The 72,089-nt window shown below is 39.8% G+C and overlaps 1 protein-coding gene across 1 annotated transcript; it reads right to left on the bottom strand.

Annotated features, from left to right (window-relative positions):
- Positions 1-42,244: 42,244 nt before the first annotated feature.
- On the bottom strand, positions 42,245-49,128 carry LOC148691679 (uncharacterized). The gene is made up of 2 exons (XM_088683386.1): positions 44,945-49,128; positions 42,245-42,266 (listed from the first exon to the last, which is right to left on the bottom strand). Exons 1-2 carry the CDS (start codon positions 49,048-49,050, stop codon positions 42,245-42,247), a joined length of 4,128 nt encoding a protein of 1,375 aa, XP_088539512.1. The 5' UTR covers positions 49,051-49,128.
- Positions 49,129-72,089: the final 22,961 nt, after the last annotated feature.

Below are 72,089 nucleotides of genomic sequence, written 5' to 3'. Positions count from 1 at the left end.
GTAATCATATAAGCACAAGACTCACATTGGATAGTAGACATGAATAAACTATCAAACCAAACAATGTGGTCAAGAGTATTGTATTAGAGAAAGACCGTATTGCATTTGTAATCCTAAAACTGAATAGGTTCTCCACCTCTTCTGATTAGCTTGGGCAACCATGACATGTTGCTAGGCGTCAACCATGGTTTGTGGAAGCCCTAAAAGTGTATTATCACTAACGGGAGAATTGAAAGTAAGTTTCAATTCACAATCGATTTGAAAGAGTTTGAATCGCCCACTGCCTCGCTAAAAGGAACCTAATGGATCGTACACCGTGTAAGGTAGAGATTGAAGATTCAACGGAGATGAGTAAGAATAATTAAATGGTTTAATTATTTATGGCAAGGATTAATTAATATGATTATTAATCAAACGAATAAGTTCGTTAAAAGACCTCGGGATAGTTTTGGACCTTAAGGCCCAATGGGCTTCGAACGTCAAGTCCATTGACTTAAGTTGTATGACAACTTAATGAATAATGATTCACAAAGGCCCAATTAGCCCAATAAATCCCATATGGCCGGCCATTTAGAGGAGGGTAGTGAACTTGGCTTAATTGCAAGTTTGTCACTCCATTGTGAGGTGGTATAAAGACATCTTTATAGCCATTTCATCCTTAGGGTTTTCTTAGGAGTAAAGATGAGAATACAAACCTCCCTTTGCTCTCAAAGAGGCCGGCCACCCTAGAGGAAAACATCTAGCAATCTTACTTCCTCTAGGTCACTCATTTCTTCTACAATATGCCTTGGTGTGGAGACTTAGAGGTTCTCAATTTTGGGAACTTGGAGAAACCTTTTCATCCATCCAAATCCATGGATCTAAGATGCAAGGAATGAAGGCCCTCTCTTTGGGTGATTAGCCTTTGCTTATGCAAAGAGGAATCTACAAAGGTATTGATTTCTCAACTCACTTTGTTTTGAGTTGAGTCTTGGTTCACCTATCTACTAGGCTTTGAAGTTCATGGGTTAAGTTTTGTTTTTGAGTGCATATAAACATGATTCCGCCTTTTAATTGTTAATTGCATGTTGTTGATGTTGCTCAAATGAACTTGTTTTTCACAAATCTTCCTTCAAGTGGTATCAAGAGCCTAAGTCTAGTAGTTGGTGAATCCTTTTGGGTTTTGTAGTTCATAGTTTGTGATTTGAATGTTGTAATTGTTACAAGCTTTATTCTTGCTTCTTTGAATGTAAATTTTGTTAGAAAATTTGCCATCTCAAATGTTGTAGATGTAGTTCATATGAGCATGAATTTTGGAAGCTAAAATTTGGTGCCATGTTTTTGGGGAAATTCGGCCAAATCCAAAGGGTGGATTTTTGGGTTCTTGTTTGACTTGTTAAAAGTGTTTTAAAGTGACTTTTGGAACCCCTATGTACCCTAGTATGGTTGTATGTTATTTCCCTTAAGTTTGAGTGGTTTTGGTATGTTTTTGGGTGAAGAATGTTCATGGAGCTCTTATGGGTTTTCATGGATGTTCTTCATTGTTCTTGATATGTTCTTGCCAAGAACAAAAGGTTTGGTGTTTTGATTCAAAGTTTTGATTTATTTCATAAAGTTTTTGTTTTGAAATATTTCTTATGTTTAAATATCTTAGATTTTTGTTTTGAAAAATTAAAGAAATTTTAGTGGGTAGGTGTGTAATGATTTATTCCATTTCATACACCCCACTTACAAAACTTTGAAATTTTTTTAAATACTTTGCTTCAATGGCCGGCCACCCTACTCAATTAGGGTCCTTGTGGGGCTTTAATGCAATTACATAAAGTTTTGATACTTTTGTGTATTTGTACTTTGACCCAAAAGTTTACGTTTTTACGTAAAGGTCCAAAATCACTAAAAGGACAAATTGTTTTGCTCCTTTAATGAAGTTTTAGCTTTTGTGGAAATTTTTGGGTTCTAGTTGTAATTACATGAAGTAGTGGACTTTTGTGTTTTTACAAAGTGACCCCAAAAGTTTAAGTTTTGCAAAATGGCCCAAAAGTTGAGGTCATAGCATTTTGGCCCAAATTAGGTAGAGAACAAAATTGTTTTGTCTCTTTAAATGAGAATTGGATTTTCATTTCATTTAGCTCCATTTAAATCAATTCTATGGATACAAAAACCAAATTGAAAATGTTGCATTCAAGTTTAATTAGTTAAAGCGTTAATTAATTAAAGAAAGGGTGATTATGAACCTTAGCCTACGATAATTGAGCTATGTGAATGGCCGTTTCAAATTTGTTTGAACCATGGGAATGTGTAGATTAAATTTTGGTTGTAATTTGATATGATCAATTGTTGTAAAAGAGCATAAGCTCTTCTTTACTTTAAAGTAATTTGATTTGATCAATTGTTGTAAAAGAGCATAAGCTCTTATTTACTTTGAAGTACTCCTTTCTTGTTTTATTCGATATGCATGAAATTGGAGTAGTTGGGTCCAACGCCCAATAAGACAACACGCCTTAATGTGATTAAACGCGTAACTAAAATCAATCACCATCCCTAGACCGAGATTCAACACTAGGCTCATGTTGAATCGAATCAAAGGTTCATAGTCATCCTAAGGCCCTAAGGCAACTATATAGTCCATCAATGAATGCAAATCTTATGTTAGTAGTACCATATAGTCTTGCTTTAAAAACCGTTTTAAAAGCATAGTGGGAGTATTATATACTACTAAATCAATCATATGGACCAATAGTTGTAATAGGACCAAAATGTTTTAATTGGATTAAAATGTATGTTTATATGTGATGAGACCTAAAACCCTCAACCAAACCATTATTAAGTTGATAAGCGAGAGATGCTTTGAATATCTCTTCGTGGCCTTCCACCGTGGTAGGCTCCAATCGTTTGTGACTTGTACACCGGCTTCACCCTATCATGGGGGAGTACAAAGTGCATGCTTACACTCAGGAGGAGTCTATACGCATATGATGAGGTGAGTGTAGGCAACGAGGATGGCCAATATCATATCATTGTGAGGCTATTCTTGAACCCCTTCATGAATAAAGCATGGTGGGAATAACTTAACTAAGTGCAATGGCGCCGATATCATATCATTGTGAGGCAACATTCTCTAGAGGCCAAATAAGATGGGTACTTGCAAGAGATGCAAATGAGTAAGCGTACTCTCTCATTATTATTAATGCTAGCCGATATCGTATCATCGTGAGGTGGGCTTGGTAATAGTGAGCCTCCCATACCCTACTAAGAGTTTCCTCCAAAACTCTCGAATTCCGATGAGGGATATGGAATTTGCTAAAAATAGTGGGTGGTGCTATTTTGATTTAAAGACCCGGATCAAATAGCTTAAAATCAATCAATTTATATTCGTTATGTATTTGTTTACCAATATATTTGCAAACGCTATCCAAAACTTGACAAAGAAAAAACCGAACGCTTTAGTTTCCGAACTTGGTACCACAATCCCATAGATTGTCTTGAATGGATTGTAAAAGTACCTAAGTAGTCTCATCCTCACAATCTTCCTATTGATAATGTATCAATGGAAGAACATGTTAGATAAGTCTACCATGAAGAGGACAATGCAAACTCTAGTGCTTGTCTCTTTGTTACACGAACAAGGAACTGGAGAAGTAAGCACAAGGGCATGGACACTTTATGTGCCATGATTCTTCACTTACAAATTGTTGTATGAAGAAATGAGAGTTGCCTTGAACAACTCTTGAAAGTTTGTTATTATGTTTAGAACATAATGGTTGGTTGACAAAAATAGTCCATTTATATGGACTTATGATGATTTTGAATCATTGAGTGTTGAAGTGTTAAACCACTTAACGAGACGGAAACTAGGCAAGGACTTCACCTTTGTGTCCCTATCCTAATGGTTCACTAAGTTTATTGTAAACTATATAGTGAACAATAACCGCACGCTCTCCAAATCGTTTGATGTGTATAACACATTTGAAATAAGTTTCAAGAGAGATAGTGGGAGTTTAGGGACCATGACTATTGTAGTCAAAAGGGAAGTCAAATGAAGAAGGCAAAATAACTCTAAGGGAACAAACTTTCTTTATGAAATGATGGACATTGGAAGGGGTATTTGCAAGAAATGTCTTGCAAGTGTCAAGAACACACCTTTTGAAGGTGTTGTAAAATGTTCTTGAAAAGTTCATAACAGTTGGTTCTTCTACTTGAATGCATGATTCTGTATTAGTAACTATGTTTTACAATTGTTGTAAAAGTGTGCTAATAAGAAGTAGAAGATTAATGAGAGAAGAGAAAGTACTTCACATTCCAAACGTGAATCGAATATAGATCTCTGCAAAAGCGGATTGTACTTACTTCCTCATATGAACTACCAAAGAAATTGGAAAATACTAAAGATTGTCTTTACATTCCAATTTTAAGGAACTTAAATCCGTCACTATAGTAGAGATGGATGAATGTTTTGTTTGACAAAACATTGTTCTTTATTAATCAATAATTAGATTATTGTAATTTAATTGGTTGTCTCTATAGTAGAGATGATGTGGTAGTGTTAACTGTTTAAGAATATAACGATGCTTAAAACCCAAAAGGTTGCAAGGTAGTGACTAATCCAACTGAGTTGTGATACCTCTAAAACATAAGTTACGAGTTGGTCATAGATGGATGCTTTGGATCGTTAGATCCGGATCCAATACCTTCTTGTTAAAATTGTATAGAGGCGAAATGTTCGAATCTTTATTCTTTTGGAAAGAAGAAAGAATCACAAAGTTGTTGAGGTTAATTCACTTAGATGTTAGTGGCACTTGTCCACAACATAATACTACTCATGTTGTATGACATTCACCGAAGATCACTCTCGGTTGGACTATAGTTTATTTTGAATAAACACAAGTCCGAATACTTTGCAAAAGGTTTCAAAGAATTCAAGAAATGTAAGTAGATGAGTAAGACGTCTAAAATATTTACCTCCTTAGATTTGATCCAAGGAAAAAGTAACACTTTAGATTAATTTCCTTGAAAAATATCAAGGAAAGTAGCATCGTAAGATAATGAATTTCTCCATTAGGAGAAGAATGAACATGAATAAGATTTAGTTCGTTGGACATTATCAATTACCCATATATATATGATATATACTTCTAAGACAACCTAGTTCCTATACCACAAGCTCCAAGGTAGTCCAGAAGGATTTATAAACCGTCTCAGTTGAATGGTTTGGACATAATATGGGTTTCCGAAACCATTATTAAGATAGTCTTGATAATATATGTCTAAAACTATAAATCACAAGACAGGTTAGTTGTAGAGATCCATCCATCATGGATCTTAGCAAGCTAGTGGGAGCTATAAGCGTCTTATGAGAAAAGATCATTTGTTTGATTTCTCATAAAGATGTAAATGAATCTTTTGTTTACTAGGTTTACAAAAGATTAGTGGGAGTTGATCATATTCCTAAATTTGAATATATATACATGATATATATTAATTTTGAAAATGAAAGAAATTCTTCATCGTTAAAGTTATGACTTTAAACATTCTATAATGATAGAATGTATATGGGAGACATAGTCTATATACATGGGATGGAAATCTATAATGATAGATTTCAAGATATAATTGGATTATATCAATCCCTAAAATAGACAATGAGATGCTAGGAAGTTTCTCATATGATGATAAACTTCAATTAGAATGACAATTCTAGTGAGACTAGGAAGTTGTTCTTCTCAAAGGGAATGTACCCTTTGACTCCCAAAGAAATAATGCGTAAATAGAATCCTTTATGCATACGCAGAAAGGTGATTTATGTATTACATATTGTATGAAAACATTGATATAAGTTGTACCTAGAACGGTACAAGATGATATCAGTGCAAGCCCAGGATCAGAACCATGGCAACTGTCAAGTGAATCCTTAGGTATTTAAGAAATACTAAGGATGGATTCCTCAAGAATGAGGAAGAATTAGAGTAACGTAATGGAAGCGTAAATGTATTAGATTATGAATCTAATCCATCATAGAATATCTCTTCATTATGAATGAAGTGATAATGAGATATCTCTTTATTATGACTAAAGAGATATTTGGGTGGAAACGTTAAAAGTAAATGACTTTAATGTGTTCCATCATGTATGCAAAATATATTGCCATATAGAAGCTTACAACATTGTTGTTTGGATGGGAAAGTTCATTCATGAACTCTCCATTCGGTTCCAACCAGAAAGTGTATGACACTTATGGGGCGATAGCTCAAGCCAGGGAATCAAGGTCTCATCAAGGTCCGAACTCAAATGAGAGACTGAACCACATGATTGAGAATCATGTATAATGGTGATGTCGTTATTCTCAAGGTTGATTCTATGGATAACATATAGATATCCATTGTTTAGGCCTACTACTCAGCCATTTATGAAATGAATTACAGAAGAGGTATCATCACTGATGAACAAGCTGATTGGCTCTAGTGCAAGTGGGAGATTGTTGGAAATGTGCCCTAAAACCAATCATATGATGATACTTTACAGACATTTCAAACTAATGTAGTTTAAATGTAAAGGGCAAAGATTATTGTTTGAGCCGTCTCATATAAATGTTATATGCTTAAACGATAAGTCCAAGGAATATGTGATTGGAAGAATGCGATCTAAAGAAGTTAGATTCATGAGACCATTCTTTCGTTGACACATCCTAAACGTTCCTGATCATAGGATTGTCAATTGGGCATTGACAGTCCGTTAAGATCAGTACGTGCTATGTCTTCTCTCAGGGAGAGTGACTAGTCTCGAGTCATTGGTGTGTGTGACATCAAGACAAGTACGTAGGTGCTCAATAGAGAATGAGTTCACTGAACACGATCAACGAAGAGTTCTCATATTCATGTCACATGAGAACTCATGGTTGGGATAATGCAAATTAGTCTTTTGACCTGAGGCATCACAGTTGTCTTGTGGTTAGGTCCTTAATCTTTGATTATGTCAAAGTCACTCCATCAGGAGGGTGTCCACGACATCATTGGGGTTAAGCCACTTAGCCATGGAGGCAAGTGAATGCGCAACAAGGGATCTCTAACCTTCAAACTGTTTGAGGGAGAATACTCTATGATATGATTAAGAATCTTTGGCCAAAGTATGAATGAGATTTAGGAATGTGTTCCAAATCACATTCAAGGTAATCATATAAGCACAAGACTCACATTGGATAGTAGACATGAATAAACTATCAAACCAAACAATGTGGTCAAGAGTATTGTATTAGAGAAAGACCGTATTGCATTTGTAATCCTAAAACTGAATAGGTTCTCCACCTCTTCTGATTAGCTTGGGTAACCATGACATGCTGCTAGGCGTCAACCATGGTTTGTGGAAGCCCTAAAAGTGTATTATCACTAACGGGAGAATTGAAAGTAAGTTTCAATTCACAATCGATTTGAAAGAGTTTGAATCGCCCACTGCCTCGCTAAAAGGAACCTAATGGATCGTACACCGTGTAAGGTAGAGATTGAAGATTCAACGGAGATGAGTAAGAATAATTAAATGGTTTAATTATTTATGGCAAGGATTAATTAATATGATTATTAATCAAACGAATAAGTTCGTTAAAAGACCTCGGGATAGTTTTGGACCTTAAGGCCCAATGGGCTTCGAACGTCAAGTCCATTGACTTAAGTTGTATGACAACTTAATGAATAATGATTCCCAAAGGCCCAAATAGCCCAATAAATCCCATATGGCCGGCCATTTAGAGGAGGGTAGTGAACTTGGCTTAATTGCAAGTTTGCCACTCCATTGTGAGGTGGTATAAAGACATCTTTATAGCCATTTCATCCTTAGGGTTTTCTTAGGAGTAAAGATGAGAATACAAACCTCCCTTTGCTCTCAAAGAGGCCGGCCACCCTAGAGGAAAACATCTAGCAATCTTACTTCCTCTAGGTCACTCATTTCTTCTACAATATGCCTTGGTGTGGAGACTTAGAGGTTCTCAATTTTGGGAACTTGGAGAAACCTTTTCATCCATCCAAATCCATGGATCTAAGATGCAAGGAATGAAGGCCCTCTCTTTGGGTGATTAGCCTTTGCTTATGCAAAGAGGAATCTACAAAGGTATTGATTTCTCAACTCACTTTGTTTTGAGTTGAGTCTTGGTTCACCTATCTACTAGGCTTTGAAGTTCATGGGTTAAGTTTTGTTTTTGAGTGCATATAAACATGATTCCGCCTTTTAATTGTTAAATGCATGTTGTTGATGTTGCTCAAATGAACTTGTTTTTCACAAATCTTCCTTCACACCATAGCAACCCACGACACACAATTGCAATCCTATGTCGTGGCCTTTGATGAGGATGTAATTGAGACCATGGCAGCCCTAGAGTCATTGCCACGGCTCCAAGGTAAGCCCCCTAGTCGAATTTCAATTCCAATTTCAACTAACAAGTTGCTTCCTTCTATAGAACAACCACCCACCCTTGAGCTCAAACCGTTGCCAAATCACTTGAAGTATATGTTTTTGGGCGAGCAAGACACATTTCCCATCATTGTGGCATCATCACTCACGACACAAGAGGAGGAGAAATTGGTGAAGGTTCTCAAAGAGCACAAGACGGCCATTTGGTGGATTTTGGCCGATATCAAGGGCATAAGCCCTACCACGTGCATGCATCAAATTCTCATGGAAGAAGGCGCCAAACCATCAAGGGAAGCTCAACGTCGACTCAACCCACCAATGATGGAAGTAGTGAAGAAGGAAATCATCAAATTGCTTGATTGTGGCATCATCTATCCTATCTCGGATAGTTGTTGGGTTTCACCGGTCCAAGTAGTGCCCAAGAAGTCCGGAGTCACGGTGGTGAAGAATGAAGAGAATGAACTTGTGCCTACATGCATTCAAATCGGTTGGAGAGTGTGCATTGACTATAGGAAGCTAAATGCCACAACAAGGAAAGATCACTTCCCTTTGCCATTCATCGATCAAATGCTTGAAAGGTTAGCCGGTCATTCCTTTTATTGCTTTCTTGATGGTTATTCGGGTTATAATCAAATTGTCATAGCGCCGGATGATCAAGAAAAGACCACTTTTACTTGTCCATTTGGTACTTTTGCATATCGTCGTATGCCATTTGGTTTATGCAATGCACCAGCCACTTTCCAACGATGCATGGTAAGTATATTCTCGGATTATGTTGAGAAAATAATTGAAGTGTTTATGGACGATTTTAGTGTGTTTGGAGACTCATTTGATGATTGTTTGCATAATCTTACTTTAATCTTGAAAAGATGCATGGAAACTAACCTTGTTTTGAATTGGGAAAAATGTCATTTTATGGTTAAACAAGGCATAGTTTTGGGTCATATCATATCTGAAAAAGGAATTGAAGTTGATAAGTCTAAAATAGATCTTGTACGTTACTTACCCTCTCCTACTTCGGTTAGAGAGGTTCGTTCTTTTCTTGGCCATGCAGGATTCTATAGGCGATTTATCAAGGATTTCTCCAAGATTGCACAACCCCTATGCCGTCTCCTACAAAAAGAAGTGGCGTTTGATTTCAACAAGGAGTGTGAGAAGGCATTCAAGCATCTCAAGGACATGCTTACCACGGCACCCATTATCATTCCACCAGATTGGACGTTGCCTTTTGAGCTAATGTGTGATGCATCTGATTATGCAATAGGGGCTGTTTTGGGCCAAAGGAAGAATAAGCAACCACACGTCATCTATTATGCTTCCCGGACCTTAAATGATGCTCAATTAAATTACTCTACCACTAAAAAAGAACTTCTTGCCGTTGTGTTTGCTTTAGATAAGTTTCATTCATATTTACTTGGTACTAAAGTGATTGTATATTCTGACCATGCAGCTCTAAGGTACTTATTCACCAAAAAGGAGGCCAAACCAAGGCTCATTCGATGGATGCTTCTTCTCCAAGAGTTTGACATTGAAATTCGAGACAAGAAAGGGAGTGAGAACGTGGTTGTTGACCATCTAAGTCGTTTGGTGTGCAATGAGGACTCTTTACCCATCCAAGAGACATTCCCTGATGAGCAATTGCTGTCCATTAAGGTATGTGAACCTTGGTATGCCGATTTGGTCAATTTTTTTGGTGTCAAAACGTGTTCCAAGTACCCTAGCTAGGCACCAACATGATAAATTAAGGAAAGAGGCACGGTTTTATGTATGGGATGACCCATATTTGTGGAAGTTTTGTGCAGATCAGATTGTTCGTCGTTGTGTGCATGATTGTGAGTTTAATTCGATTCTAACCTTTTGTCACACTTATGCATGTGGTGGACATTTTGGCACACAACGCACTGCCCTTAAAGTATTAGAATGTGGTTTTTATTGGCCTACAATCTTTAAAGATGCGAGAACTTTTTGTTTAACTTGTGATCGTTGTGAACGAATGGGAAATATAGGTGCAAGGGACCAAGTGCCGCAAACACCCATCTTTAATGTTGAAATTTTTGATGTTTGGGGCATTGATTTCATGGGCCCTTTCCCATCTTCGTTTGGTTTTACTTATATTTTGCTTGCGGTGGATTATGTTTCAAAATGGGTGGAAGCCAAGGCCACCCGTACTAATGATTCTAGAGTTGTTGCAGATTTTATAAAGACTAACATTTTTGCTAGATTTGGGATGCCTCAAGTGCTTATTAGTGATGGAGGCTCACTTTTGTAATCGTACCATAGAGGCCTTGCTCAAGAAGTATCAAGTCACACATAAGGTTTCAACACCTTACCATCCCCAAACCAATGGCCAAGCCGAGGTGTCCAATAGAGAAATCAAGCAAATCTTGGAGAAGACCGTTGGACCAACAAGAAAAGATTGGAGCGTGCGTTTGGAGGATGCATTATGGGCTTGTAAAACAGCTTACAAGACACCCATAGGCATGTCCCCTTTTCGGCTAGTCTATGGCAAGCCATGCCATCTCCCCGTGGAGTTAGAACACAAGGCTCATTGGGCAATCAAGACCTTCAACATGGACATAGATGCGGCTGGAATGCATAGAAAGTTGCAATTGAATGAACTTGAGGAGCTTAGGCGTGAAGCATATGAGAATGCTTGCATTTACAAGGAAAAGACCAAAGCTTTCCATGACAAGATGATCCGAAGCAAATCATTCTCCATAGGGCAAAAAGTTTTACTTTTTAATTCTCGCCTTCGTTTATTTCCTGGTAAGTTACGTTCTAAGTGGATTGGACCTTTTGTTGTTACTAATGTTTTTCCATATGGCGCAGTTCAAATCCAAAGCTTGAGGAACGGCCAAGAATTCAAGGTGAATGGGCATCGTTTGAAGCCCTATTATGCAAATGTTGAAGGGCAGGTTGTGGAGGACATCACACTCCATGCAGTGGGCTCTAAGTGAGGATATGAAGAATGTTCGTCCGGCTGCACGACGTTAAAGCAAGCGCTTCTTGGGAGGCAACCCATGCATTCAACTAGAGAGGATTTGGGCAATTCACAAATTCTTGCCACAAAATCAGATCTGCATTCCTCAATCTCTATCTTTTTATTGTTTTTCTTTTGTCATGTTAGTTAGTTTATGTTGTTTGTTTAAATGTGAGTCTTTGTTTGAAACATTGAGGACAATGTTTGATTTAAGTGTGGGGGGGGGGGGGTAAACAAGTTGTTTTTGCATGTTTTTTCATGATTTTCGTGGGATTTTATCACCTATCACTTATAATGTTGTTTCTCACTGTTTTTAAGTGTTTTTAGAGTGTTTTGAAGTGTTTTCATGTCTTTTGATCAGAAAATCCGAAAATTTACAAAAAGTTTGCAAAATAGTTTTGAAAAACCCAAAAAGAGTTGTTTTAAAGTTGTTTTTGTGTGTTTGTTTGTGTCTTAGGTTACCTTCCAACACAATGATGAGGATTTGGTTTTTAATTGCATGACTATTAAAGAATGTTGTAAACATGGCTGGAAGTTGATTTATGCTTTGGTTTATGCTTGGTTATGGTTATAGCTTATGAATTCTCATGTAATTACAAAGAGAAAATCAGTTTTTGTAACATGCTTGAAGGAAGGAACTCAAACTAACGCTACATCCTTGAGAGACTTGAGCCTAAAACGTTCTTTGGAGAGTATAATCTGTGATTTCTTGTTTTCTAAAGTCGTTGCATGATCTCATTATTCTTTGCTTGGTTGCTACTTGGAATGCATTTCATTATAGTTCCAAATACTAGAACTCATGCCCATTTCATTCAAAGCATGATATTGATTGCATAACATACAATAAGATGAAGTTGTTAGTCAAGCCAAAGCCAAAAAGCCTATCCCTTTTCATATGTATTGTAGGACTCCCCCTTTTGAGCATTTTCAAGCCTATTTTCTTCGTTAATCACATTATCCTTACCTAGCCTAGATTAGGACTTCCCATACCCTTGTTCTTAAAGGATAGTGAAGCACGACTTAGAATGAACTCCTTTTGATCAATATATTGCAGAAAATGAGTGTGGGGGAAGATGATAGGGCACGGCAAAGAAAGAAAATAAACAAAAAAAAATTCGTGGAAAAATAAAAAGAAAATAGAAAAGTGTTGAAAAGAAAGAAAAAGAGTTGAAAAATAAGTGAGAATGATCTCACAAGTGTTGGTTATTGAAGGAAGGGTCCAAAAGAGTGAATTTGACCCTAAATGTTGCATGAATCTTCCCTTGTGTTTAAAAGTTGATTTCTGCCATTAAAAGTGAGTTTAAGTGTCAATTTCATTACTTTGCTTCCTATTGCTTTAAGAACCTTTGTTTATCCTTTACCTTTCTTTGTTAGCCATTACCCTTAGGCCCGTTACAACCCTCAACTTCTATCTTGATGTTATGTGTTCAATATGTGGAGTTTGAATTTGGTATGAGCATATGGAATCACTGGTTCTCGTTCTAAGTAGTAGCATTCCATTCATGAGATCATATATATATGTCATTGTCAAAAATCCAGAAAATGCTTTCTTTGTTATAACATATGTGAGCATTAGTCTACATGTTTAAATCAATCTTCTCACATATACCTAGTGTAGGGTGTGTAGTTAGAAAATCTGTGTGAAAATAGAGAGCATTCTAGTGAGGAATTGAGGGAATTCTCTAAGGCATGTTACTACATTCAAAATGTTGTTTTAATTGATTAAATGTGAACTAGTACGTGGTAACTATGGTTAAGTGTTTGCTAAAGTGTAAAGAAAGCTAGAAACCGTGGGAATGATGTTCTTTGATATGTCATGTGCATTGGAAATACCTAAGGTAATTGTTGGAAGGTCTAGAGTGTGTTTTGTTTTGTTTTGTTAGTTTTGTTTGTTTTGTTTTGCTCGAGGACTAGCAAAAGCTAAGTGTGGGGGAATTTGATAGGAGCATATTTAGGTGACTTAGTTAGCTTGTTTTCGTACATTTATGTTGTTAGTTCATAGTTATTTTAGTAGTTTAAGCCATTTTCGTGTGTTTTAGGTTCATATGGCTAAGGAAGCAAAAAGGTGCATTTTGGAGCAAAATTGGGCTTGGAATGGATAGCTTATGCTTGGAGCAAAAGGAATGGACGAAGTTGAAGACCTAAAGGTGTTAGGATTCCTAATCACAAGAGGATTCCTAATCACAAGAGGATTCCTAATCAAAGAAGGATTCCTAATCAAAGAAGGATTCCTAGTCAAAGAAGGTTTCCTACTTGAAGTAGGAAAGTTAAGCCAAGGTTTCCTATTTTGGTTTAACCTTTCCTAATCCTAAATATCCCTAAGTTCCAGCAACTTTGAAGGTATCTTATGCATTTTAGGACACAAACCAAAGATTCCTTGCACTACCCTAGTCTATGCCGCACCTTTCTTACCCTTTTCTTCCAAAATCTGCCATATATCTTCTTTCCCCTTTTATTCTAGTCAATGCCGCAACTTTCCTTTCCTTTTCCTCTTAGAATTCTGATTTGTTACCCTTTTTCCTTGAGGATTTGGAGCTAAAAACCTTCCCAAATTAATTACTTATTGCCTTAACCTTTCTTCCTCTATATATACATAATCTGCCGCACTTATGGGGGAGGAGAGAGAGCCATACAGATCCATACGAATTTTCTCTCATTCTCTACATTCATTCAGCCATCATCCACCCCCTACCACCATCCAACCTATCCATCCATCACCATAATTCATACCCAAACACCCTTGTGCCGCAACAAAGAAGGAGAAAGAAGAGAGGAGAAGCCTTGGACGTTTTGGCCACTCAAGCTTGGATTGTTGGAGCGTTTCTAGGTGTATTCAATCTTTGTTTTCAATGTTTAATTTATATTCTCTTTGTTTTGTTGTAAACATGAGGAGCTAAACTTGTTTTAGCTAGGGGAGACTTTGAAACCATGATTATATTTGCAATATGAATTGATTAATTCTGGTTGTGATTTCATAAATTGTGAATGCAATTTACTTAACCGTTTGATGGATAACTTATTCTTGTTTGTTGATTAAGGGTGCACACTTAGTTTGCATGCATGAATTTGGGGCTAGAATATAAGGGAGTTTCACATAATCGTTACAAACTTATATTCACAAGTAGTGAAGGTTGTTTTCACAATCATGTTAAGTAAATTCCTAGCATGAGTATCATGATGTCATAGTTACAAGTGCTTTGTCAATACTTATGATTTTCATAGAACGTAATGATCTTTGATTGTATCTCTATTATGATGTCATGTAGGGGACTTTTGAAGAATGCTTTGGGTTGTCGTATGATCTCATCCAATCCAATAACTTAAGGAAAATCTGATGGTTAATTAGTGATGTCACGGTTAATCTGGGGTGTTGAGGTTCATGGTTTATCGAAAAGCAACTGGAAATCAATTTGTATGCAAGTGTGTCATGTGTGGAGAAGGACCCTCTAGCTAGCTATCTAATCATCCATCGTTTTTCCCAAATTCGTCCAAATTGCATTTAAGTCTTTTAGTTACTTATTTTTGTCCTAAATTCGTCCAAAACCCAATCCCCTATACTTAATTGTTTCAAATCTGTCCTAAAGTGTGTTTTTGAGTATTTTGAGTCAAAACCAATCCTATTTTCGTCCAATTTAAGTCCTAGAGTCTAAATTGAGTCTTTTGGATTGTTTTGTGTTGTTTTGAGTCTTTTGAGTTTGTTTTGAGTCATATAAGTTTACTTAAGAGTCTTTGAGTTTGTTTAAGTGTTTTTAAGCATATTTTTGTATCTTTGAGTCAGTTTTCATTAGATTAGCAATCCCTCCTAATCCCCGGCCTAGAACGATCCCTACTTATATCTATACTACAATTGTCAAAAAGAGGGTTTAATTTGTGTGCTATCTTCTAACACATCACCTGCGCCAAAGAATCAAGAATATCAACAGAGAAACATGAGTGATCATCATTAGGAAATCTCATAGTTTCAGAAATATTAAAAGCAATCACTTCCCCATCAAATTCCATTGTTAAAGTGCCTTTGAACACGTCTATCTTAGTTTGGGCTGTCTTCATGAATGGCCTCCCAAGAAGAAGCGGCAAGGATGGAGCATGGGTGGTTTCTTCCATTTCAAGAACGTAGAAATCCGCCGGAAAGATCAAATTATTCACCTGCACTAAGACATCTTCCAATACGCCCTTTGGATAGGCATTAGATCTATTGGCCAACTGAATAATCACACCATCATTTTTCAATTCACCAAGGTTCATTGAAGCATAAATAGAGTATGGCATGACGTTAATTGAAGCTCTTAAGTCTAACATAGCATGTTCGAACTTAGTTTGGCCAATAATACAAGGAATTGTAAAGCTACCTGGATCTTTGCACTTTGGTGGTAACTTTCTTTGTAAAACAGCGGAAACGTTTTCACTTACCCTCACTACCTCTTTATTTGAAGCCCTCTTCTTTGTAGTGCATAATTCCTTCAAGAACTTGGCGTATTTGGGCACTTGCTTTATGGCATCTAGGAGCGGGATATTGACTTGAACTTTCCTAAACGTCTCAAGAATGTCTTTCTCATGCTCCTCCTTCTTTGTTTGCAAAAATCTGTGAGGAAAAGGAACATTAGGTGGAACGGGGTTAGAATTAATCGAATTTGAACCCAACTTACCTTTTGTGGCCGAATGGGGTGGAATGGATGAACTTTGGTCCTTAAGTGCTTGCGGCAAGGGTGGTTGTGTCCTTGCCGTGGGCATGCTTGCAGCCTCCTCTTCATGTTGCAACATTTCTTCTTCATTAGGCCTTGTTTTGGGTGGTGTGGATGTAGTGCCAACTTCTTTTCCACTCCTCAAAGTGATTGCTTTGGCAGATTCGAACCCTCCCTTTGGATTGACAATGGTTGAGCTTGGGAGCTTGCCTTGGTCTCGGAATTGCCCTACAAACTCCGCAATCTGCCCAATTTGCTTTTCTAAGTGGTCCACCCTTTTGTCTTGGTTTTGCATCACCTTTTCTTGGTTTTGCAATGCTTTGTTTTGATTTTCTTGCCCCTGAGACAAATTGGTAAGTAACTTAAGAAGTGTAGCATTATCTAAAGACGTACCTTGATTGTTTTGGTTAGATTGGGATTGGGATTGATCATGGCCGTAGGTTTTGGTGAAAACCCCGGGGGTTGCTGCCTAAAGCCTCCTTGTTGGTGAGGTTGTTGAGGCTCTCTCCACTTGAAGTTTGGATGGTCTTTCCAACCCGGATTGTATGTATTGGAGTATGGATCATTTCTTGGCTGATTTTGGCTTGGAAATCCAATGGCGTTTGCACTCTCCCATCCCCCATGCTCAATCAATTGAGGGCACTTTTCCGAAGGGTGTCCTTGGATAGAACACACGCCACATATCATTGGACCTTGGATCTTCATTCCTTCGGCCATCTGAGACACAATAGAAGTAAGATTAGCTAATTGAGTTTGAATGTCGGATTGAGAACTTACCTCATGCACTTGTTGCCGTGGGGGGTCCCTTTGCCCAATTCCTTCGTATTGTTGTGCGTTGAGAGCCCGGTTGGTGATAGGAGCATATTTATGTGACTTAATGATAGGAGCATATTCATGCGACTTAATTAGCTTGTTCTCGTGCATTTATGTTGTGTTTCCTTAGTTATTTTAGTGTTTAAAGTCACTTTTGTGTGTTTTCAGGTTATAAAGCCAAAGTGTGCAAGAAGATGCAAATTGGAGTCTTTTGGAGCAAAAGAGGAATGAATGAGATGAAGACTTGAAGAAATATAAATTCCCAATCGAAGATGGAGTCCTACTCACATGAGGATTCCTACTGCAACAAGGATTCCTACTTGAAGTAGGAAAGTTAACCCTAGGTTTCCCATTTTGGTAACCTTTCCTAATCTTAAACGTCCGTATTTTCTAGCCACTTTGAAGGCCTCGTAGGCACTTTAGGACACAAAACAAAGGCCCTAGCCCCCTTCAACCCCTTTGCCGTGGCCTTTCCCTTTCTCCCCTTCCCTTGCCGTGCAAGGGGGGGCATTTTTGTCCCATTTTATGCACTTAAAACACATGCTTCTACCTAAACTAAACCCTAGCCGCACCTTGCAGCCACTTCCCTTTTAATTTCTGATTTAATTTCCTAATTCTAGAAGCCTTTGACTTAATTTTAGTTAATAAAAATAAGCTAGGGTTTTATTTTCTGAAACCCTATATAATCTAAAGCCTAGCCGCACCCTAGGATCTTCTTTAATCATTATTTCATCATTCAGCCACAAACCCTTTCCAGCCGCAGCCACCCCTCCATCTTCTCCCTTCAATCTGCAGCCACCATCACCCTATTTCCTTCTCTGCCGTAGCTTCCCACTATTCCAGCCACCATTCCCAACCTTCCTCCACCACTCACACCCCTTGCCGCACCACCATATCCCCATAAACCCATCTACAACCCAGAAAATCATCCAAACTCACCCTAAAACCCTCCCTGCCGCAGCAAGAAGAAGAAGAAAGAGGAGCTTGAAATGTGCAGAAATTCAAAGTGGATTCGTTGGGCGTTCTAGGTGTAATCAATCTTTTGTTCTCTATGTTTAATTTCAATTTTGTTTCTCTTTCTGTGAACATGAGAGGCTAAATCCCTAGTTAGCTAGGGGGTGATTCAAAACCATGTTTATGCTTGCAATATAAATTGATTACCTTCGGTTGGAATTTCATGAGTTGTGGATTCAATTTGTTTAACTGCTTGATTGATAACTTATTTTTGTACGTTTATTAAGAGTGCACGCTTAGTTTTCATGCATGAATATGATGCTAGAATATAAGTGAGTTTCACCTAATAGTTACAAACTTATATTCACAAGTAGTGGAGGTTGCTTATAAACAATCGCGTTAAATGAATTCTTGGCACTAGTTTCATGCTCATCATAGTAACAAATGCCTCGTCAACACTTATAGTTTTCATGTTGCTTAATGATCTTTGATTGTATCTTTATTGTGCTTTCCACGTAAAGGACTTTTGGAGAATGTTTTGAATTGTTGTATGCGCTGTCCCATCCAATTCATTAACTTAAGGAGAACTTGAAGGTTAATTTAAGCGAACCTAATTAACCCGGGGTGTTGAGTTTCATGATCTATCGAAAGACCAACTGAAAATCATCTTGTATGCAAGTGTGACATGTGTGGAGAAGAACCTTCTAGCTAGCATTCCATCCATATTTTCATCAAATTCGTATTTACAATCTGTTTTTATTACAATCTGTGCACTTTATTTAATTTCGTCAAAAACTAAATCCCCCTTTACTTTAGTGTTCAATTTAGTTAGAAAGTGTCTTAGTTTGTGTTTCTAAGTGTTTTGATTCAATTTATCACCCAAATTCGTCCAAATTAGTGTAAGTGCTCAAAACTGCCCAGATTGTGTTTTTAAGGCAGTTTTGAGTGTTTTGGTGCTGTTTTGAGTCTTTTGGTTTGATTTAGTGTTTTAAGTGTTTAGTTTTGCATTCTTTGAGTCTAATTTAGTGTTTTAACCTTTGTTTTACGTTTTTGAGTCAGTTTTCAAGTGATTTAGCAATCCCTCCTAATCCCCGGTTTAGAACGATCCCTACTTATACATATACTACAATTGTCAAAAGAGGGTTTTAATTTGTGTGCCTATATAGTTCGCATCACTTAATTGACTTGTTCTCGTGCATTTATGTTGTGTTTCCTTAGTTATTTTAGTGTTTAAAGTCACTTTTGTGTGTTTTCAGATTGTAAAGCCAAAGTGTGCAAGAAGATGCAAATTGGAGTCTTTTGGGAGCAAAAGAGGGATGAATGAGTTGAAGACTTGAAGAAATATGAATTCCTAATTGAAGATGGATTCCTACTCACATGAGGATTCCTAGAAGAACAAGGATTCCTACTCCAACAAGGATTCCTTCTTGAAGTAGGAAAGTTAAGCCAAGGTTTCCCATTTTGGTAACCTTTCCTAATCTTAAAAGTCCTTATTTTCCAGCCACTTTGAAGGCCTCGTATGCACTTTAGGACACAAAACAAAGGCCCTAGACCCCTTAGGGACCTTTGCCGCACCTTTCCCTTTCTCCCCATCCCTTGCCGTGCAAGGGACCCCTTTTCCCTTCAATTTTAGGACACTTCACCTTTCCTAAAGCATTAAGCCGCACCTTTTAACCTTTCCTTTTCCCTTGCCGTGCAAGGGGGTCCTTACTTCCTATTTTCTGCACTTAAACACATTCCCCTTTCAAATAAAACCCTAGCCGCATATTTTAGCCAATTTCCTTTTAGTTTCTGATTTGATTTCCTAATTCTAGAAGCCTTTGACTTAATTTTAGTTAACCAAAATAAGTTAGGATTTTAATTTCTGAAAACCCTTTTAATACTTGGACTTAAGCCGCACCCTATATCATTCTTTCATCATTCCATACCTTGCCACAGCCACCATCATTCTTCCACCTTCAATCCGCAACCTTCCATCCATTCCAACCACCATTCTACACCTCCATACACTTACACACCATTGCAGCCACCTTCCACCTCTCTGCCGCAACACTTTACCATCCTAAATCCCTTCCTAAACCAAAATCACATCCAAAATCACCCTATGACCTCTGTGCCGCAGCAAGGAGAAGAAGAAAGAGGAGCTTGAATGTGCAAAAATTCAAAGTGGAATCGTTGGGCGTTCTAGGTGTAATCAATCTTTTGTTCTCTATGTTTAATTTCAATTTTGTTTCTCTTTCTGTGAACATGAGAGGCTAAACCCCTAGTTAGCTAGGGGGTGATTCAAAACCATGTATATGCTTGCAATATAAATTGATTACCTTCAGTTGGAATTTCATGAGTTGTGGATTCAATTTGTTTAACTGCTTGATTGATAACTTATTCGTGTATGTTTATTGAGAGTGCACGCTTAGTTTTCATGCATGAATATGATGCTAGAATATAAGGGAGTTTCACCTAATAGTTACAAACTTATATTCACAAGTAGTGGAGGTCGCTTATAAACGATTGCGTTAAATGAAATCTTGGCACTAGTTTCATGCTCATCATAGTAACGAATGCCTCGTCAACACTTATAGTTTTCATGTTGCTTAATGATCTTTGATTGTATCTTTATTGTGCTTTTCACGTAAAGGACTTTTGGAGAATGTTTTGAATTGTTGTATGCGCTTTCCCATCCAATTCATTAACTTAAGGAGAACTTGAAGGTTAATTTAAGCGAACCTAATTAACCCGGGGTGTTGAGTTTCATGATTCATTGAAAGACCAACTAAAAATCATCTTGTATGCAAGTGTGACATGTGTGGAGAAGAACCTTCTAGCTAGCATTCCATCCATATTTTCATCAAATTCATTTTTACAATCTGTTTTCATTACAATCTGTTTTCTTTGTTTTAATTTCGTCAAAACTAAATCCTGTTGGAAATGTGCCCTAAAACCAATCATATGATGATACTTTACGGACATTTCAAACTAATGTAGTTTAAATGTAAAGGGCAAAGATTATTGTTTGAGCCGTCTCATATAAATGTTATATGCTTAAACGATAACTCCAAGAAATATGTGATTGGAAGAATGCGATCTAAAGAAGTTAGATTCATGAGACCATTCTTTGGTTGACACATCCTAAACGTTCCTGATCATAGGATTGTCAATTGGGCATTGACAGTCCGTTAAGATCAGTACGTGCTATGTCTTCTCTCAGGGAGAGTGACTAGTCTCGAGTCATTGGTGTGTGTGACATCAAGACAAGTACGTAGGTGCTCAATAGAGAATGAGTTCACTGAACACGATCAACGAAGAGTTCTCATATTCATGTCACATGAGAACTCATGGTTGGGATAATGCAAATTAGTCTTTTGACCTGAGGCATCACAGTTGTCTTGTGGTTAGGTCCTTAATCTTTGATTATGTCAAAGTCACTCCATCAGGAGGGTGTCCATGGCATCGTTGGGGTTAAGCCACTTAGCCATGGAGGCAAGTGAATGCGCAACAAGGGATCTCTAACCTTCAAACTGTTTGAGGGAGAATACTCTATGATATGATTAAGAATCTTTGGCCAAAGTATGAATGAGATTTAGGAATGTGTTCCAAATCACATTCAAGGTAATCATATAAGCACAAGACTCACATTGGATAGTAGACATGAATAAAACTATCAAACCAAACAATGTGGTCAAGAGTATTGTATTAGAAAAAGACCGTATTGCATTTGTAATCCTAAAACTGAATAGGTTCTCCACCTCTTCTATTTAGCTTGGGTAACCATGACATGCTGCTAGGCGTCAACCATGGTTTGTGGAAGCCCTAAAAATGTATTATCACTAACGGGAGAATTGAAAGTAAGTTTCAATTCACAATCGATTTGAAAGAGTTTGAATCGCCCACTGCCTCGCTAAAAGGAACCTAATGGATCGTACACCGTGTAAGGTAGAGATTGAAGATTCAACGGAGATGAGTAAGAATAATTAAATGGTTTAATTATTTATGGCAAGGATTAATTAATATGATTATTAATCAAACGAATAAGTTCGTTAAAAGACCTCGGGATAGTTTCGAACGTCAAGTCCATTGACTTAAGTTGTATGACAACTTAATGAATAATGATTCACAAAGGCCCAAATAGCCCAATAAATCCCATATGGCCGGCCATTTAGAGGAGGGTAGTGAACTTGGCTTAATTGCAAGCTTGCCACTCCATTGTGAGGTGGTATAAAGACATCTTTATAGCCATTTCATCCTTAGGGTTTTCTTAGGAGTAAAGATGAGAACACAAACCTCCCTTTGCTCTCAAAGAGGCCGGCCACCCTAGAGGAAAACATCTAGCAATCTTACTTCCTCTAGGTCACTCATTTCTTCTAGAATATGCCTTGGTGTGGAGACTTAGAGGTTCTCAATTTTGGGAACTTGGAGAAACCTTTTCATCCATCCAAATCCATGGATCTAAGATGCAAGGAATGAAGGCCCTCTCTTTGGGTGATTAGCCTTTGCTTATGCAAAGAGGAATCTACAAAGGTATTGATTTCTCAACTCACTTTGTTTTGAGTTGAGTCTTGGTTCACCTATCTACTAGGCTTTGAAGTTCATGGGTTAAGTTTTGTTTTTGAGTGCATATAAACATGATTCCGCCTTTTAATTGTTAATTGCATGTTGTTGATGTTGCTCAAATGAACTTGTTTTTCACAAATCTTCCTTCAAATCCCCCTTTACTTTAGTGTTTCAATTTAGTTAGAAAGTGTCTTAGTTTGTGTTTCTAAGTGTTTTGATTCAAGTTATAACCCAAATTCGTCCAAATTAGTGTTAGGTGTTCAAAACTGCCCAGATTGTGTTTTTAAGGTAGTTTTGAGTGTTTTGTTGCTGTTTGGAGTCTTTTGGTTTGTTTTAGTGTTTTAGTGTTTAGTTTTGCATTCTTTGAGTCTAGTTTAGTGTTTTAACCTTTGTTTTACGTTTTTGAGGCAGTTTTCAAGTGATTTAGCAATCCCTCCTAATCCCCGGTTTAGAACGATCCCTACTTATACATATACTACAATTGTCAAAAGAGGGTTTTAATTTGTGTGCTTATATATTTCGCATCAGTTGGCAATGAGGTTCTTGGCTGCCATGGGAGTTTTATCCACCAACGTACCTCCCGCCGAAGCATCAAGCATTTGCCTTTCAATGGGAAGAAGACCTTCATAGAAGTATTGAAGTAGAAGCTCCTCCTTCATTTGATGTTGGGGACATGATGCAACAAGGGCTTTAAAACGCTCATAGTATGTTGGAAAAGACCCCCCTTGACTTTGTTGGATTCCGCTAATCTTCTTTCTCAAGAGAATGACTCTTGAAGTAGGAAAGAACTTTTCAAGAAACGCCCTCTTCATGCTCTCCCAAGAAGTGACCGTTCCGGGTGCTAACTCGTATAACCAATCCTTGGCCTTCTCCAATAGTGAGAACGGGAACGCCTTCATCTTCAAAATACTACCATCAATGTTGATTGGAGTCATGCTCGAACACACCGACTCGAACTCTTTCAAATGCTTGTTGGGATCCTCCATGGACAGTTCATGGAACTTCGGAATATGGTGCAACAAACTTGACTTCAATTCAAATTCGTCGGTTTTGTCTTGAGCCGCCCTTGGGTATTGGATGCATAAGGGTGCGGCATTGTCCATTCCCGAAGCGGAAAGCTCCTTGATTGTACGGTTGTCCGCTGCCATGGTTTGGACCTCTTCTTCCTCCCTTGCCGTGGGCTCTTCTTCCTCTCAAGATTAGAAGTCGAACTAGAACTTGATGGGTGAAGTTCTGGGTTCTTCTTCTTCTTTCTCAAAGTGCGCTCAAAATCGTCGTCAAAATCCAAGATGCAAAACTAAAACAAACCAAAAGACTCAAAACAGCAACAAAACACTCAAAACTGCCTTAAAAACACAATCTGGGCAGTTTTGAACACCTACACTAATTTGGACGAATTTGGGTGATAAATTGAATCAAAACACTTAGAAACACAAACTAAGACACTTTCTAACTAAATTGAACCACTAAAGTAAAGGGGGATTTAGTTTTGACGAAATTAAAACAAAGAACACAGATTGTAATAAAAACAGATTGTACATACGAATTTGATGAAAATATGGATGGAATGCTCGCTAGAAGGTTCTTCTCCACACATGTCACACTTGCACACAAGATGATTTTCAGTTGGTCTTTCGATGAATCATGAAACTCAACACCCCGGGTTAATTAGGTTCGCTTAAATTAACCTTCAAGTTCTCCTTAAGTTAATGAATTGGATGGGACAGCGCATACAACAATTCAAAACATTCTCCAAAAGTCCTTTACGTGAAAAGCACAATAAAGATACAATCAAAGATCATTAAGCAACATGAAAACTATAAGTGTTGACGAGGCATTCGTTACTATGATGAGCATGAAACTAGTGCCAAGAATTCATTTGACGCGATCGTTTATAAGCGACCTCCACTACTTGTGAATATAAATTTGTAACTATTAGGTGAAACTCACTTATATTCTAGCATCATATTCTTGCATGAAAACTAAGCGTGCACTCTCAATAAACATACACGAATAAGTTATCAATCAATCAATTAAACAAATTGAATCCACAACTCATGAAATTCCAACCGAAGGTAATCAATTTATATTGCAAGCATAAACATGGTTTTGAATCACCCCCTAGCTAACTAGGGATTTAGCCTCTCATGTTCACAGAAAGAGAAACAAAATTGAAATTAAACATAGAGAACAAAAGATTGATTACACCTAAATGCCCAACGATTCCACTTTGAATTTCTGCACGTTCAAGCTCCTCTTTCTTCTTCTCCTTACTGCGGCACAGAGGTATTAGGGTGATTTTGGATGATTTTCTGGGTTTTAGGTGGTTTTATGGGGATATGGTGGTGCGGCAAGGCTTAGTGGTGGTGTAGGGAGGTGGCTGCAATGGTGTGAAGGTGTATGGAGGGGTAGAATGGTGTGAAGGTATGGATGGGAGGCTGCGGCAGGGATGTAGAAGGTTGATGGCGGCTGCGGATTGAAGGTGGCTGCGTGATGGTGGCTGCGGCAGAGTTGGAATGATGAATAGAATGATTAAGAGAATCCCTAGGGTGCGGCTAAGTGCAAGAATATATAGGGTTTCAGAAATTAAAACCCTAGCTTATTTTGGTTAACTAAAATTAAGTCAAAGGCTTCTAGAATTAGGAAATCAAATCAGAAATTAAAAGGAAATTGGCTAAAACATGCGGCTAGGGTTTTATTTTGAAAGGGGAATGTGTTTAAGTGCAGAAATTAGGACCTAAATACCCCCCCGTGCACAGCAAGGGAAGGAGAGAAAGGGAGAGGTGCGGCAAAGGTGTGTAAGTGGTCTAGGGCCTTTGTTTTGTGTCCTAAAGTGCATACAAGGCCTTCAAAGTGGCTGGAAAATAAGGATTTTTAAGATTAGGAAAGGTTACCAAAATGGGAAACCTAGGCTTAACTTTCCTACTTCAAGTAGGAATCCTTGTTAGAGTAGGAATCCTCGTTGGAGTAGGAATCCTTATATGAGAAGGAATCCATCTTCAATTAGGAATTCATATTTCTTCAAGTCTTCAACTCATTCATTCCTCTTTTGCTCCAAAAGACTCCAATTTGCATCTTCTTGCACACTTTGGCTTTAAAATCTGAAAACACACAAAAGTGACTTTAAACACTAACATAACTAAGGAAACACAACATAAATGCACGAGAACAAGCCAATTAAGTCGCATAAATATGCTCCTATCAAACGGCGCGAAAAATTTGATGTGATAAAAGATAGCACTCAAATTAAACCCTCTTTTTGAAAATTGTAGTATAGATATAAGTAGGGATCATTCTAGGCCGGGGATTAGGAGGGATTGCTAATCTAATGAAAATCGACTCAAAGATGTGAAAATATGCTTTTAAAACACTTAAATAAACTCAAAAGACTCTTAACTAACTTGTATGACTAAAAACAGAATTTAAAGACTCAAAACAACCAAAAAGACTCAATTTAGACTCTAGGACTCAATTTGGATGAAAATACAATTAGTTTTGACTCAAAAGACTCAAAAAGACTCTTTTGGACAGATTTGGAATAAGTAAGAAAAGGGGTTTTGATTTTGGACGAATTTAAAAGAAAACAAGTAACTTAAAACTTTAAAACAGATTTTGGACGAATTTAAGAAAAACCAATGGATGATGGGATAGCCAAGGGATACTTCTCCACACATGATACATTCAAACATAAATTGATTTCCAGTTGCTTTTCCGATAAATCATGAACCTCAACTGACACACCCCGACCGAGATTAGGGCGTGCTGGCCGCCACGTGGAAGTGACGTAACCATGTGCACGGTGCGGAAGCTAATAAAATAGTAATACAAATAGTACGAATAAATAAAAACTAGCAACATAAGGTGATAAAACAAGTGCTAGCGTAAGTGAGACGCTAAGTTCAGAGAAATAAGTCTACAGCAGTCCAAAAGAAAAATGATTCGACAACAGTACACCCGAAGGTGACCCTACGCTGGTGATCGTCTGTCAGAAATGCCGGGAAGCCCTCTGGAAAACCACCGAACCTGCTAGACAACTAGAACCTGGAGGGGCGCAAAACAAAAGCGTGAGTGGGCAAAAACAAAGCTTTTCGAAAACCATTTAGTAAAATACATTCTAACCCCTCACCGTAAAACCTGTATACTTCCCAGAAAATAACATGTGTACGTATGTATATAGGTATGCCAATCATGCTCAAGAATATGCCATGTCGGAACCTTAGAATGCAATGCAAGTGCTCAGGTATAAATCAAATCAATAACATAAAGTCTGGCAGTCGGAGTCACCTAACGTGACCTGTACGGCTGAATCTAAAGCTCAAATCTCAATCTCAATAACTAAACCTGCCCACGAGTCGGAACCACCTAAAGTGGTCTGTACGACAGGCCTGGGTGTAACATATATATACGCTCAAGTGCTACGATCACGTGAAGGCTGTGCGAATAATCGCGGGTCACCTACGAGTCGGAACCACCTAATGTGGTCTGTACGACAGGACTGTGCACCTAACTTGGATCCAAGCTGAGCGTGTGGTGCGGGAGGTGAACATCACGTGAAGGACTGTGCCCTACTCTGGGCGGGAGCACTAACACCGGGGGTGCAGGTTATGAGCTCTCTAAGCATCTCGAATCACTATTGAATGTAAACATGAACAACACTTACCTGGCACTTACCTGTGCGTCCACAGCACCAACATATATATGAACATATAAATGAATATATATATATATATAAACCTATATGCAACTAATCAAGCATAACCAACAATATAAAAGAAATGGCATATAACTAATAAACATTTATATAAATTTCTGGGAATTATAAGTATATAGGTATATACGGAAAACCAAAAGCCCACTCACTGGTATGTGGAAGGGTCGTAGCCCCCCTGTCTCGAGTGACCACGCTCGTCCTCGGGATACGTATCACCTATATGCGAAACAACTATAAAAACATTAATTTTAAAGCACATAACCTATCTTTCGTAATAACTTCTCATACATTGCTCAAATAGGACAATTGAATATACCAACGTGCTCTACACAACCTCAGGATCACACCCAAATGTTTAGAAAAATTTTTCACCGCCGCACGCGGCCCCACACGCCGGCCACGCGCAGGCACGTGCCTGGCACGCTGACGGCGTCAACTGACGCCGTAGGGAATATCCGTCAGTTTTGACAGACTCCGTCAACGGCGTCAGGAATATTCCGTCAAACTTGACGGAATATTCCGTCTCCTTCCCCGGCGAACCTCCGGTGCCGTCGCAGGCGCCGGAAAACTGGAAAATTTTCTAACTTCGATATCTCGTTCGTTTTTCATAAAATTACTACCAATTTGAAGCTTAGACCTAGGAGAACACAAACATACCACTTTTAAGGGTTAAAAACCACGAGATCTCACCTGTCAACACAATCCAATTCCGGCCAACTTCGAATACGGCGATCCCGACGTCCAATTCCTTCAAACGAACTACTCCGAGACTCCTTGGGACGTCGCCAAGCTACCTACAAGCTTCATTTTCCCTAAAACGTGTGAAATCACGTTTGCATGAATAGTACTCAAATCGGACATCGTCGAATCGACGTGAAAACGATGGAGTTCTCACCTGAAAATGGTACGACTGGACTCCCACGAGCCTCACGAACTCGAATGTGTACTCAGTTCCTTCGATCTGTGGAGATTTAGTGTGCTTGTGTGTGTGTCCGTACGTTTTCGAAGAGGAAGGGAAGGAATGGGGTTCTCGGGACAGTAGCAGGAAACAGAGGAAAGGGACAGAGGGTTAGGGAGAGTGAGAGTGTGAGTGTGTGGCCCAACACATGCCAACACAACACAAAACAACCAATAACGTAAAGAGAACGAACTAGGGGTAAAAGTGTCTTTTCACATGTACGTTTAAAACGTTTTTGGGACAGGCTGTCACATCAACACCCCAGATTAACCGTGACATCACTAATTAACCCTCAGATTTCCCTTAAGTTAGTGGATTGGATGACATCATACGACAACCCAAAGCATTCTTCAAAAGTCCCCTACATGACATTATAATAGAGATACAATCAAAGATCATTACATTCAATAGAAATCATAAGTATTGACAAAGCACTTGTAACTATGACATCATGATACTTATGCTAGGAATTTACTTAACATGATTGTGAAAACAACCTTAACTACTTGTGAATATAAGTTTGTGACGATTATGTGAAACACCCTTATATTCTAGCACCAAATTCAAGCATGCAAATTAAGTAGGCCTCCCTAATCAACATACAAGAATAAGTTATCCATCAAACGGTTAAGTAAATTGCATTCACAATTTATGAAATCTCAACTGGAATCTATCAACTCATATTATAAATGCAATCATGGTTTCAAACATCCCTAGGCTAAAACGAGTTTAGCCTCTCATGTTCATAACAAAACTAAGGAAAATAGAATTAAACATTGAAAATAAAAGATAGATTACACCTAAAAACGTTCCAACACTCCAACTCGAATGCACAAACGCCCAAGGCTGCGTCTTCCTTGTCCTCTTCCTTGCTAAGTCACGGCACAAGGTCTAGGGTGGTTTTATGGATGATTTTCTGGGTTTTGGATGGATTTAGGAAGGTATGGTGGTGCGGCAAGGGTTGATGGTGGTGTATGGAGGTTGGGATGGAGGTTTGGAAGTAGGGGAATGATGGAAGGTTGGTTGCAAGGTTGCGGCAAAGGATGGATTTCTGAATGAATGAATGAATGTTGTGTGAAGGGTGGTGATTAAATGGTGCAGCATAGGGCTGTTTATATAGGCTAATATGGCACACTTAGTGAAGGAGAAGGTTTGCACAATCCCATTGAAAAAGGGTTAATTCAAGGCAGAAATCTAATGGGAAATGGAATAGGTAGTGCGGCTAGGATTTTGGGATTTCTAGAAGGTTAGGTGCGGCACACATGTAGGGAGAGGATAAGGTATTCTAGATGGAGTGTTTAAGGCAGATTCCTAAACCTAAAGGGACATGAACATGTGATATAAGAGTAGGAGAAGGATTGCAATTCCTAAACCTACAAGGAATGGTGTTCATGCGGCATACACATGGATAAGGCTTCTAGAAACTGAAATAGGTGTTCAAATATGTAATTAACCCCCTCTAATTAGCTAGGTTTATGTCCTAACCTGATTTGGATAGGATAGGATAGGATAATGTTAGAGTTAGGAAAGGATAAGGTTGGATAGGATAGGATAAGATAAGGTTGGATAAGGTTCCTTGTTTCTTGCTATTTTCTTATCTTCTTTGCTTTAGGACTTCATCCACCAGATTTGTAGCCTTTCCTAGTCCTTCTTGACTTCAATTTCGTCCATCCTCTTTACTCCATGGTTAAGCTATCCAATCCATGCCCAAAAATGCTCCAAATAGCCTTAAAATGCACTTTCTTGCTCCTTTTGCCATTAGGACCTAAAAACATACGAAAATAACTTAAAAGACTGAAATACATAGTAATTAACTCACTAAATGCAAGGAAACAACATAACTAAGTAGCATAAATATGCTCCTATCACAATCCCTCCTAATCCCCGGCCTAGAACGATCCCTACTTATATCTAGACTACAATTGTCAAAAATAGGGTTTAATTTGAGTGCTATTATTTATCACATCAAATTTTTGAATTTGATAGGAGCATATTTAGGCGACTTAGTTAGCTTTTTTTCGTACATTTATGTTGTTAGTTCATAGTTATTTTAGTAGTTTAAGCCATTTTTGTGTGTTTTTAGGTTCATATGGCTAAGGAAGCAAAAAGGTGCATTTTGGAGCAAAATTGGGCTTGGAATGGATAGCTTATGCTTGGAGCAAAAGGAATGGACGAAATTGAAGACCTAAAGGTGTTAGGATTCCTAATCTAAGAAGGATTCCTAATCAAAGAAGGATTCCTAATCTAAGAAGGATTCCTAAGGATTCCTAATCTAAGAAGGATTCCTAATCTAAGAAGGATTCCTAATCAAAGAAGGATTCCTAATCAAAGAAGGATTCCTAGTCAAGGAAGGTTTCCTACTTGAAGTAGGAAAGTTAAGCCAAGGTTTCCTATTTTTGTTTGACCTTTCCTAATCCTAAATATCCCTAAGTTCCAGCAACTTTGAAGGTATCTTATGCATTTTAGGACACAAACCAAAGATTCCTTGCACTATCCTAGTCTATGCCGCACCCTTCTTACCCTTTTCTTCCAAAATCTGCCATATATCTTCTTTCCCCTTTTATTCTAGTCAATGCCGCAACTTTCCTTTCCTTTTCCTCTTAGAATTCTGATTTGTTACCCTTTTTCCTTGAGGATTTGGAGCTAAAAACGTTCCCAAATTAATTACTTATTGCCTTAACCCTTCTCCCTCTATATATACATAATCTGCCGCACTTATGGGGGATTCTAGACATCCATACGAATTATTCCTCATTCTCCCCATTCATTCAGCCATCATTCCCACGGTTTTTAGCTTTCTTTACACTTTAGCAAACACTTAACCATAGTTACCACTTACTAGTTCACATTTAATCAATTAAAACAACATTTTGAATGTAGTAACATGCCTTAGAGAATTTCCTCAATTCCTCACTAGAATGCTCTCTATTTGCACACAGATTTTCTAACTACACACCCTACACTAAGTACATGTGAGAAGATTGATTTAAACATGAAGACTAACACTCACATATGTTATATCAAAGAAAGCATTTTCTGGATTTACGACAATGACATGTGTATGATCTCATGAATGGAATGCTACTACTTAGAACGAGAACCAGATATGCTCATTGATAGGAGCATATTTATGCGACTTAATTGGCTTGTTCTCGTGCATTTATGTTGTGTTTCCTTAGTTATTTTAGTGTTTAAAGTCACTTTTGTGTATTTTCAGATTATAAAGCCAAAGTGTGCAAGAAGATGCAAATTGGAGTCTTTTGGAGCAAAAGAGGAATGAATGATTTGAAGACTTGAAGAAATATGAATTCCTAATTGAAGATGGATTCCTACTCACATGAGGATTCCTAGAAGAAGAAGGATTCCTACTCACATGAGGATTCCTAGAAGAACAAGGATTCCTACTCCAACAAGGATTCCTACTTGAAGTAGGAAAGTTAAGCCAAGGTTTCCCATTTTGGTAACCTTTCCTAATCTTAAAAGTCCTTATTTTCTAGCCACTTTGAAGGCCTTGTATGCACTCTAGGACACAAAACAAAGGACCTAGACCCTTAGGGACCTTTGCCGCACCTCTCCCTTTCTCTCCATCCCTTGCCGTGCAAGGGGGGGTATTTATGTCCTAATTTCTGCACTTAAACACATTCCCCTTTCAAAATAAAACCCTAGCCGCATATTTTAGCCAATTCCCTTTTAGTTTCTGATTTGATTTCCTAATTCTAGAAGCTTTTGACTTAATTTTAGTTAACCAAAATAAGCTAGGGTTTTAATTTCTGAAAACCCTATATATTCTTGGACTTAGCCGCACCCTAGGGAATTCCCTATTCATTCATTCATCGTTCCACCTCTTTGCCGCAGCCACCATCATCCTTCTACATCTCTGCCGCAACCTTCCATCCATTCCAGCCACCATTCCACCATTCCTCTACTTCGAAATCTCCATCCAAACCTCCCTACACCACCACTAAGCCTTGCCGCACCACCATCCCATCCTAAATCCCATTCCTAAACCAAAATCACATCCAAAGTCACCCTAATACCTCTGTGCCGCAGCAAGGAGAAGAAGAAAGAGGAGCTTGAACGTGCAGAAATTCAAAGTGGAATCGTTGGGCATTTTAGGTGTAATCAATCTTTTGTTCTCTATGTTTAATTTCAATTTTGTTTCTCTTTTTGTGAACATGAGAGGCTAAACCCCTAGTTAGCTAGGGGTGATTCAAAACCAAGTATATGCTTGCAATATGAATTGATTACCTTCAGTTGGAATTTCATGAGTTGTGGATTCAATTTGTTTAACTGCTTGATTGATAACTTATTCGTGTATGTTTATTGAGAGTGCACGCTTATAAACGATCGCGTTAAATGAATTCTTGGCACTAGTTTCATGCTCATCATAGTAACGAATGCCTTGTCAACACTTATAGTTTTCATGTTGCTTAATGATCTTTGATTGTATCTTTATTGTGCTTTTCACGTAAAGGACTTTTGGAGAATGTTTTGAATTGTTGTATGCGCTATCCCATCCAATTCATTAACTTAAGGAGAACTTGAAGGTTAATTTAAGCGAACCTAATTAACCTGGGGTGTTGAGTTTCATGATTCATCGAAAGTCCAACTGAAAATCATCTTGTGTGCAAGTGTGACATGTGAGGAGAAGAACCTTCTAACTAGCATTCCATCCATATTTTCATCAAATCCGTTTTTACAATCTGTTTGCATTATAATCTGTTTTCTTTGTTTTAATTTCGTCAAAACTAAATCCTCCTTTACTTTAGTGTTTCAATTTAGTTAGAAAGTGTCTTAATTTGTGTTTCTAAGTGTTTTGATTCAAGTTATAACCAAAATTCGTCCAAATTAGTGTTAGGTGTTCAAAACTGCCCAGATTGTGTTTTTAAGGCAGTTTTGAGTGTTTTGTTGCTGTTTTGAGTCTTTTGGTTTGTTTTAGTGTTTTAGTGCTTAGTTTTGCATTCTTTGAGTCTAGTTTAGTGTTTTAACCTTTGTTTTACGTTTTTGAGTCAGTTTGCAAGTGATTTAGCAATCCCTCCTAATCCCCGGTTTAGAACGATCCCTACTTATACATATACTACAATTGTCAAAAGAGGGTTTTAATTTGTGTGCTTATATATTTCGCATCAAATTTTTGGCGCCGTTGCCGGGGATTAGCAACTTTGCTAATCCCTTGGATTGTTTAATTTCTGTTTATTTTATTTTGTTAAAGTTTCTGATTGTTTTTCTTGTTTTAGGTACTAGTGTATGACTCGGAGTTCTCAGCCGATTCGTGAGCATATCATGGACTTTGACAGGGATTTCGAGAGGACTTTGAGGCGAAAGAGGAAGCAACACGAATTAAATCCACCAAGCCCGGAACCTGACCTTGAAGAACAAGTCCTAGAAGAGGAAGAAGAGGCCACGGCAAGGATTTTTGAAGAAACACAAGGCATGGCCGTGGACAACCGGACACTCAAGGAGCTTTCTGCTTCGGGATTGGATAATGCCGCACCTTTGTGTATCCAATATCCCTCGCCTGCCCAAGGTAAGACCAAAGAGTTCGAGTTGAAGTCAAGTTTGCTCCACCACATTCCAAAATACCATGGGTTGTCCATGGAGGATCCGAACAAGCATATGAAAGAATTCGAAGTGGTGTGTTCAAGCATGACTCCTGTCAACGTCGATGGAAGTATTTTGAAGATGAAGGCTTTTCCATTCTCTTTAATGGACAAAGCCAAAGATTGGTTGTATGAATTAGCTCCCGGAACCGTCACATCATGGGAGAGTATGAAGATGGCATTTCTGGAGAAGTTTTTCCCAACTTCTCGAATCATCCTTCTACGTAAAAGGATAAGTGGAATTCAGCAAGAAGAAGGTGAGTCTTTTCCTACATATTATGAACGTTTTAAATCACTTGTTGCTTCTTGTCCACAACATCAGATGAAGGAGGAGTTACTTCTACAATACTTTTACGAGGGGCTCCTACCAATTGAACGTCAAATGCTCGATGCCTCGGCGGGTGGAGCATTGGTGGACAAGACACCCATGGCTGCCAAGGTCTTAATTGCTAATCGAGTGTTGAACGCTCAACAATACAAAGGAGTAGGCCAAAGAGGACCCCCACGACAGCAAGTTCATGAGGTAAGTTCCACACCCGACATTCATTCACAATTAGCTAATCTTACTTCTATTGTGTCTCAGATGGCCGAAGGAATGAGGATGCAAGGACCAATTGTATGCGGAGTGTGTTCTATCCAAGGACATGCTTCTGAGAAGTGCCCACAACTAATTGAAAATGGTGGATGGGAAAGCGCAAATGCAATTGGATTTCAAGGCCAAAACCAACCAAGGAACGATCCATATTCTAACACATATAATCCAGGTTGGAGAGACCACCCAAACTTCAAGTGGAGGGAGCCCCAACAACCACCACAACAAGGAGGCTTTAGACAACAACCCCCGAGTTTCTTCACTAAGCCATACGCACCCACACATGCTCCACAACAATCTGCCCCAAATGCTTCAGGTACATCCCTAGACAATGATACACTTCTTAAGTTACTAACTAATTTGTCTCAGGGGCAAGAGAATCAAGCCAAAGCCATGCAAAACCAAGACAAGAGGGTGGATCAATTGGAGAAACAAATTGGGCAGATTGCAGATTTTGTAGGGAAGTTTCGTGACCAAGGCCAACTTCCTAGTTCTACCATTCCAAACCCAAAGGGAGGCTTCGAAAGTGCAAAGGCCATACTCTTGAGAAGTGGAAAAGAAGTTGGGGCAGGTCCTACACCATCACCATCAGGTCCCAAAGAGGATGAAAAACTGAGAATTGAAGAGGAGGAAGCAAGCCAACCCACGGCAAAGGTGGAAACACCTTTGCCGCAAGTTTCTAGTGATCCCAAACTGTCCAATTTGTCCAAAAAGGGTAAGAATGTGTCAAATTCGGTTCCTACTAATGTTTTTCCTTCGAATGTGCCTTTTCCTAGTAGGTTCATGCAAACAAAGAAAGAGGAAGCCGAGAAGGACATCCTTGAGACATTTAGGAAAGTTCAAGTTAACATACCCCTCTTGGATGCAATCAAGCAAGTCCCGAGATACGCCAAGTTCTTAAAGGAGCTTTGCACCACTAGGAAAAGGATGTTGACCAAAGAGGTGGTAAAGGTAGGTGAAAATTTCTCCGCCATCTTGCAACGCAAACTACCCCCCAAATGCAAAGATCCGGGTAGTTTTACCATTCCTTGTGTCATAGGTAACACCCGTTTTGAATCTGCCATGCTAGACCTAGGTGCCTCTATAAATGTCATGCCATATTCAATTTATGCATCTATGAACCTAGGATTATTGAAAAATGATGGTGTGATCATACAATTGGCCGATAGATAATGCCTATCCAAAGGGAGTTTTGGAAGATGTGTTAGTGCAGGTCAATCATTTAATCTTTCCGGTGGATTTCTATGTGCTCGAGATGGATGAATCTGACCATGCCCCTTCATTGCCAATCCTCCTTGGACGGCCATTCATGAAGACGGCTCGGACGAAGATTGATGTGTTTAATGGAACCTTGTCCATGGAATTTGATGGGGAAGTTGTTAATTTTAATCTCTCTGATTCTATTAAGTATCCTAGTGAGGATCATTCATGTTTCTCCATTGATATAATTGACTCTTTGGCACATGGATACTGTAAACACGAAAAAATTCCTGAAACAAGAGACAAGAATACGTGTACAAAATATATTTTTGTATTAATGATTTTGGGGTTACAATCTCTTTGTAATTTGGTCCTCTGATTCTATCTTCGTAGGGTATGGGTTTGTGGATGAGTTGTTGATCCAAAGGGCCGTCGGGGCTTGATCTAAGGATGAACAGTTGATGAATGGATCTTCAAGGGGCGTTGGGCTTGATCTTGAAGAATGGGTGTATGAGTTTGTTGAGGTTGTTGATCCAAAGGGTCGTTGGGGCTTGATCTTAGGATGAACGGATGACGAACGATGAACACTTTCCTCAAGGGCCGTCGGGGCTTGATCTTGAGTTGGTGGAAGTTCTTCAAGGGCCGTTGGGGCCTGATCTTGAAGGTTGATGGATGAGCGGATCTTCAAGGGCTTTTGGGCTTAATCTTGAAGAACGATTGGATGTGTGGATTTGTTGAGGTTGTTGATCCAAAGGGCCGTTGGGGCTTGATCTTAGGATGAACGGATGATGAACGATGAACACTTTCCTCAAGGGCCGTCGGGGCTTGATCTTGAGTTGGTGGAAGTTCTTCAAGGGCCGTTGGGGCCTGATCTTGAAGGTTGATGGATGAGCGGATCTTCAAGGGCTTTTGGGCTTAATCTTGAAGAACGATTGGATGTGTGGATTTGTTGAGGTTGTTGATCCAAAGGGCCGTTGGGGCTTGATCTTAGGATGAACGGATGATGAACGATGAACACTTTCCTCAAGGGCCGTCGGGGCTTGATCTTGAGTTGGTGGAAGTTCTTCAAGGGCCGTTGGGGCTTGATCTTGAAGGTTGATGGATGAGCGGATCTTTAAGGGCTTTTGGGCTTAATCTTGAAGAACGATTGGATGTGTGGATTTGTTGAGGTTGTTGATCCAAAGGGCCGTTGGGGCTTGATCTTAGGATGAACGGATGATGAACGATGAACACTTTCCTCAAGGGCCGTCGGGGCTTGATCTTGAGTTGGTGGAAGTTCTTCAAGGGCCGTTGGGGCCTGATCTTGAAGGAGGATTTTACGAAGAACGAAGAATGCTTTCTTGATCCTTCGGGATTTGCTTGAGAGCTTTAGAGTTTCGAGGCTTCTTCCTTTCTTTCTTTCTTCCTTCTCTTTTCTTTTTTCCTTCCCCCAAAATGAATGCCTTGGCTTCCTATTTATAGAATTCCAAAACTTGATTTTTGGATTTAAATAATCAGATGAAATAAATCATTTCTGCCAGGTATTGACACGTGTCATATTTGATGACTTTTCCAATTTATTTCGATTTTTCGTTGAATCACACGCTACATGTAAAATTTATGTGACACGTGAACGTTGAAATTTTAATTATTGGTCAACATTCATTTCACCGAAATTTTGATGTCTACAAATGCCCCCACTTCAAGGCGTGTCGTAGACATGTGCTTGTCACGTGTAAAAGATGCGTTTTGAAGTCCCTTAATGTAGATGTCAACCCAAGGGCCGTCGATGCTTGATCTTGAATTGGGCTGGAAATTTCTTCAAGGGCCATCGAGGCTTGATCTTGAGTTCGACTGGAAGATTTTCTGGTTTCCTCCAATCGTTGATTTTCCGCAGGCTTACTCTTGAACTGAGCTGGAGGATTCTTTTGATCTCCTCCGAAGGTCTGAACTTACTCCTTTGATCTGGAGTTGAATTTGATTCAAGGGTGGTGAACACTTGATTTTGAATCGGACTTGTGATTTCTTCAAGGGCCATCGAGGCTTGATCTTGAACTGGGCTGGAGGATTCTTTTGTGCTACTCTTGAACTAGGTAGCAGGATTCAGACACATGGCAGGCAAGCACGAGGTGGAAGTGATGACCTGTTTCTTTGTTCAATCTTTCCAATTCGTATTGAAGAGGGTAGATCGGAAGACTGACTCCAAGTGCCGGCTGATTGCTCTTTTCACTTTGCTATGCGAGTAAGAACAAGGACAAAGGAAAGGACATGGAGAAAGCATGATATGAGATACCTTTGCTTTTGAAAAAGCAGCGAATGAATCAGCATATATATTTGTTGTGCTTGTCTCCACATGCTTTGATGTATCATTTTCACTTGCCTTACTTGCTCCCTTTGCAGAAGTGGTATTTCCTTATGCAGGTTTGGCATCTTCTCTTGTAGTATTTGTTCCTGATGCAGGAGTTGAATGCAACCTTTGCATTTAAATGGTGCTTCAAAACATTACTTCTCAGCGACGATGAGTACTCGAGAGCAATGCAAGGTAAGCAACCAGGCAAAGGTTCCAGGCAATCAGTTCCAGGTCGGAAGTTTGATTTCAGGTTCCGACTGATAACTCTATTTCCCCTTGTCCTGCAGGTAAGAGCAAGGGTAAAGGAAAAGACAGGGAAAAAGCATGATATGAGATACCTTTGCTTTCGCCCTTGATGATATGAGATACTTTTGCCTTGGTGTCATTTGTTTGCAAGGGTATTCCCGGAGAGGAAGAAAACTGAGCATTTTGAGATGTTTTGTTGGGAGTGTACTCTCGGAGGTGAGGAAGAGTTGGGCATTTTTTTTTTTTTTTTTTTTTTTTTTTTGTTTGCAGGTATGCCTTGCCATAAAAGATGAAGGTCGACATATATAGGGATTTCCCAATAGCAAGTGGTGGTACTGTTCTTTTACCCTTGTCGACAAACGTTTTGATCCCGCAAATCCGGCTTTTTGAAATAGTGACGACTCTTCGATCTTTGAATACGCCTCTTTGATTTCTGAACGACGCCTCTTCGATTTCTGAACGACTCCTCTTCGATTTCTGAACGGGCGCCTCTTTTGACAAAGCTGCACGCGTTTTCTGAAAAGCAGAGAAAGCGTCGCCGAACTTTGCGCTTGTCGGCTAAAGATGTGTAGCTGCGATGATGACTTCCACGTGATCTTTTGACAAAGTGGCACCCGTGCTCTGAAAAGCCGAGAAAGCGTCGCCAACCTCCACGTGTTTTCAACTTTGTCGGAGATCTTTTGACAAAGTGGAACGCGTTTTCTGAAAAGCCGAGAAAGCGTCGCCTAACTTACGCCGGAAAATCCAGCTTTTGAGATTTGCAGAGCGATGTCTCTTCACTTTTGAATAAGCGGCCCTTCGATTTCTGAACCAACGTCTCTTTGATTTCTGAGCAACGCCTCTTCGATTTCTGAGCAAGCGCCTCTTCCTTTTTATAGAGGTATTGATCACCTCTAACATGCACACTTTGAAGGTTGCTCATTCCTGAAAATCATCTCCGGCCTTTTGAATTTTAATTCCATCCACCCATCTCTTTTAACACCTTTGAAAAATGGCTAACCCATCGAACCTTAGCTTAGAATTGAGTCTCAGCAGTGATACGGGCGCGCCGCATCAAGGTAACGTATGGCGCCCTTCTTTCTTATCTTCTAACGGTCCTCTTACAGGTGAAGACTCCGTGATGCAGGACGCCACAACAGCTATAATAGTAGCTAGGAACCTCCTCACTCCAAAAGATAGTAGGCTGTTGTCAGGACGGTCCGATGAGTTGGCCGTTCAAGAGTCCCTCGCTCTTAGTGTTCAGTGTGCGGGCTCTGTGTCCAACATGGGCCAACGCCTGCTTGCTCGGTCCCGTCAGGTGGAATCATTGATGGCAGAGGTGGAAGATCTTAAGCAGGAGATTAAACAGCTTAAGTACGAGAATAGAAGTTTGCATGTGCTTGCAAATAACTATTCGTCGGGCATGAAGAGGAAGCTTGATGAGATGCAAGAATCTCAAGGTCGCATTCAAAGTGACCGTCAAAGGCTTGCGTCTTTCTTCCAGAGGCACATTTTTCCGGCGTCATCTAGCGTTCCACCAAGTATTGGGGCCTCGACTGATCTACCTTCGGTGCCTCCCGCTCCTGGAGTTTGGCCACCCGCTCCTGGAGTTTGGCCAAGTAGTGGGGCTTCACGTGAACAACCTTTGTGAAAGCTCCATCTTTTTTTTTTTTTTTTTTTTTTTTTTTTTTTTGTTGTACTCACTTGTAATTTCTCGGAGATTAATGGACATGCTTTATTTTACTCAGTGTATTGTGCTAAATACAGATAAAACATATACATCACCGTCCATCATCATTCCTTTTTATTTTATTTTATTTATTTTATTTTTTTTCTTACTTTTCTTCGCTTTCGGTGGCACTGATCCACCATTCATTTATATATATATTTCAGATGGTGCCAGAAGCACCATCATTGTTTTTTTTTTCTTTCTTTCTTTTTATTATATATATATATATTTTTTTCTTTTTTTTGCACATGGTTCCAGAAGCACCATCATTGTTTTTATTATATATATATATTTTTTTTTTCTTTTTAATTTTTTTTATTATTCTTTTGAAAGATGCTTCCCAGCATCATCATTGCTACTTTTTTTTTTTTTTTTTTTTTTTTTCTTTATATGGCCATCTGCAAGGCTGAGTTCGTGGGTGAAAACCCAGGCCGAGTCCAAGAGAAGACAGAGGAGATCTTTGGGTGTGAGTTGACAAACTTTGATTTTGTCAATCACATTCAAAGGCAGTAGCAGAGGCAAGCAGACGGATGAGATCTTTGGGTGTGAGTTGACAAACTTTGATTTTGTTGATCACATTCAAAGGCAACAGCCATGGCAGAGGTGCAGAAGCAGCCAGAGCTTGAAGTAGTGCAAAGCGTCGAGCTTCACGATCGGCTAGTCGTTTGACAGCGGTCACTGAAGTTCTTCGCCGATTTTGACCACGGTGGCCAGAGTGAAGCTGAGGGTCTTGCAGGCGAGGAGCTGCATGGATGGAGAGGAATAAGTGCCTTGTCGTGTTCCGTCACTTTCTCTTAACCTCTCTTACTGACTTCATGTTCTTTTGTTGCAGAAAAAGGGGAGCAGAGCTCTTGGATTTGATTGGAAATTCACGGGGTGGTGAACGCAGGAGGTCTCACGGCGCCGGTGGTGATCAGCTGTTGTTGGCGAGAGGAGAAGGTGACTTGAGAAGCGAAAGGTGACGGGATCCATGCTGGACAATGAAGGAAGGACTTGAAGTAGATGTCGAAGATGCTGAGCATGTAAACGGCATAGAGAACTACGTCAAGCACTACCAGCCATTTCTCTTTCCTTTTTAACCATGTCCGTCGTCCTCTCCGCACGCTTGCTCTGTCGCATACTATTGACTTTCCACCACTCTAGAACATCTGTTGCTAGTGGAGCTGGAGGCTCTGACAGGTATTGAGTGAGCTTATCCGTTGCGCTGCTCATGTTTGCCCTTCGTTTCTTTCGTGCGATTTCCTCTGCAAACGAGACATTGCATCCCTCTTCCATTTCTTGAGCACTGTATCCACCAGCTATAGATGGGAAATGCGTGGTCGAGTAGTTTCTGATGAAATGAGTTCTTGCTTCGTCAAGAAAATTATCCGAGTTGAGGCTTTCAGGAAATAGCTCTCCTTTGATTCGAGGATCAAGAATCGCTGTCATGTATATGATTATGTTGCGGTCCTGGCTATTGTAACCTCTCACCTTTTCAGCCATTTCTTTAGCGGCATTCTTTAACGATTCTGGGTAAAAGTGAGAGTCTCTGCAAGCAGCGATTGTCTCGGAAATGTGATCCATAAAGAAGAGAACCAGCCCGACAGTGGGAAGCTTGTCTGTGCACATGTTGTTTGTGATTTTGTAGAATCCCAGATGATCAGGTCCACCTTCAAGCCATCGAATCCGGCGGTGGAGCTCTTCTCCTCGTCCAGTGCCCACGCGCTTTGTCACCTCCTTGGCGTTCTCGTCCTGAGGAGCAGTGTAGCGGTTCCCCTGGCTGTTGATGGTGGGGTTAGCGCTACCGCCGATGGCATACATCTCCCACCGCGTGAAGTCGTTGTTCACCACGTGGATGTACTCCCGTCTGCACCGCGGCATACGCCGCACCAGCGCCACACCAAAGTGGTTAAACGCAATCGTCACCTGCATCCCGCTGTTCGGCAGGTACTTGTCGTCGTGGCCCAATAGCATCACCTCGTCGTGGTGGGCGAAGTAGTTGTTGGAAATCGTGATTCCGGTGGACCCCATGATGGCGTCGATCAGTCCGTCGGCGCAGAACGAGAGGGAGCAGTGGTTGATCCAGATTTTGCGAGCGCCGAAGAGGGAGATGCCGTCGCCGTCTGATTTGCCGGGCCAGCCAACGTGGGTGGGGCTGGAGGCGATGTTGGTGTTGCCGGCGGGCTTGCAGTGGTGCACGTGGATGTTGTCGAAGAAGGCGTCGATGTCGGGGAGGAGGCCAGGATCGAGAATATCGGGAAAGGCGGCATCGTTTTGGGGATCTTGGAAGCGCTCCTGGAGCCAGTAGTCTTGGAACCAAGGGGAGGACTGAACCAGGGCCCACCATTCGGCGGAGAAGTCCTCCACCGTCCGATACGCCAGCGGCACGAACATCGGAGCATTGGGATTCAGATTCGACGACGTCGTCGCGCTCCTGGAGATCACGTCCATGGCTAGTTCGTTGTTTGCTTTGCTTGCTGTCAATCTCGAAACGACGTCACTGAGAGAGAGAGAGAGGGAGTGATACGTTTAAGGAGAGAGAGGGAGAGAGAGGAAGCTGGAGCTTTTTTTTTAGATCTGTCGAATTGCAATACTGCAGTTAAAGATCCGAGCTTTTCTCTGAATATTTTATTTTGGGGGTCATTGGAGCATTGGGTAATTGGGATCTGGCTAAGATTGTTTTGCTCCATCCATGCGGCTTTTAAGTGGACACTTCAACATATATAATATAGAAATATATATATTATATAAATATATATATATATTTTTTTTTTTTTTTTTTTGTTTTTTGTTTTTTTTTTTGTTTTTTTTTTGTTTTTTTTTTTTTTTTTTTTTTTTTTTTTTTTGTTTTTTTTTGTACAAAGAAATTGCAATAACATTGACCTTCATTAATCAAACCTTTAATGAAATCTTTATTCTTTATTTCGATGTGACTGTACTTGAAGTTTTGAAGTTTCAAGTTGCCTACGTACCCTTGGTTGAGGAGGGATCAAGTCATGACGTAGTTCAAATGAGTGATGGTTTTGATGATGATTTTGCCGTACACAGTTTATGCTCTTGCGGGCCAGGAGCGTGGTGCGTTTGCTTTAGGGGTAGTAGCGCTTCAAAAATCTGCCGTTGATGGGGCCGATCTTCAACTCGTCTTCTGCCATGATTAAGTAGGCGCCATTGGTGTAGATCTCTTGTATCACGTAGGGTCCATCCCACTTTGATGTGAACTTGCTTTTTGTCTTATGAGTTGTAATGATGGGCCTACGCAATGCCAGCACGAGATCTCCGGCTTGGAAAGACCTTGGGCGGATTTTCTTGTTGAATGCCTTGGATAACCGTGCTTGGTAGCATTCCAAGTGTTGTTGAGCTTCGAGCCTTCTCTCATCTAGCGCTTCCAACTCTTGAAGGCGCAACTTTGCATTTTCTTCATCAGTCAAGCCTTCTTGTATAGCCATCCTTAGTGAGGGGATTTGACTTTCGAGCAGTAGAACAGCTTCTACGCCATATACGAGAGAATAAGGTGTAGCTCGGGTAGGAGTCCTATGTGTAGTCCTATATGCCCAAAGTGCTTCACTTATTCTTTCATGCCAGTCTCTCTTTGTTCGGCCGATTACCTTTTTCAGGAGGTTGCACAGCGTCTTGTTGAATGCTTCTGCGAGACCGTTGGCCGGAGCATGATACATGGAAGACTTGTGCTGCTTGAACTTGTATTTGTCGCAAAGCTCGTCCACGAGTCGGTTGGAGAATTGCTTTCCGTTGTCAGTGATAATGTAGCGAGGCACCCCATATCGGTGGATGATATGCTCCTTGATGAAACGAACAACAGTTTCCTTTTTTACTTCCCTTAAAGGTATGGCTTCAGCCCACTTGGAGAAGTAATCTGTTGCAGCTAGGATGTAAGCTTCCCCTGCAGATGACTTTGGCGTAATTGGTCCTACAACGTCCAATCCCCATGCGTCGAACGGCCATGAAGCAACTGTAGGGTGTAATGGTTCAGGCGGTGGATGTATGAAGTTGGCGTGGAATTGGCAGGCTTGGCACCTTTTGGCGTGTTCCAGGCAGTCCTTCACCATACTTGGCCAGTAGTAACCCATTCTTTTAAGCCGGAAATGTAGCTTTGGTCCAGACTGATGTGCCCCACACACACCTGAATGTGCTTCTTCCATGGCTTGATTAACTTCTTCCTCACCTAGGCATCTCAGGAGTACTCCTTCAAAAGAGCGTCGGTAAAGTGTTCCTTTGTAGTAAAGGAAGCGAGGTGCTCGTCGGCGTATTTCGGAACGGTGTCTAAGATCATCTGGAAGCTTTCCGTGCTCTAAGTAGTCGATCAGCGGCTGTCTCCACTCTTCAGCATCAACTGGAAGTACTGAGATGACATTTGTATCATCTAGTGACATTTCATTAACGAGCGGAATCACCCACCTTTGGCAAACTGGCACGTCTGCAACTTCATTTTTTCCTAGTGTCATACTCGAGGCTAGATTGGCGAGAGCGTCTGCCATTTGATTTTCCTTTCTTGGCACATGTTCTAGTGTCACAGCTTCGAACTTTCGTAGCAGTTGGGTCGCTAGCCGGAAGTATGGGACGAGATCATCTTTCCTCACCTCATATTCAGTTAAGAGTTGATTGATTATGAGCTTGGAATCGCCATACACCTCAAGAGCTGTGACTTCCTTGTTGATCGCCATTTGGAGCCCGATTACCAATGCTTGGTACTCAGCAACATTGTTGGAGCATAGCTCATTCAGTTGGAAGGAGTAAGGTAGTATTTGCCTTTGTGGCGTCATGAATACTACTCCTGCCCCCGCTCCGTCTGCTCGTGAGGATCCATCGAAGAACATCGTCCATGTCGGGAAAATATTGATGTAGAACACCTCTTCGTCAGGCAAGTCGTCTGAGATTTTCCAATCAGCCGGGATTGGATGATCGGCAAGGAAGTCTGCTAGCGCTTGTCCCTTGACGGCTTTAGCTGAGACGTAGATGATCTCATATTGATTAAGAAGTAAAGCCCATTTAGCGAGTCGCCCCGTCAAGACTGGCTTAGACATAACGTATTTGACAGGGTCGGCTTTAGCAACCAAGTGGATGGTGTAAGCATGCATGTAATGTCTGAGTTTCTGAATGGCAAACACCAAAGCGAGGCACATCTTTTCTATTGGGGAATAGTTCAACTCAGCGCCGGTGAGAGTCCGACTGAGGTAGTAAAGTGCTCCTTCTTTTTGGGATTCATTCTCTTGCGCCAAAAGTGCTCCGATTGAATTTTCCTGAGCAGCAATATACAATATGAGTGGTTTCCCGGGCACAGGTGCCCCCAAGACAGGTGGACTTGACAAATATTTCTTTATGCTTTCAAAAGCATTATGGCACGCTTTGTCCCATACGAATGGGACATCTTTCTTCATAAGGCGACTGAACGGTTGACAACGCCCTGCGAGGTTGGAAATAAAGCGTCTAATGAAGGCTAGCCGTCCTTGTAGACTTTTCAGCTCGTGCAGGTTTCTTGGCTCGGGCATGCTTTGAATGGCCTTGATCTTTGATTGGTCTACTTCAATACCACGGTGCTTGACGATGAAGCCGAGGAATTTTCCAGAGGTGACGCCAAACGCACACTTTAACGGGTTCATCTTGAGGTTGTATTTTCGCAGCCTTTCGAACACTATTCGCAGATCCTTCAAGTGGTCTGATCTTTTCTTCGTCTTAACCACCACATCATCTACGTAACATTCTACGTTCTTGTGTAGCATGTCATTGAAGATTTTCTGCATTGCGCGTTGATACGTAGCTCCAGCGTTCTTTAGGCCAAAGGGCATCACCTTGTAGCAATAGATACCTTTTGGAGTACGAAAGGCTGTTAGCTCCTCGTCTTCGAGGGCCATGCGAATTTGATTGTACCCAGAAGAGCCATCCATGAATGATAATGCCTCATGGCTAGTGGTTGCATCCACCATGATTTCAATGATTGGCAAGGGGAAGTCGTCCTTTGGGCAAGCATCGTTGAGGTCCCGGAAGTCTACGCAAACAAGTATTTGTCCTGATTTCTTAAGGACAATGACGATGTTGGAGATCCACTTGGGGTATTGCACTTCTCGAATAAAGCCTGCTTCCATTAGTTTGTCGATCTCGACCTCGATTTGTGGGATAAGCTCAGATCGATAGCGTCTTTGAGTTTGCTTTATCGGTCGTGTTCCAGGCCTGACCGCAAGATGATGAACAGCGATGATAGGGTCCAGGCCGGGCATTTCTTTGTAGGTCCAGGCAAAGACGTCTTTGTATTCTAACAACAGCTGATAATACTTCTCTATCTCATCTGTACTTAATAATGCACTTATGAAGATAGGCTTTGGTTCCTTACTTGTACCTAAGTTGAGTTCCTTGAGATCATCGACTGTGGCTTGCCCCCCATCTTCGAGCTGTGGTGGTGCAGCAGTGACATCTTCCTCGGGGATTTCGTCTTCTTTACCTTCTTGAACCGTGATGTGGAAAACATCTTGGATCTCCTCTTCAGTGCTGTCTTCTCGAGCTTGTTGGCATAAGGATTGTCTGGTGTGGATGATAGTACGCCTTCTCACTTTCAGTGGTCCCTTTGTGTCGACCTCTAAGATTGCTTGGCGCTTCATCCTTGAAGGAATCAAGCTTCGAACGTCATCTTTTTCTCCTAACCCATCGAGCTTTTCTTCCTTTGGTGTTGTCTTCCTCTTTCCAAAAGGCTTCTCATTATCTTCAAATTTTTCTGAAGCTGATCGTCGCAGAGGAGAGATAACTGTGCTGCTTTGTTTCTTAAGCTTTAACAACCGTTCAAAAACAGAGTTTTGGGATGTTGGCGCGTTAATCCTCTTGAAGACAGAGGTTTGGTCTTGACCACCAATGCGATTAAACACTGAAGTTCTGGAGCTTGAATGGCTCATCCTATCGAAGACCGACGTTCGAGGGGAGGGTTTAGGCTCTTCTTGGTCTTGTTCAATGCTCACGCTGATGTGTTGAGCGCTAGTGTTTTTCGCTTTGTTCAAAATCATCACAGGTGCATTTGGTGTGAAACCAAGTCCGGCTTTGTTGTTGTCAACTCCGTAACCATGCTCCTTCAACTTCTTTTGAGTTTTGGTAAGGTTACGTTCTTCATCATTGATGGTGTTTGAAACCTTCTTTCCAGCCACCACAGAAGAAGTGAAGTCGTACCCGGCCTTTGACATGAGTTTGTAGGCGTTAGGGTCGAAACCTTCCTCGGTCCTTTTGGTTGGAAGAAAGCTTGATTCCACCTTCTTTGGTAGAGCTTTTATGAAGCCTTGTGGTAGTCTTGCGACCTTAGCATCCCCTAGCTGTGTCAAAGGCAAAACTGCATTTGTCTTGAGCAACTTCACATTATCCGCGCGCCACTGTGTGTCGGCTTTTCTTGTTCCAGTTTCGAATGGAGATTCACCATTCTTTCTTCTTGACATCGGGATATATCGGAATATGGGTGCGTTCAGTCCCTCTGACGGCATCCTACTCCCTTTAGTTGTTGCAGGTTTAGCAAACTCGTCATCGTATTTGCTTGAAGATGGCACAGTCTGCTCTTTTTGCTTTTTAGGCATGACTTGCCACTCCTGCTTTTTAGGTGCTGCTTTGCCCGTGGATTTGATATCTTCCGGAAGGGCTTCGGGTACCACGTCTTCATCCATGTAGAACTTGGCGTCTGCAAAGTGTGATTCGGCTTCGGTGAATGGCTTGGTATCACCTTGGATCACCTTCACTCCTTCTCGGTAAAATTTTAGGCATTGGTGAAGGGTGGATGGCACTACCCCATTTGCGTGGATCCACGGTCTTCCTAAGAGCAAGCTGTAGGAAGTTCTTGCATCAATCACGTGGAATATCGTGCTTGATTTGAGCTCACCAATGGTCATCTCTACTCGGATCATGCCCATCGCCCTTTGTCCTCCTTGGTTAAAACCCTGGATCAGCAGACGGCTCAGGGATAGTTCATTCACCTTGATGCCGATTATGGTCATTGTTGATTTTGGCATGATGTTTATGGCCGACCCACCATCCACAAGCATGCGGTTGACTTTGTATTCCCTTACGTACCCTGAGACGAAGAGAGGACGGTTGTGAGGCTTTGATCCCAGCAGTAGGTCTTCGTCAGTGAAGTTAATTGTGTCATGGGTGGCACAACATGTGGCACATTCATGTGGCTGAAGCTTCAAGCCTTCGTCGTTACTTTCTCGCACTTCGTGGTCGTCGGGACCTGCCAGGACTGCTGCTAGTGCTCTTCGTATCCTTTTTGGCAATGGTAGCGCTTCCTCGATGCTAAAGTGTGTTGGCAGACCTTCTTTAGGTGTGAGGGTCTTTTCTACCTCAGTGGCGATAGCTTTGCCTTTTGAGGGCTCTTCTATTTCTATTTCAACCATGTGACAGGCCATGGTAGTGCACTGTTGCAAAAAGTCATTCGGGAAGTACTCTCGCAAGGAAACGGGAATGCGTGGCTCCTGCTCCATAGGTTCCCTAGCATATGTTGTTTTATTATGCTTTATGTTTCTTTTAGACTTCGCATTGTTGCGGCCGTGGTGATTTCTTCTTTGTTCCACATTTGGCTGTATGACTCGTGGTCTTGGTTTCCTTGTCTTTTTGTAGGTTACCAATATCCATCCTTCTTCATTATCAGCATGTGCATCTTGGTCGCTTCTTTCCAGTGATGGTTGTGTAGGGGGTGCCGTGCCACTTGAGCATTCACGGGAACGGTCAGGTGTCGTTTGGAGAGGCACAGGATTAAACGATCCAAACGCAATTGTAGTGGTATGCGTTGCGGCCGTTTCCTCAAGATCGAGCTCAATTTGCCCTTGTTGTGCTAGCTTCATGATGAGTTCTTTAAGAACGAAGCACTTGCCAACAGGATGGCTCACAATACGATGGTACTTGCAGTACCTAGGATCGTTTGTGCGATTCATTTCTTCAGGACGCTTGCATTCGGGTAGCTCAATCACCTTTTTTTCCAGCAAGTCATCTAACATGGCAGCCATGTCAGAGTCAGGAAACGGGTACGTTTTCTGTTCCAACTCTCTCAAGGTGCTCTTGTATCTGTCTTGGGTGCGAGGAGGCTCACTTGTCTTTATCTCCTTCGCTTTCTTCTTGGAGGAGATCTTGATGGGCGCTGAGGAGGTCTTGATGGGCGCTGAGGAGGTTTTGATGGGGGTAGTGTTGACGGTGAAAGCTTCCTTAGCGGGCTTCTTCCCGGTCTTGTCTACATTTGGGGCGAATACTTTATCCTTATTGAAGTTAGTAATCGGCTCCTTTTTCCCGTGATTAGTGATACTCAGCTCCATGTCGTGGGAACGAGTTGCTAGCTCTTCGAACGTTCTTGGTTTTATGCCTTTGAGGATGTAATGTAACCCCCAGTGCATGCCTTGAACGCACATCTCAATGGCAGAGGTTTCAGAAAGCCGATCTTTGCAATCCAGACTTAAGGAGCGCCATCTATTTATGTAGTTGACGACAGGTTCATCTCTCCACTGTTTCGTACTGGTCAACTCTAGCATGCTTACAGTACGACGAGTGCTGTAGAAACGGTTGAGGAATTCCTTTCTAGCTGGTCCCAACTGTTGATAGACTCAGGTTCGAGGTCAGTGTACCAGTCAAAAGCGTTACTTTTCAGCGAACGCACGAACTGTTTGACGAGGTAGTCTCCCTCTGTCCCAGCATTGTTGCAAGTTTCAATGAAATGGGCGACATGTTGCTTCGGGTTGCCTTTTCCATCGAACTGCATGAATTTTGGGGGCTGATAACCCCTTGGCATCTTCAAAGCATCAATCTTCTTGGCGTAAGGCTTTGAGTACAGTACGGAGTCATGCGAGCTTCCTTCGTACTGTGTCTTGATAGTGCTTGCGATCATCTCCTGTAGCTGCTGGATAGAGAGAGATCCCATGGATGTTGTTGCTTGGTCTAGCTTCGGCTTCTCTTCGACTTTCTCCGCTGGTGGCTCCTCTTCTTCGTCGCCTTCTTTCTTTAATAGGCCAACAATTGGGTCGACTTTCACGTCGGGCAGCGCATCTAGTTGGTTGACAAGTGCGGCAATCTGCAAGTCCTTCTCTTCCACAGTCCGTGTGAGCTTTACGATTGCTTCATTCATCTGAGCTAGCTGCTCCTCGATTGAAGTTGCTTCAGTGGTCATGACTTGCATGGTTGTACTGCCGCTCGAATCAGCGTCGGAGAGTAGGGACTCTGAGTATTTCCTCGGGCTTCCCCCTTTTGATGCCTTTAGCGAGGCTAGGGTGATCACAGGCTCATACCTCAGGTGCTCTTGTTCCTTTGACAGAGTTAATGCAGGGGCGGAAGCCGCGGCAAAAAGATCTCTTGCCTTACTTCGGGTTATGATGCCTGAAATATCACCACTTGCGGCGATGATGTTCTTATTCTTTGCTTTGATTGCAGGAACAGCTTGACCCTTTCTTGATGCCATTTGCGTTTTTCGATGATTTGAGGATAGAGATGAGAGGTAGAGATTGTCCCACTGGGCGTGCCAAATTTGTAAACACGAAAAAATTCCTGAAACAAGAGACAAGAATACGTGTACAAAATATATTTTTGTATTAATGATTTTGGGGTTACAATCTCTTTGTAATTTGGTCCTCTGATTCTATCTTCGTAGGGTATGGGTTTGTGGATGAGTTGTTGATCCAAAGGGTCGTCGGGGCTTGATCTAAGGATGAACAGTTGATGAATGGATCTTCAAGGGGCGTTGGGCTTGATCTTGAAGAATGGGTGTATGAGTTTGTTGAGGTTGTTGATCCAAAGGGCCGTTGGGGCTTGATCTTAGGATGAACGGATGACGAACGATGAACACTTTCCTCAAGGGCCGTCGGGGCTTGATCTTGAGTTGGTGGAAGTTCTTCAAGGGCCGTTGGGGCCTGATCTTGAAGGTTGATGGATGAGCGGATCTTCAAGGGCTTTTGGGCTTAATCTTGAAGAACGATTGGATGTGTGGATTTGTTGAGGTTGTTGATCCAAAGGGCCGTTGGGGCTTGATCTTAGGATGAACGGATGATGAACGATGAACACTTTCCTCAAGGGCCGTCGGGGCTTGATCTTGAGTTGGTGGAAGTTCTTCAAGGGCCGTTGGGGCCTGATCTTGAAGGTTGATGGATGAGCGGATCTTCAAGGGCTTTTGGGCTTAATCTTGAAGAACGATTGGATGTGTGGATTTGTTGAGGTTGTTGATCCAAAGGGCCGTTGGGGCTTGATCTTAGGATGAACGGATGATGAACGATGAACACTTTCCTCAAGGGCCGTCGGGGCTTGATCTTGAGTTGGTGGAAGTTCTTCAAGGGCCGTTGGGGCTTGATCTTGAAGGTTGATGGATGAGCGGATCTTCAAGGGCTTTTGGGCTTAATCTTGAAGAACGATTGGATGTGTGGATTTGTTGAGGTTGTTGATCCAAAGGGCTGTTGGGGCTTGATCTTAGGATGAACGGATGATGAACGATGAACACTTTCCTCAAGGGCCGTCGGGGCTTGATCTTGAGTTGGTGGAAGTTCTTCAAGGGCCGTTGGGGCCTGATCTTGAAGGAGGATTTTACGAAGAACGAAGAGTGCTTTCTTGATCCTTCGGGATTTGCTTGAGAGCTTTAGAGTTTCGAGGCTTCTTCCTTTCTTTCTTTCTTCCTTCTCTTTTCTTTTTTCCTTCCCCCAAAATGAATGCCTTGGCTTCCTATTTATAGAATTCCAAAACTTGATTTTTGGATTTAAATAATCAGATGAAATAAATCATTTATGCCAGGTATTGACACGTGTCATATTTGATGACTTTTCCAATTTATTTCGATTTTTCGTTGAATCACACGCTACATGTAACATTTATGTGACACGTGAACGTTGAAATTTTAATTATTGGTCAACATTCATTTCACCGAAATTTTGATGTCTACAGATACCTTGAAGAGTTGAACGCTGATGCACTTGAAAATGTCATTACAAGAAGCATGGAACTCAAAACCAAGGGAGGGGAACTTTTGCTAACCCACGGCACACATGCTCTATCCCATGTCGTTCCTCCTAGTGAGGAATGCATTGAGTTGGTTGCTGCCCTTGAGTCATTGCCTAAGCACGATGGTAAGTCTTCTAACTTTGATTCAATTCCCATTTCGACTAACAAGTTGCTTCCATCCATAGTTCAGGCACCTACCCTTGATCTCAATCCACTACCTAGCCATTTGAAGTACATTTTCTTGGGGGAAAAGGAGACCTTACCTGCCATTATTTCTTCATCACTCACGGCACAAGAAGAAGAGAAACTAGTGCGTGTTTTGAAGGAGTTCAAATCTGCCCTAGGTTGGACCTTGGCCGATATCAAAGGTATTAGTCCCACAACATGTATGCATCACATATTTCTTGAGGAGGGGGCCAAACCAACTAGAGAGGCTCAACGCCGTCTCAACCCTCCGATGATGGAAGTGGTGAAAAAGGAGATAATCAAACTCCTTGATTGTGGAGTGATTTACCCCATCTCCGATAGCCGTTTGGTTTCACCTATCCAATGTGTTCCCAAGAAATCTAGAGTGATGGTTGTGGAGAATGCGGAGAATGAGCTTGTGCCCACCCGAATCCAAACCGGTTGGCGCGTATGCATTGATTATAGGAAGATAAACGCCACCACAAGGAAGGACCACTTCCCATTGCCGTTCCTAGATCAAATGCTTGAGAGGTTAGCGGGTCATTCCTTTTATTGTTTTCTTGACGGATATTATGGTTATAATCAAATTGTTATTGCCCCGGATGATCAAGAAAAGACCACTTTTACTTGTCCCTTTGGAACGTTTGCATATCGTCGCATGCCATTCGGTTTGTGCAATGCTCCTGCCACGTTTCAAAGGTGTATGGTTAGCATATTTTCTGATTATGTTGAGAGGATTATTGAGATATTCATGGATGACTTTAGTGTGTTTGGTGATTCCTTTGATAATTGTTTGGCTAATCTCACTTTAATCTTGAAACGTTGTGTTGAAACAAACCTTGTGTTAAATTGGGAGAAATGCCACTTTATGGTTAAACAAGGTATTGTTTTGGGTCATATAATCTCTGAAAAAGGAATTGAAGTTGATAAGTCTAAAATAGATCTTGTACGCTACTTACCCTCTCCTACTTTGGTGAGAGAGGTTCGTTCTTTTCTTGGTCATGCAGGATTCTATCGACGATTTATCAAGGACTTTTCCAAGATTGCACAACCCCTATGCCGCCTCCTACAAAAGGAAGTATCTTTTGAGTTCAACGAGGCGTGTGAGAAAGCATTCAACCATCTCAAGGACCTCCTCACCACGGCACCAATCATCACTCCACCAGATTAGTCCATTCCCTTTGAATTGATGTGTGATGCATCGGACTATGCCCTTGGAGCTGTTTTGGGCCAAAGGAAAAACAAACAGCCACATGTTATTTATTATGCTTCACGCACTTTAAATGATGCTCAATTGAATTATTCTACAACTGAAAAAGAACTTTTGGCGGTTGTATTTGCATTAGATAAGTTTAGATCATATCTAATTGGTACTAAAGTAATTGTTTTCACTGACCATGCAGCCTTGAAGTATCTTCTCACCAAAAAGGAGGCCAAACCAAGGCTCATTTGTTGGATGCTCCTACTTCAAGAATTCGACATTGAAATTAGGGACAAGAAGGGATGTGAAAACGTGGTGGCTGACCACCTAAGTCGAATGGTGAGTGAAGAAGAGGCCCTTCCCATTTCAAAAACGTTTCCGGATGAACAACTTCTGTCCGTTGAGGTAAGTACCCCTTGGTATGCCGATTTGGTCAATTTTTTGGTGTTTAAGCAAGTTCCTAACACCTTAAGCAAGGTCCAACGTGATAAACTAAAAAAGGATGCACGTTTTTATGTTTGGGACGACCCTTATTTGTGGAAAATCTGCCCGGATCAGATTGTGCGTCGTTGTGTTCATGAATCTGAGTTTAATTCCATTTTGAGTTTTTGCCATACATATGCATGTGGTGGACACTTTGGCACACAACGCACAGCGTTTAAGGTTCTTGAAAGTGGTTTTTATTGGCCTACATTGTTTAGAGATGCTAGGGCTTTTTGCTTAACATGTGATCGTTGTCAAAGAGACCAAATGCCGCAAACCCCAATCCTTGTTGTTGAAATCTTTGATGTTTGGGGTATTGATTTTATGGGTCCTTTCCCTATCTCTTTTGGTTTTACTTACATATTACTTGCGGTTGATTATGTGTCAAAGTGGGTGGAAGCTAAAGCCACCCGAACTAACGATTCTAGAGTTGTTGCAGATTTTCTCAAATCTAACATTTTCTCTAGATTTGGGATGCCTAGAGTGCTCATAAGCGATGGTGGGTCTCATTTTTGCAACCGCACCATTGAGGCGTTGCTCAAGAAGTACAACGTGATGCATAAGGTTTCCACACCTTATCACCCCCAAACCAGTGGCCAAGCCGAAGTTTCAAATCGAGAAATAAAGCAAATCTTGGAAAGGACCGTTGGGCCAAATAGAAAAGATTGGAGCTCGTGTTTGGAGGATGCATTGTGGGCGTATCGAACAGCTTACAAAACGCCCATTGGTATGTCCCCATTTCGGCTAGTCTATGGCAAGCCATGCCATCTACCCGTGGAGCTTGAACACAAGGCACATTGGGCGGTCAAGACCTTCAATATGGATGTGGACGCGGCTGGAAACCATAGGAAGCTACAATTGAACGAGCTTGAAGAGATTAGGCATGAGGCTTATGAGAATGCCCGGATTTACAAAGAGAAGACCAAGGCAATCCATGACAAGATGATTAGAGGCAAAACTTTCTCAATCGGGCAGAAAGTGTTGTTATTTAATTCCCGTCTTCGGTTATTCCCCGGTAAGTTACGTTCTAAGTGGGTTGGTCCATTTGTTATCATTAATGTTTTTGTGCATGGTGCAGTCCAAATACAAAGTTTGAAAACTGGACAAGAATTCAAGGTGAATGGCCATAGGTTGAAACCCTACTATGAGAACTTTGTTGAGCATGTTGTGGAGGAGATCCCATTGCATGCCGTGGGCTCCAATGGGGAATGAGAATACCATCGTCCGGCTGCAAGACGTTAAAGCAAGCGCTTCGTGGGAGGCAACCCATGCAATCACCAAGGAGAGGATGGCACTTACACTCCATAACCAGATTTGCGTTCCTAGCCTCTTCTCTTTGTTATTTACATTCTGCCATGCTTAGTGTGTTTAGTTGCTGTTTGTGTGTTTACTTTTGTTTGGTGTGATTTTAGGCTTGAAACATTGAGGACAATGTTTGATTTAAGTGTGGGGGAGTAACTAAGTGTTGTTGATGCAAATTCGTGGGATTTTATCACCCATAACTTCCAATGTTGTTCCTTGCTGTTTTTAAGTGTTTTAAGCTATTTTAGAGTGTTTTAGTGTGTGTTGACTTAAAAATCCGAAAATCCCATAAAAATTTGAAAAATTGTTTTGAAAAACCCAAAAAGAGTTGTTTTTGTGTGTTTGTTTGTGTCGTAGGTTACCTTCCAACACAATGATGAGGATTTGGTTTTTAATTGCATGATGGTTAAAGAAAGTTACAAACATGGATGGACGTTTGATATACTCTTTGGTTTATGCTTGGTTGTAGTTATAGTTTACGAATTCACATGTAATCACAAAGGAAAATTAGTTTTTGTAACATGCTTGAAGGAATGAACTCAAACTAACGCTACATCCCTGTGAGACTTGAGCCTAAACGTTTATTTGGAGAGTAATAATATGTGCATCATTGTTTTCTAAAGTCGTTGCATGATCTCATTATTCTTTGCTTGGTTACTACTTAGAAGGCGTTTCATCACTTAGTTCCAAATGCTAGAACTCATGCCCATTTCATTCAAAGCATGTTATTGAATTGCATAACACATATTCAAGATGAAGTTGTGTAGTGATCACCATCAGAGCCAAATAGCCGTGTGCCCTTAATTCATTATGTGTTAAGTTTAACCCCATTGAGCCGTATTAGCCCATGTTCTTTGTTAACCCATATTATCCTCACCTAGCCTAGATTAGGACCATCCATACCCTTGTTCTTGAAGCATAGTAAGCATGACTAAAAATGAATTCCTTTTGAGTAATGTGTTGCAGAAAATAAGTGTGGGGGAAGGATTATTGATATGAGTTTATGTGCCATAGGCACGGCTAAAAAAAAAAAAAAAAAAAAAAAAAGTGAAAAAGAGTTGAAAAGAGGAAAAAAAAAAGTTCCAAAGTATTGTTTGTTGAAGTAAGGGTCCAAAACAATGAATTAGGCCCTAAGAGTTGTTTGAATCTTCCCTTTATGTCTAAAAGTTGATTTCTGCATTCCAAGTGAATTCTAAGTCTTAATTTCATTACTTTGCTTACTATTGCTTAAAGAACTTTTGTTTATTGATAGGAGCATATTTAGGCGACTTAGTTGGCTTGTTCTTGTGCATTTACGTTGTTATTTCTTAGTTCTTTAAGTCTTTTAAGCCATTTTCGTATGTTTTCAGGTTTTAAGGGTTAAAGGAGCAAAGAAGTGCATTTTGGAGTCTTTTGGAGCATTTTTGGGTTAATGATGGATAGCTTATGCTTGGAGCCAAAGTGTTGGACGAAATTGAAGACCAAGTGAGCCTAGAATCGAAGGAAGAAGGAGGAATCAAGAATTGGAAACCAGTTTCCATTATTGGGAGTTTCTATTTTTGAAGGTTTCCAATTGTGCAAGTTTCCATTTGTGAAGGTGTCCATCTTTGAAGTTTCCAAATAATGTTGGTTGCCTAAATCACATGTTCTAGAAGCCCTAGACATGTCCTAAATTGTGCCGCACCTTACCTTCCTTTTCTCTCCAAATTTCTGGCTTTAAAATCCTTTCCCTTCTTCCTTGCCGTGAGATCCTTTCCCATTCTTCCCAAAATCATTCACAAATCTTCTTTCCTTTAAATTTTGGTCAAAGGCACATTCCTGATTTCTTTTTCCTTTTCTTGCTGTGAGCTAAGACCTTTTCTCTCCCAAAATCTGCAAGATCATGTCACGATCCCTTTCTTAAAAGTCTTAGCCGCACCTATACATTCCCTTTCACTCAAAATCTGCAAGTTTAATTGCACTTTCCCCTCCTTTTCCTCCCTTTGCCGCAAGGCTTAGCCCTTTTACTTAATTCCTGATTCAATTACCTATTCTATAGGGATTTAACTTAATTCCTGATTCTTAGAATTGATTTGGGGAATTAAACACTTACTTATTTCCTATGCAAGCCTTGCCGTGCCTTAATAAAGGGTTTGAGGGTCAGATTAGGTCATTCATTCACCATTCACGCCAGAAAATCATTCCATCCTTCTAACACATCCAAACTTCACCATTCTCCATATTTTCTGCCCAAAACCAACCCTTGCCGTCCCCTACATCCATCCCAACCCTAAATCCATCATTCTACATCATCCATAAACCCCTAAACTCACAATAACCTCTTGTGCCACAGCAATTAGGAGAGGAAGGAGGCCTTGAACGTTTCATGCTTGCAGATTGGAGCGTTCTTAGGTGTACTTCGTTCTTGTTTTCAATGTTTACTTTGTTATTACTTTCTGAGTTTGATGTAATCATGAGTGGCTAAACCCCTAATTAGTTAGGGGAAAGTTTGAAGCCATGAACATGTTTGAGATATGAATTGATTTCTTCCAATTGTGATTTGTTAAGTTGTGATTGCAATTCAATTATCTGTTTTATTCAAGACTTGTTCTTGTATGTTGATTAAGGATGCATACTTAGTTTTCATGCATGAACTCGATGCTAGTTTATAAACGAGTTTCACCTAATCGTCACAAGTTTATAAACATGAGTAGTGAAGGTTGCTAGTCACAACCGCGTTAATTGAATTCTTGGCAAGAGTATCATGCATTCATAGTTACAATTGCCTCGTCAACACTTATGATTTTCATAGAGCATAATGATCTCTCACTATATCTCTTCTATGCATTCATGTTGAGGACCGTTGGAGAATAATTTGAATTGTCGCATGCATCATCCAATTCAATGACATAAGGAAATCTGAGGGTTAATTAGTGCATCACGGTTAACTTGGGGTGTTGAGCATCATAGTTAGTGAAAAGCAATTGGAAAATCGATTCATATACAAATGTGTCATGTGTGGAGAATGGACCTCTAACTAATCCATCCATCATCTTGTTTCCAAAAATTCGTTTTACAATCTGCCTAGTTTTATAACTTGTTTTGTTATTTCAATTTTCGTCAAATCAAAACCCCCCCTTTACTTTCTTGTTCTATAGTGTTTAGAATCTGTTTAGTTTGTGTTTTAAAGTGTTTTGAATCAACCCATAATCTTAAATTCGTCCAAAATTGTGTCTAGAGTCAGAAACTGCCTAGTTAGTGTTTTTAGGCAGTTTTGAGTCTTTTGAACTTGTTTCGAGTCCTTTGAGTCTTTGTGAACGTTTTCAACTTTGTTTTTATGTTTTTGAGTCAGTTTAGAGGTTTTAGCAAGCCCTCCTAATCCCCGGTCCAGAACGATCCCTACTTGCATCCTTACTACAATTTGACAACAAGAGGGTTAATTTGTGTGCTTAACTATTTTCGCATCATTTATCCCTATCTTTCCTTGTTAGCCAATGCCCCAAGCCCCGTTACAACCCTTGACTTCTATCTTGAGTGTTGTGTATTTCATATGGTGTCACTGGTTCTCGCATCTAAGTAGTAGCATTCCATTCATGAGATCATATCTAAACATGTTTAATTACTCCAGAAATTGCTTTCTTTGTTATAACATATGTGAGTACTAGTCTTTCATGTTTACATCAATCTTCTCACATATAACTATTGTAGGGTGTGTAGTCAGAAAATCTGAGTGAAAATTGAGTGCATAACTAGTGAGGAATTGAGGGCATTCTCTAAGGCATGTTACTACATTCAAAATGTTGTTTTAATTGATTAAATGCGAGCTAGTGAATGGTGACTATGATTAAGTATGTGCTCGAGGGGAAGGAAGACTAAAAGCTATGTGAGTAATGATCTTTGACATGTCATGTTTCGTTGGAAATCCCTGAGGCAACCGTTGGAAGGTTTAGGTTATGTTTTGTTTGTTTTGTTTCGTCTTGTTTTCTTCAGTTGTTTTGTTTTGCTCGAGGACTAGCAAAAGCTAAGTGTGGGGGAGTTTGATAGGAGCATATTTATGTGACTTAATTGGCTTGTTCTCGTGCATTTATGTTGTGTTTCCTTAGTTATTTTAGTGTTTAAAGTCACTTTTGTGTATTTTCAGATTATAAAGCCAAAGTGTGCAAGAAGATGCAAATTGGAGTCTTTTGGAGCAAAAGAGGAATGAATGATTTGAAGACTTGAAGAAATATGAATTCCTAATTGAAGATGGATTCCTACTCACATGAGGATTCCTAGAAGAAGAAGGATTCCTACTCACATGAGGATTCCTAGAAGAAAAGGATTCCTACTTGAAGTAGGAAAGTTAAGCCAAGGTTTCCCATTTTGGTAACCTTTCCTAATCTTAAAAGTCCTTATTTTCCAGCCACTTTGAAGGCCTTGTATGCACTCTAGGACACAAAACAAAGGACCTAGACCCCTTAGGGACCTTTGCCGCACCTCTCCCTTTCTCTGCATCCCTTGCTGTGCAAGGGGGGGTATTTATGTCCTAATTTCTGCACTTAAACACATTCCCCTTTCAAAATAAAACCCTAGCCGCATATTTTAGCCAATTCCCTTTTAGTTTCTTATTTGATTTCCTAATTCTAGAAGCTTTTGACTTAATTTTAGTTAACCAAAATAAGCTAGGGTTTTAATTTCTGAAAACCCTATATATTCTTGGACTTAGCCGCACCCTAGGGAATTCCCTATTCATTCATTCATCATTCCACCTCTTTGTCGCAGCCACCATCATCCTTCTACATCTCTGCCGCAACCTTCCATCCATTCCAGCCACCATTCCACCATTCCTCTACTTCAAAACCTCCATCCAAACCTCCCTACACCACCATTAAGCCTTGCCGCACCACCATCCCATCCTAAATCCCATTCCTAAACCAAAATCACATCCAAAGTCACCCTAATACCTCTGTACCGCAGCAAGGAGAAGAAGAAAGAGGAGCTTGAACGTGCAGAAATTCAAAGTGGAATCGTTGGGCGTTTTAGGTGTAATCAATCTTTTGTTCTCTATGTTTAATTTCAATTTTGTTTCTCTTTCTGTGAACATGAGAGGCTAAACCCCTAGTTAGCTAGGGGGTGATTAAAAACCATGTATATGCTTGCAATATAAGTTTAGTTAAGAGCCTTTGAGTTTATTTAAGTGTTTTGAAGCATATTTTTATATCTTTGAGTCAATTTTCATTAGATTAGCAATCCCTCCTAATCCCCGGCCTAGAACGATCCCTACTTATATCTATACTACAATTGTCAAAAAGAGGGTTTAATTTGTGTGCTATTATATATCACATCAAATCTTTGGCGCCGTTGCCGGGGATTAGCAACTTTGCTAATCCCCCGTTGCTTCCCTTTGTTTCCCTTTGTTTCTGTTATGTATTTTAGTTTTAGTTTCTGATTTGTGTTTTGTTTTGTTTTGTTGATTTTAGGTACTAGAGAAGCACGACATGGCTCTTGATAATGCTTCTCTTTTGTCACAGCTCATGGAAAGGTCCCAAATGCAAAGAGTTGGTACATTTGATCATAATCAATCAAGGAACGACGTGTTTTCCAATAGTTACAATTCGGATTGGAGTGATCATTCAAACTCTATGTGGTGGGAACCTTAAAATGTTCAACAAGAAGGATATTGGCAGCCATATGAGGAGTTCTATTCAAGACCTATGCACCCACCACAACCTCATATACAATATGCCCAACCAAACTCAGGTTCGTCAATAGATTATAATCAAATTGTTAATGAATTAATTTCTTTGGTGCAGGGCTCACAAAATCAAGACAAAAGGTTGGACCATTTGGAAAAGCAAATTGGGCAGATAACGGAGTTTGTAGGACAATTTCGTGACCAAGGCAAACTCCCTAGTTCAACCATTGTAAATCCGAAGGGAGGATTTGAAACCACCAATGCTATCATGTTAAGAAGTGGCAATGAGGTTGGAACGGACCCTCAACCATCAAAATCAAATCACAAGGAAGATGAAAGATTGCAATTTGAGGAAGAGGAGTTGCACAAAGCCACGGCAAGGGTGGAAACACCTTTGCCGCAGCCACCTCAAGGCCCCAATTCGCCCACCATAGGTAAGTTTGCTCCAAATTCAATTCTTTGTAACCCCATTCCACCCAATGTCCCTATTCCTTGCAGGTTCATGAATTCCAAGGAAGAAGAAAGTGAAAAAGGCATTTTGGAAGCCCTTCCAAAGGTGCAAAGTAGGGAATATCAAGAATTCATCAAAGAGGACGTTCTTGAGACAAACAACCCCAAAGAAGTTGAATTTTATGACACAGGACAAGGAACAATCCTCACACCAAATCTGTCCAAGTGCAAAGTTCCTGGAACGTTCAAAGAAGATGTGTTTATCCTTGAGTTCTTGTTGGAGCACATAGGTAAGCACCCAATCTTGAATTTAAACCATTACTGGATCATTTCAAGTATCATCTTCCATTCAAAGATCAATTCCAGGCCGTGGGTTCCAATTGAGTCTAAGAAGAGAGTTTGTCCGGCTACAAGACCTTAAAGCAAGCGCTTCTTGGGAGGCAACCCATGCATTCAACTAGAGAGGACTTAGGCAATCCAACAATTCATTCAACAAAATCAGATTTGCGTTCCTAAACTTCTCTCTTTATTGTTTTTATTTCGTCATGTTATTTAGTTTAAGTTGTTTGTTTGAATGTGAGTCTTTGTTTGAAACATTGAGGACAATGTTTGATTTAAGTGTGGGGGGGGGGGGGTAAACAAGTTGCTTTTGCATGATTTTCATGGGATTTTATCACCTATCACTTCTAATGTTGTTTCTCACTGTTTTTAAGTGTTTTTAGTGTGTTTTGAAGTGTTTTTATGTGTTTGGATCAGAAAATCCGAAAATTTACAAAAAAAAAAAATTGCAAAACAGTTCTGAAAAACCCAAAAAGAGTTGTTTTTAAGTTGTTTTTGTGTGTTTGTTTGTGTCTTAGGATACCTTCCAACACAATGATGAGGATTTGGTTTTTAATTGCATGACTATTAAAGAATGTTGTAAACATGGCTGGAAGTTGATTTATGCTTTGGTTTATGCTTGGTTATGGTTATAGCTTATGAATTCACATGTAATTACAAAGAGCAAATCAGTTTTTGTAACATGCTTGAAGGAAGAAACTCAAACTAAAGCTACATCCTTGAGAGACTTGCGCCTATAACGTTCTTTGGAGAGTATAATCTGTGATTTCTTGTTTTCTAAAGTCGTTGCATGATCTCTGATAGGAGCATATTTATGCTACTAAGTTATGTTGTTTCCTTGCATTTAGTGAGTTAATTACTATTTATTTCAGTCTTTTAAGTTATTTTCGTATGTTTTTAGGTCCTAATGGCAAAAGGAGCAAGAATGTGCATTTTGAGGCTATTTGGAGCATTTTTGGGCATGGATTGGATAGCTTAACCATGGAGTAAAGAGGATGGACGAAATTGAAGTCAAGAAGGGCTAGGAAAGGCTACAAATCTGGTGGAAGAAGTCCTAATGCAATGAAGATAAGGAAGAAGCAAGAAACAAGGAACCTTATCCAACCTTATCCAACCTTATCTTATCCTATCCTAACTCTAACATTATCCTATTCTATCCTATCCAAATCAGGTTAGGACTTAAACCTAGCTAATTAGAGGGAATTAATTACACATTTAAACACCTATTTCAGTTCTAGAAGCCTTATCCACTCAAATGCCGCAAGAACACCATTCCTTGTAGGTTTAGGAATTGCAATCCTCCTTCTACACAAATATCATGTGTCCTTGGCCCTTTAGGTTTAGGCATCTGCCCTAAACACTCCTTCTAGAACACCTTATCTTCTCCCATGTGCATGCCGCACCAAAACCTTCTAGAATCCCTAAATCCTAGCCGCACTACCTATTCCAATTCCCATTTGATTTCTGCCTTGAATTAACCCTTTTTCAATGGGATTGTGCAATCCTTTTCCTTCACTAAGTGTGCCTAATTAAGCCTATATAAATAGCCCTATGCCGCACCATTTATTCATCCACTCACACATTCATTCATTCATACTTTCATCCATCAAACACCACAATCCATTCTACAACCCCTTAGTGCCGCAAGCAAGGAAGCAAGGAGAGGAGGACTTGTGCAATCTGCCATCCAAGGGAGTGTCGTGCATGCCATTGGAGTGTGGAGCGTTTTTCTTGGTTCTTTCTATCCTTAGTCTTAGTTCAATGTTTAAATTTAATTATCTTTGTTTGGCGAACATGAGGAACTAACTTCTCTTTAGTTAGAGGAGAATTTGAAGCCATGATTATATGTTTTATATGAGTTGATTACGTCCGGTTATTATTTCTTAAGACATGAATGTGATTTGCTTATCTAAGTTATTAAAACTGGTTAATGTATGTGGGTTGGGGGTTAACACTTAAGTTGCATGCATAAACTTGATGCTAGAATATAGGAGGGTTTCACGTAATTGTTATTCACTTATATTCACAAGTAGTGGAGGTTGCTAGTCACAATCGTGTTAAGTAAATCCTTGGTACGAATCTCATGCGTTTCATAGTGATGAGTGCCTTGTCAACGCTTATAGTTTTCACAAAGCTTAATGACTTTTGATATGTATCTTTGTTATGCATCTCATATAAAGAACTTGAAAAGATAATTTGGTTGTAATGCGTTTTCATTCAATTCAATGAAATAAGGAAAACTTGAGGGTTAGTTGTGCGATGCAACTAATTTGGGGCGTTGTCATTCATAGTCTAAAGGAGTAATAACTAGACATTGGTTCGTATGCATATATCATGTGTGGAGAAGGACCCTCTAACTAGCCTTTTACCCATTTATTTTACCTAAATTCGTTTTTCAAAAGTGTTTTCTACTAAGTTTTTGTTTTGAGTCTAAAATTCGTCAAAAACAATCCCCATGTTATTTAGTCTTCATATTTGTGTCAAAACTTGTTTTCCTTGAGTCTTTTGAGTCAAGTCAAGTCCTATTTTCGTCCAAAACCTTTATTGAGTCTAAAAGTGAGTCTTTTTGAGTATTGGTTGCTGTTTTAAGTGTCTAAAGTTAGTTTTGAGTCCATAGAGTCTAGTTTAGTGTTTTTTGAGTCTTATTTACATAGATTAGCATCCCTAGTTAATCCCCGGTCTAGAACGATCCCTACTTACATCTCTACTACAACTGTCACAAATAGGGTTTAATTTGTGTGTCAAGTTAATTTTCACATCAATCTCATCATTCTTTGCTTGGTTGCTACTTGGAATGTATGTCATTATAGTTCCAAATACTAGAACTGATGCCCATTTCATTCAAAGCATGATATTGATTGCATAACATACAATAAGATGAAGTTGTTAGTCAAGCCAAAGCCAAAAAGCCTATTCCTTTTCATATGTATTGTAGGATTAACCCTTTCGAGCCTTTTTAAGCTTATTTTCTTTGTTAGCCCCATCATACTTACCTAGCCTAGATTAGGACTTTCCATACCCTTGTTCTTAAAGGATAGTGAAGCATGACTTAGAATGAACTCCTTTTGATCAATATATGGCAGAAAATAAGTGTGGGGGAAGATGATAGGGCACGGCAAAAGAAGGAAATAAAGAAAAAAAGAAAAATTCGTGGAAAATAAAAAGAAAATAGAAAAGTGTTGAAAAGAAAGAAAAAGAGTGAGAAATAAGTGAGAATGATCTCACAAGTGTTGGTTGTTGAAGAAAGGGTCCAAAAGTTTGAATATGACCCTAAATGTTGCATGAATCTTCCCTTATGTTTAAAAGTTGATTTCTGACATTAAAAGTGAGTTTAAGTGTCAATTTCATTACTTTGCTTCCTATTGCTTTAAGAACCTTTGTTTTCCTTTACCTTTCTTTGTTAGCCAATACCCTTAGCCTCGTTACAACCCTCAACTTCTATCTTGATGTTATGTGTTCAATATGTGGAGTTTGAATTTGGTATAAGCATCTGGAATCACTGGTTCTCGTTCTAAGTAGTAGCATTCCATTCATGAGATCATATACATGTCATTGTCGTAAATCCAGAAAATGCTTTCTTTGATATAACATATGTGAGTGTTAGTCTTCATGTTTAAATCAATCTTCTCACGAGTTTGAATTTGGTATGAGCATCTGGAATCACTGGTTCTCGTTCTAAGTAGTAGCATTCCATTCTTTGAGATCATATACATGTCATTGTCGTAAATCCAGAAAATGCTTTCTTTGATATAACATATGTGAGTGTTAGTCTTCATGTTTAAATCAATCTTCTCACATATACTTAGTGTAGGGTGCGTAGTTAGAAAATCTGTGTGCAAATAGAGAGCATTCTAGTGAGGAATTGAGGGAATTCTCTAAGGCATGTTACTACATTCAAAACGTTGTTTTAATTGATTAAATGTGACTAGTAAGTGGTAACTATGATTAAGTGTTTGCTCAAGTGCAAAGAAAGCTAAAAACCATGGGAATGATGTTCTTTAATGTGTCATGTTCATTGGAAATCCCTAAGGTACATGTTGGAAGGTCTAGAGTTTGTTTTGTTTTGTTAGTTTTGTTTGTTTTGTTTTGCTCGAGGACTAGCAAAAGCTAAGTGTGGGGGAATTTGATAGGAGCATATTTAGGCGACTTAGTTAGCTTGTTTTCGTACATTTATGTTGTTAGTTCTTAGTTATTTTAGTAGTTTAAGCTATTTTCGTGTGTTTTTAGGTTCATATGGCTAAGGAAGCAAAAAGGTGCATTTTGGAGCAAAATTGGGCTTGGAATGGATAGCTTATGCTTGGAGCAAAAGGAATGGACGAATTTGAAGACCTAAAGATGTTAGGATTCCTAATGACAAGAGGATTCCTAATGACAACAGGATTCCTAATCACAAGAGGATTCCTAATCAAAGAAGGATTCCTAATCAAAAAAGGATTCCTACTTGAAGTAGGAAAGTTAAGCTGATAGGAGCATATTTATGCTACTTAGTTATGTTGTTTCCTTGCATTTAGTTACTTAATTACTATCTATTTTAGTCTTTTAAGCTATTTTCGTATGTTTTTAGGTCCTAATGGCAAAAGGAGCAAGAAAGTGCATTTTGAGGCTATTTGGAGCAGTTTTGGGCATGGATTGGATAGCTTAACTATGGAGCAATGTGGATGGACGAAATTGAAGTCAAGAGATGCTAGGAAAGGCTAAAAATCTGGAGAAAGAAGTCCAAATGCAAAGAAGATAAGGAAAGAGAAAGAAATAAGGAACCTTATCCAAATTTCCTTGTCTTATCCAAACCTTATCCAACCTTATCTTATCTTATCCTCTCCTAATCTTTTCCTACCTTAATTCCAACTTCAAAGAGGACTCCTTTTCACATTAAATCACCTAAATATCAAGTTCTAGAAGCCCTATTTTCGTGCATTAAGTTTATGCCACATATAACCCTTCTAAAAGTTCTAGAATCTGCCACAAGGACCATTCCTTGTCCTCCTTGGAATCTAATTGAAAGTATCCTTGTTCTTTGGTGATTTGGAGTCCTAATTCCTCTCCTTTTCAGCCCAAATTCGTGCCTCCCCATCACCCTATAAATACTTGATGCCACAACACTCAAAAACCACCACCCTCTACCACAAATTCACACCACACCATCCACCACACCTCAAGAGCCTAAATTCACACAAATCCCCATTGTTCGCAGCAAGGAAGGAAGGAGGAGCCACCTGGAGTGTTTCTAGGTGTATTCTATCTTTGTTTTCAATGTTTAATTTATATTCTCTTTGTTTTGTTGTAAACATGAGGAACTAATTTTGTTTTGGCTAGAGGAGACTTTGAAACCATGATTATATTTGCAATATGAATTGATTAATTTCAGTTGTGATTTCATAAATTGTGAATGCAATTTACTTAACCGTTTGATGGATAACTTATTCTTGTTTGTTGATTAAGGGTGCACACTTAGTTTGCATGCATGAATTTGGGGCTAGAATATAAGGGAGTTTCACATAATCGTTACAAACTTATATTCACAAGTAGTTAAGGTTGTTTTCACAATCATGTTAAGTAAATTCCTAGCATGAGTATCATGATGTCATAGTTACAAGTGCTTTGTCAATACTTATGATTTTCATAGAACGTAATGATCTTTGATTGTATCTCTATTATGATGTCATGTAGGGGACTTTTGAAGAATGCTTTGGGTTGTCGTATGATGTCATCCAATCCAATAACTTAAGGAAAATCTGAGGGTTAATTAGTGATGTCACGGTTAATCTAGGGTGTTGAGGTTCATGGTTTATCGAAAAGCAACTGGAAATCAATTTGTATGCAAGTGTGTCATGTGTGGAGAAGAACCCTCTAGCTAGCTAATCACCCATCCATATTCCCCAAATTCGTTCATAACTTTGTCTAGTTTAGTTTCTGTTTTGTTTTAATTCAAATTCGTCAAAACCAAAACCCCCCCTTTGTTTTAAGTGTCAATTAGGTTAGAATCTGAGCTATTGTGTGTTTTTAAGTGTTTTGAGTCAAAACTAATTCAATTTTCGTCCAAAGTAAGTCATAGAGTCTAGTTTGAGTCTTTTTGATTGTTTTGTGTTGTTTTGAGTCTTTTGAGTTTGTTTTGAGTCATATATGTTTAGTTAAGCGTCTTTGAGTTTATTTAAGTGTTTTTAAGCATATTTTTGTATCTTTGAGTCAGTTTTCATTAGATTAGCAATCCCTCCTAATCCCCGGCCTAGAACGATCCCTACTTATATCTATACTACAATTGTCGAAAAGAGGGTTTAATTTGTGTGCTATTATATATCACATCATAAGCCAAGGTTTCCTATTTTGGTTTAACCTTTCCTAATCCTAAATATCCCTAAGTTCCAGCAACTTTGAAGGTATCTTATGCATTTTCGGACACAAACCAAAGATTCCTTGCACTATCCTAGTCTATGCCGCACCTTTCTTACCCTTTTCTTCCAAAATCTGCCATATATCTTCTTTCCCCTTTTATTCTAGTCAATGCCGCAACTTTCCTTTCCTTTTCCTCTTAGAATTCTGATTTGTTACCCTTTTTCCTTGAGGATTTGGACCTAAAAACCTTCCCAAATTAATTACTTATTGCCTTAACCTTTCTCCCTCTATATATACATAATCTGCCGCACTTATGGGAGATGCTAGAGAGCCATACAGATCCATACGAATTATTCCTCATTCTCCCCATTCATTCAGCCATCATCCACCCCCTACCACCATCCAACCTATCCATCCATCACCATAATTCATACCCAAACACCCTTGTGCCGTAACAAAGAAGGAGAAAGAAGAGAGGAGAAGCCTTGGACGTTTGGCCATTCAAACTTGGATTGTTGGAGCGTTTCTAGGTGTATTCAATCTTTGTTTTCAATGTTTAATTTATATTCTCTTTGTTTTGTTGTAAACATGAGGAGCTAAACTTGTTTTAGCTAGGGGAGACTTTGAAACCATGATTATATTTGCAATATGAATTGATTAATTCCAGTTGTGATTTCATAAATTGTGAATGCAATTTACTTAACCGTTTGATGGATAACTTATTCTTGTTTGTTGATTAAGGGTGCACACTTAGTTTGCATGCATGAATTTGGGGCTAGAATATAAGGAAGTTTCACATAATTGTTACAAACTTATATTCACAAGTAGTTAAGGTTGTTTTCACAATCATGTTAAGTAAATTCCTAGCATGAGTATCATGATGTCATAGTTACAAGTGCTTTGTCAATACTTATGATTTTCATAGAACGTAATGATCTTTGATTGTATCTCTATTATGATGTCATGTAGGGGACTTTTGAAGAATGCTTTGGGTTGTCGTATGATGTCATCCTGATGCGAAAATTAACTTAACACACAAATTAACCCTCTTTTGACAATTGTAGCATATAAATAAGTAGGGATCGTTCTTACACCGGGGATTAGGAGGGATTGCTAAACACTCTAAACTGACTCAAATAATTAAAACTAACCTTTAAAACACTTAACTCACTTAAAAAGACTCAAACACGTTCACAAGACTCAAAATAGGCTAAAAACACTCAAAACTGCCTTAAAAACACAATCTGGGCAGTTTTGAGCCTAAACACAAACTTGGACGAAAATTGGTTCTAACTTGACTCAAAACTCTTAAAAACACAATCTAAAACATATTCTAACTATTTAGACACTCTAAAACAAATGGGGATTTGGTTTTGGACGAAAATAAACAAAACAAAACAATAATGTAAACTAGGCAGATTTAGGCGAAATTGATTGAATTAAGTGGATGGTGAGATGGCTAGGAGGTTTTTCTCCACACATGGCATACTTGCATACAACACAATCTTCAGTTGCTTATTCAATGAATTATGAACCTCAACACCCCAAGTTAATTAGATACGCTTAAATTAACTCTCAGATTTCCCTTAGGTCATTGAATTGAATGGAATTAGCGCATTGCAATCAAATTATACCTTAAAAGTTTTCAATATGAAAGCGCATAATAGAAAGACAATCAAATATCATTAGGTTCTATGGAAATCATAGGTGTTGACGAGGCATTCGTAACTATGAAAGCGCATGATACTTATGCCAAGAATTTACTTAACATAATTGTGACCAACAATCTTAACTACTTATGAATATAAGTTCCCAATGATTAGGTGAAGTTTCCTTATACCCTAGCATCATATTTATGCATGCAAATTAAGTGTGCACTCTCAATTCATATACATAAACAAGTTTTAATTAAAACAGATAAGTAAATTGAATTCATCATTCATGAAATCACAACTGAAAGTAATCAAATCATCATGCAAATATAACCATGGTTTCGAAATTCCCCCTAGCCAAAAGGAGATTAGTTCCTCATGCTTGCACAACAAAAAGTATTGAATTTAAACATTGAAATCATAAGAAAGATTACACCTAAACGTTTCAGCAATTCCAAGATGGATTTGATGCACGGCTTGGCTCCTTTTCCTCCTCCTTGCTGCGGCACAAGGTGTGTGTGGTGGAATTGGGGGTTTTGGATGGTGTTTTCTTGTTTAGAAGGATGAATAATGGCTGATTATGGTGGTAGGGTGTGGCAGGTTGTGTATGGAGGTGTATGGAGTGGATGGAGGATGAAGAATGGAGGCTAGGGTGTTGCGGCAAGGTGTTTTCTGTATAGCATAAGGGGTGGTACGAATTTGTGGCTGAAAATATGTTTATATAGTCCTAGGGTTAATTAGATTAGGGTTACACTTAGCAGATTTATTGGATTAGGGCCCTAGGGTTTAGCACAAGTGAGCTAAATCCACTTAGGAGAGGGTTTGGCCCAATTCGTTTCATAAAAGGATTTATATAACCCAAATCCACAAGGAATGTGGCCTAATAAATCAGAATCCAAAGGGAAAAAGGTTTAGGAAATTCGTCCAAAATTGGGCTTTCTAGAAACTAGGTGTTTTGTGGCTGATTTTGGGTTTTCTAGAAGAAATAAAAGGGGGAAGGGTGTGGCACCCTTTTAGGGTCAGATAAGGCTTCTAGAAATTAGGTTTTTAGGTCCACTTGCAGCTAGGATTAAGGTGGAACAAGATTAGGTTAGGATAAGATAGGATAAGGTTAGATAAGGTTAGATAAGGTTTTGGATATTGTTTCCTCTTTTGAGCTGATTCCTTATCCTCTTTGTCTTGACTTTAATTTCTTCCTCTTCTTATCAGATTCCTAGCCTTTTGAACTCCAAATTCGTCCATCCATCTTGGCCCATACATGTGCTATCCATTTAGTGCCCAAAACTGCTCCAAAATGCACCAAAATGCACTTTCTTGGTACTTTAACCCTTTGGACCTACAAACACACGAAAATGAGTTGTAATACGACATTAACTAAGAATTAATAGCACAAATGCGCAAGAATAAGCTAGCTAAGTTGCCTAAATATGCTCCTATCAAATTCAATCCAATAACTAAAGGAAAATCTGAGGGTTAATTAGTGATGTCACGGTTAATCTGGGGTGTTGAGGTTCATGGTTTATCGAAAAGCAACTGGAAATCAATTTGTATGCAAGTGTGTCATGTGTGGAGAAGGACCCTCTAGCTAGCTAATCACCCATCCATATCCTCAAATTCGTCCAAACCTTGTTTAAGTCTTTTAGTTTCTGTTTTGTTTTAATTCAAATTCGTCAAAACCAAAACCCCCCCTTTGTTTTAAGTGTCAATTAGGTTAGAATCTGAGCTATTGTGTGTTTGTAAGTGTTTTGAGTCAAAACTAATTCAATTTTCGTCCAAAGTAAGTCCTAGAGTCTAGTTTGAGTCTTTTTGATTGTTTTGTGTTGTTTTGAGTCTTCTGAGTTTATTTTGAGTCATATAGGTTTAGTTAAGAGTCTTTGAGTTTGTTTAAGTGTTTTTAAGCATAGTTTTGTATCTTTGAGTCAGTTTTCATTAGATTAGCAATCCCTCCTAATCCCCGCCCTAGAACGATCCCTACTTATATCTATACTACAATTGTCAAAAGAGGGTTTAATTTGAGTGCTATTATTTATCACATCATAGTACCCACGACATGGAGGGGTACATCATCCACAACATGCTCCTCGAAATTCTCATAGTAGGGCTTTAATCGATGGCCATTCACCTTGAACTCTTGTCCTGTTTTCAAGCTTTGGACTTGGACTGCACCATAAGGAAAGACATTAGTAATAACAAACGGGCCCAACCCACTTAGAACGCAACTTACCAGGAAACAAGCAAAGGCGGGAATTAAAGAGTAGCACTTTCAGCCCAATGGAGAATGATTTGCCTCGAATGATCTTATCATGGAAAGCCTTTGTCTTCTCCTTGTAAATTCGAGCGTTTTCATACGCCTCATTCCTAATCTCTTCTAATTCATTCAATTGGAGCTTCCTGTGAATTCCAGCAGCATCAATGTCCATGTTGAATGTCTTGATGGCCCAATGCGCCTTGTGCTCCAATTCCACGGGAAGATGGCATGGTTTGCCATAGATGAGCCGAAATGGGGACATGCCGAGGGGGGTCTTATATGCCGTGCGATATGCCCACAACGCATCCTCCAACCGTACACTCCAATCCTTCCTTGTAGGGCCCACGATTTTTTCTAGAATTTGCTTAATCTCCCTATTTGAAACCTCGGCTTGCCCATTGGTCTGAGGATGATAAGGTGTTGAAACCTTATGCGTGACGTTGTACTTCTTGAGCAAAGCCTCAATGGTTCGATTGCAAAAGTGAGACCCTCCATCACTTATGATCACACGTGGCATTCCAAACCTTGCAAATAGGTTAGTTCTAATGAAATCTGCAACCACTCGAGAATCATTAGTTCGGGTGGCTTTTGCTTCCACCCATTTCGACACATAATCCACAGCAAGTAAGATATAAAGGAAACCATGTGAGGAA

The sequence above is a fragment of the Pyrus communis genome, chromosome 13, assembly GCF_041283825.1.
Source record: "Pyrus communis isolate YQ-2024b chromosome 13, ASM4128382v1, whole genome shotgun sequence".
Lineage (NCBI taxonomy): Eukaryota > Viridiplantae > Streptophyta > Magnoliopsida > Rosales > Rosaceae > Pyrus > Pyrus communis.
The sequence above is the reverse complement of the archived record's forward strand: the minus strand, read 5'-3'. Positions and strand labels throughout refer to the sequence as shown.

What these genes read in the sequence shown, in the direction of transcription:
- LOC148691679 (XM_088683386.1), bottom strand. Translation starts at nt 49,050, where the DNA reads ATGTGCGTTCAAGGCATGCACTGGGGGTTACATTACATCCTCAAAGGC. An exon ending in CCCGGGAAACCACTCATATT is followed by an intron (nt 42,267 to 44,944) that starts GTATATTGCTGC and finishes CTTTAACTGCAG; the next exon opens with TATTGCAATTCGACAGATCT.